The sequence below is a fragment of the Heterocephalus glaber genome, unplaced genomic scaffold (assembly GCF_053883595.1).
Source record: "Heterocephalus glaber isolate CG9 unplaced genomic scaffold, H.glaber_assembly_v1.0 deba00001613, whole genome shotgun sequence".
Lineage (NCBI taxonomy): Eukaryota > Metazoa > Chordata > Mammalia > Rodentia > Bathyergidae > Heterocephalus > Heterocephalus glaber.
Window position 1 is genome coordinate 3,640,290 of NW_028258384.1, and position 72,089 is coordinate 3,712,378.

General features: G+C 39.7%; 1 long non-coding RNA gene and 1 pseudogene across 1 annotated transcript; one reads left to right on the forward strand and one right to left on the reverse strand.

The window, feature by feature from the left end:
* Positions 1-12,218: 12,218 nt before the first annotated feature.
* On the reverse strand, positions 12,219-13,844 carry LOC101710067 (ZZ-type zinc finger-containing protein 3 pseudogene; annotated as a pseudogene).
* A 2,654-nt stretch (positions 13,845-16,498) lies between these two features.
* LOC147822457 (uncharacterized) lies at positions 16,499-39,933 on the forward strand. Its single transcript, XR_015445579.1, has 3 exons — positions 16,499-17,078; positions 34,223-34,309; positions 39,398-39,933. It is a non-coding gene; the product is annotated as an uncharacterized LOC147822457 (long non-coding RNA).
* Positions 39,934-72,089: the final 32,156 nt, after the last annotated feature.

A 72,089-nucleotide genomic window follows, 5' to 3' on the forward strand; every position in this document is an offset into this window, starting at 1 on the left:
ATAAGCCCTATGAGACACATGGATCCAAGACTCCATAAAATGTAGAAATCTGCTCATAATCAAAGATACTAGCATTCAAAATATTGTTTTCAGTCACATTTCTGTTGATCAGATTGGTATAGATATTGCAGATAGCTAAGTTAGAAATTATTATAAGGCAATTAGACAAAGCTGGGCCCTCAACAGAAAAACAATTGAGGCACATTCACTGGTTACTATTATAATAAGAGAAGAAGTATTACATTTACCTACTTCCCCTAGAGATGAATAGCAGTGATTGATATTCTAGATAGACATCAATTTCCTTAGGTCATTTCCTTAAAAGAAATTCCTTGTATTTGACTTGTTTTCCCATTCTATCCTCCTTTAATCAATATTACCTGGGTGACTGTATCTGTAATCTTATTGGTTGATTATGGATTTGTCCCACCTCATGCACACCTTGTGAATTTCCATTGGATCTTGTTAGTTGGGTCACTTTTGTACCCACCTCACCTTGTGGCTTTGCTACATAAAAATCCCCTGGGAAATGGGGCATCAGGCAACTCACTTTCTGGTCCCCCTTCTAACTCTCTTAGACAGAAACTATCTTTCTCTCAATAAATTTTTCCTAATCTTAACCTCCACTATTCCTAGAATTCATTCTTCCACTTTAGAGAACACTAACTTGCATTTCAGGTATCTAACAGGTTGGGAGTTATAATATTTCCCTTGTTTGGACTGTTTTTGCTTATTAGGATACCATTTTTGGGTTACTTGGTGCCCTATATCATAGAGGCTTAAGTGAAAAATTGAGAAGAAAAGGAGAGCTCTAGAAGTGCTGGGCCTGAGCAGAGAAGGAAGTTTTGTTTTCAGTGAGGAGCCCAATTCTTTACTAAGGCTAAGGCAGGAGTGGAGAATGGAGATGTCCCAATTTGTGGCCATATACTGCCACAAAATGGGCTAAGTTTCAGTGACAGAAGAACAACCAAACAAGGCCTTTCTAGAAGACTCACATGAACACACACTTATTCATCATGAAGGGACAGAAAGGAACACATAGCCAGGAAGAACGTACACAGAAGTGCTCAGAATTGATGTTATCTTTGGTGCCAAATACTCCTCAGATTCAGAGAACTCTAGATTGATCAGAGTAGAGGTAAATAAGAAGCACCCCATGCTTATTTTACATAGTGAAGGTCCCCAGAATTCAAAAGATGATGTACAATTGACTGGGCCACAAGAAGTTTAGATTGTAATTGTTCCAAAAGGCATAGAAGCAGCATCCAGAAGCTCCTGCTATTGGAGCCACACAGTTGAAAGGGGAGGTGCAGAAGCACTAGGGCTAACTTGAAAAGTGTAGATATGTTTATCATGACTGTGCAGAATTTGCCATCTCATAGGTAATTGCAGCCTCAGCCCCTGATACTAGAGGATACTACTGGGAGTAATCAGAGCAAAGAGATGAAAGAGCTACCTTTCTCCAAGCATATAAGAGGGTCATTTCCAGGAGTCATACAAGCATGGACACATTTTCCTGCTTTTTGCTCATTAAATCAATCTGATGCTGCTAACAGAAGTGTTGAGAAGTCAGAAAGTATGAAGAGGATGGAAAATTTCAACCCAAATCCACTGCTTAGAAAGGACTGCTAGTACTTATATTTATTGTTTTGTTTTCTTTTGTTGTTTTTGCCAACTACAAGTATTCCTTTTTACTTCTTTTAATGTAGTACTTTTCCATTTCTTAAAATATTTTCAGAAACAACCCTGGAAAGACTTACTTTCTTTCATGGAGATTTTATCTACTGTGTTGTTAGGGTTTGTGTTGTGGTGGTGATTGTGGCTGTGGTGGTGGTAGTGGTGGTGGTGTCTCTGGTTGCGGTGGTTGTCCTTCTGGTTGCTTGTTCCTAGGCAGAATGAATGAAGCCTAGGACTTCACAGTGAGATATATCAGCAGAGGACCCCATGACATCTCTTATTTCCAGACATGATCTCCCTATATTTTTCAGACTTGACCCCAACTTGTGATCTTGCCTCCTGGCAGTCCTATTATTCCTGGTTTATGTTGTATATTCCTTATTAAAATTTCACATCTGTTGCCATATTTTCCACAAGATTGAAGATGATATGCTTTTGCCCTTGGTATGGTAGCCCAGATCCTTAGTTCAATCTTGGTGAGCTTTTAGATTTCTTAATCTCTGTCCAGTAGAGTTTGCATTAAGGGACAAATCGCTCTTACTGGATTGTGGGGTATTGGAGTATTCTTCTAGAGGTAGTCTCTAAGTTTCTATCTGTCCTGAACAAAAATTTTATCCAGGAGCACAAATGGTAGCAATGATGTAAATTTATGAAAGGTAGGGGAGAAAACCAAACTCTGCAGGGCAAGTGTGGGCCAAGCAAATATAAGAAAACATACACACTATAGAATAAGATCAGTCTAACTTGAGAGAAAACACTGTAGCAAAAAGTCCAATATCCACTGTCCTTTTATATTTCCCCCAACTTGGACTGGTGTCAGGTGCAAGCAGTGCTTTTTTATAGCAAGTGCTCTTTTTTTATAATAGCTCAAATTCTCAGAGAAAGTCCAAGTGCAGGGCTTTGGAAGCTATTCTGTGCCTGTGTCCTGGGATATTAGAATTGCCAGACCATGCCCACTTCCCCAGCCAGTATGCCTCACAGTAATCTCCTGTCTTGTCACTGCTGGGGAAATTTACTACCAATGTGTGAAGACTTCTTCAAAACAATTTTGAAATAATAGACACAGATACCTAGCTTTATGATCCATGGTTTTTAATCAGCCTTGCTTAAAATGGAAAATGATAGGAACATGTCATATCACAGGAAAACTGGTCAATACATAAGTATATGAGTATATGCACAGCAAGGAGTATAATGTATACAAGATGGGATCGAGAAATATGGTGACTATATAATTTTCAAAATTATTACAACGAAAAACACATTGACACTAATCTCATTTGAAACACATTATCTCATTGTTTTCACCACTTTTTGAAGGAGCTTCTTTTTTATGAGTGAATTTACTTGCATTGTCCTTCTTGCCTCCTTCTCCTAATTTGATTCAAAAACTAATTTGTATGATCAAATTAACTTTGGGAAAGAATCACAAACAGCATGGGTCCAGGTACAGAAAATAAGGAGGATCTAAGCACACCTTAAACTTTGTACAAATCTCCTTTGTGTTGGATGCCACTGGTCAGCAGCATTCACTATGTTATAGAACATAGCTCTTAAAGGCACTCAGGAAAGAGTAGTACAGTTAGGACAATGGCCCTCAGAGACCACCTTCCTTCCATACATTTGAATTTGCCAAGCATCACAGGGCCAATCTTCACATAGTTCTGAGGAGACCATAAAATAAAATCAAAATCACCCTTGGGACTGGGGATTTAGCTCAGTGGCACTGTGCCTTGCCTTGCAAGCACAAGGTCCTGAGTTCTATCCCTGGTACCAAAAAACAAAACAAAACAGAAATGGAAAAAAAATCACAATCACCCTGTTAATTCCTTAAAGCTACAGGCCAGAGCACAGCCATGTCAGATCTCTGTGCTTGACCTCCAGTAACCTTTCCCCATTGGCACCTCCTTAATGGTTCCTAGAAATGTACTGATGTATCTCATGTATTTACTTTAATTAGAGTGAGCTCCAGGATATCCATGCTTGTTGAAAGCCCCTCAGATGACTCACATCCTGCCAATCACTCCTCTCAATCTCGCCAAAAGACCCAATGAAAGGCACCTGGGCCTGGGTGCATACCTTTTGAAATTGAAAAGCCTGAATTATCTGTGTGCTATGCTGTACTTCTAACTTTCCTGTCACCCCAACACCATTTTTCTGGTAGTGCCTGCTCTGACTACATCTTTCTGTTATCTTCGATAAACCTAGGTACATTTTCTTTTACCATGGGATGTACACTTTCTATATTTGGACATCCTATACAAGAGACTGAAATCTCTCTGTGGTGTGCATCATCCAGTATCAAAGAGAGTTCTAAAACAGATTCAAAGAGTGCAGAATGTAGTAGGGGAAATGAAGTAAAAAGAATACAGATGTCTTATGTACTTGTACCAATTCCCACATTTAATGTAACTAGTATGTATTGCAAAATGTACCGAAACAAATAAAATGATTTGGTGAGTAAACACAGAGTGGCAAGAGCTATTGAATAGGGGTGTTCGAAATGATGGGTATTTTAGAAGGGGATTGATGCTGGTACACCTTTTACTTCAATCACTTCTTCTTAAGTGTAAATTGATATAAACTGGTAAACATATATGTTTTTGTCATCCTTCTAATTCTGTGACAAACCTCTTTTTGGTCAAATTTTGTCAGGGTCTTCTGGGTCATTCTGTGCAAAGTCATTCACTTGGCCTGAGTTTAGCAAGAATCATGAGAAGAAATTTAGAATGAGCCAACCTTGATATTTGATCACCCTCTGATGTCTAAGTTTCTCACGCCCTACCTTTGATGCCTAATTATGGACCTTGCTTTAGCAAGAATAGTGTTGGACCAGTTTAGTAAGAATTCCACTATGCTTCACATTTCTTTCAGAAATCTTGTATTGGTAACTCTTATCTCTTGAATTTTTGCATATAATTCTCCCCCTGAATCTTTCATTCAGTATTGAGCTCAGTCTGTCTTCTATTACCAGACTGTTGAACGCTATTAAAATGGACATTATAAGTTATTTATATTGATTTCCTTTTCTCCAAAGAATAAGGCTTTATATATATATGGTGTACAATATCATGTAATGACGAATATATATATATGTGTGTATACATGTCATTTGTCATTATTTCCACATAGTGCAGTTGGCATGAAATTTATCTCTCATTTATATTCTCTGAATTCTCAATACACATATACACTCAGCAAGTCTAAATTCCCTTAATGAAGAACAAAAGAAGTAAGGACTAAAATAAGCTCAATAAGAGACCTGGTCCCATGCCCACATAAAATTCATATGCAATAGTGAAGAAACCTGCTCGTAATCAAAGAAAGTAACATTAAAAATATTGTTTTCAGTCACTTTTCTGTCCATCACATTGCTATAGGGCTTCTGTCAAGAATTGGGAGCAAAAATCCTGACCTAGGAGTCCTGGGCCTAGGCAAACTAAGAATTTTTGTTTGCAGTCAGGAGTACTGTTTTTTATGAAAGCAAAAGGAGGGGAGAGAGAAAAACAGGGCTTTGCCGATTTATGGTCATATACTGCCCCCAAATGGCCAAAGTTTCAGTGGCAGAAGGAGAAAGACCAAAGACATTTTCTCTGGTGCCATTTTCTGCTCCTTAGACGTAGAACAAACACCCCATTGAGTGACCAAGGTAAAAATTTGAAAAAAAAAAAACCCCTTTCAAATAGTGACTCCCTTCCATGGCCCCACTCCCCCACCCCTCTCGCCCTGCTTGTACCTAGGGGAGGTCAACTAGAAGTCTATTTGCAATGGTGTGGAATTGTGTGGGCCTCCAAAAGTCTAGGTTGTGAGTGTTCAGGAAGTCATAGCCTCAGCAGCTGGAAGCTCTTGCTGTTGGAGTCACGCAGTTGATAGGCAGGTGCAGGAGCACTAGAGCTAACTTGGAAAGTGTGGATACATTTATCAAGACTGTGCAGAATTTGCCAGTTCATAGGTAATCACTGCCTCAACTCATTTAGTGGAAGGTTGCTTCTATTCCCAATGCTAGAGGATACTAGCAGTAGTAATAAGAGGGAAGAGGGTTTAAGAGATACCTTTCTCCAAGCATATCAGAGGGTCATTTCCAGGAGTCATGCAAACATGGACACATTTTCCTGTTTTTTGTTCATTAAATCTGTCAGGTAAAAGGGCCGAAGACCAAGACCAGACCAGGCCACAGCAAGCCTTTATTAGGGGAATAGATCTGCCGGGCTGTCTCTGAACAAAGGAGAGAAAAAAGAAATATGGCCGGGGCAGGGAGAATCTTTTATAGAGACTGGGGTGGGGTTTGTAGGGGCAGAGGTGGGGTTGACTGAGGTAGTGACTAGGGAATGGAGGAGCCCATGATGTCACTAGGTGGTAGGAGGTGAGCGAGTATTAGCTTACTTTCTAGGCAGGAACAGGGGCATACTGGGAAGAAGGGTTTATTCTTTGGTGGGAGCAACCATCTTGGCATGATGTCACACAGGGGAGGGGGCAAGGCACAATAGGAAGAGGGCAGCTACTATACAGAATAGCTGCTGAGGTGGTGGGAGACCTATCATTCCAGGCTTTTGTTTTATGATAGTTGGACCAAGGTCTCTTCTTTTGGAGCTGCTTCCTGCTGACAAAGGGCAAAGATTGGGGCTGGACCTGGATCTGCTGAGGCCCGTGGCAAGTGGGGACCACTTCCTTTTGCTGTACTGGCTGGTACCCTTCTATAATGAACTCTGTGGCTATCTGGCTGGTGAATGCCCTCAATCATTCCTGGAAGAAATTTTGAAAACAGTGAACCAGGCACGGTCCAAAACAGAGAATTAAACAGATAATACTGAGGGGTCCCAAGAGTGGTAATAGCCAGGGGAGCCATGAGCTCCAGGAACCAAACGTGCCCCACTATTGATTAGTACCTTGGGGGGCATATCTATCTGGCCCATTGAGTTTTAATTTTTTTCATTCGACATGTAATTTTTTATTCATTATTTACATAGGTTTTACAGAGACAGCTGGATGTTTAGGGGCTCATTTGTTATAGAAGTAAGAGACTGTTATGGAAGAGATCATAGCTCCTGATCTAAGGGCCCATGTGTCATGTCCTTGCTCTTACAGAATGAGTGGAAAAGTGATAAACACAATTTATATAATCTTTATAATCCTTTTCTCTTTTTTTTGAAATATAAAAGGTGTATGTAACTGAGCAAATCTGTACACACTTGTAGCTAATTAATGATTTTCACTTCTATTTAGTACCCAAAGTTTTGTCTTTTTGAAATGGCTGTGTCATGAGTGAACCAAAAGATTTTAATGGGTGGGCTATGTCTTAATTTTTCTGAAGTCTAGCTTTATTATTATGTCATTGTTTTATGCCTCTTTTGGTTATTTTTTCTGCTGGGTGTTTAAGACCAAGTTAAAGTGAGACCTGTGTCAATCAATATGAACCTCTTGTTATTTATTAAGGTCAGTTAAGTCTCCCCAGGCCATTACTTTGGAACCATGCATAGTGCCTCTCTGCTTTTCTGTCAGTGTCAGCAGTCAGGATGGGTCATGGCCTTGCTTGACCAAGTTGCTTTCAGTGAAAGCATTGGAAATTTTTTTCTTGGTGATTCTCTTTTGGCACACAGTACATTGTCCTCTGGTGTCCAGCAATCTCCCAGTTTAAGAGGTTGAGTGACTTACCAAAGATGTAGGACCCTGTAGAGAAGGTTCCCTCATGTCCTGCAACTTTGTTGACCTTGAGAGGCCAGGGCCAAAATATTGGCTGTCCTCATAGCCCAGTTACCTTTTAGTTTTGGTCTCCAAACTTTAGTTGTTGAACGTCCAGAAGAGAAGGTCAATAGCGGTAGCATTGTAACAAGAATAATGAACTTAACTATTATAGTTTTACCTGAATAGCAAGCATTTTGGAATTTAAAATATAGAGAACTGTTACTGTTATCATTCATGGTTGTTTTTTAGTAGTTGAATTCCTGTAGAATATTAACAGAAAAAATCCACAAATAATATTTTAACATGACAATTATGATGACTTTACCTTTGTAACACATTTAAATGTCCATCTTGATATAAAATAGCCATCGTTAAATGTACTCATTTTTTTAAAACACCAAAAGTTTTTACCTAAATTATCTTTCAAAAAAATAAATAAATAATCTTTTGATAGGATACCATCTAAAGAAAATAGCCCATATATGTATCTGTTATCATAAATAGCTAGAGTGTATGAAAAGGCAAATACCTGAATCAAAAAGAGGTTATTATCATAAACAAATATTAGAAAACCTGTACAGTCAGAAAGTACTAATGCATTTAGTACACTAGAAAAAATAAAACCTTGTTATTGTTGTTTTTTACAGGATATTTGGTCCTTTGAAAATGACCGGTGTAAGCACACCATAATAACATATTTAGAATTTATCCCTTTGATGACAATTGATATAAACAGTATAATAATATATTTAAATAATATTTATTCCTATAAGTCTTTTATAAGGCTATGAAAACTATCGGGTCAGTCTGTTGTAAGATGAAAACTGTTCAGGTCCCCCTAGTGAACAAAGACTGGAAAATATTTCCATGCGGCAGCTCCTTTGTTCACCAAGGGGAGCATGCCTTGAACTTAATAACCTTTATCTATAAACAAAGCAGCTGTACAATTGGGCAAAAAACAAAGATATAAGACAATTTCTAAAACTAGAGTGCACTCAAATATATTTAGCCCAATGGAATTATAATCTCTTTATAATTTTATGTTTATAATTATATTTAAAACTTTTTGTAAGTCAATTAACAGAGATCTCTTGTAGAATTAAAATCAGAAGGAATGAAACCTCTATTCCTGTAAACCTTTTATAACAAACTTGAAACCAACAAGTAAACATATATATTTCCTTTATAAATCACTTTCGCACACCTTCTTTATGTACCTAGGCCTTTTGGTCTTGTCCTGCTAACAAGACAAACATATAAAATCCTTTTATATCAAAAATATGTCTTTTACTTATAGCTTTTTAAATATTTTGTCTCCGACTCACTATAAACATTTTATACTTTTGTCAGTCATTATCTCATCCCTAGTGGTCTTTGTTAAGTAAATAAAGTTCCAATTCCTGTTTAATGGTTAGACACAGGTGGTTTCTGTCACTGATTACAGCCCTAAACACATGACAGTTAAGGCACATGTCTCACAAGTTTGTTCAAGGATTCCCACTTCGTTCTTTAGTTAGGATGTTATCTATAGTGGAGCTACAAATCAAAGAAGCTATATAACCTTTACTTTAAACAGCAGAAGCAATGGGCTAAGGCAAGTTTTTAAAGGGATATGCTACCTAGTTTGCTTCCACAACTACTTTAATAGCTAATCTATTAAACTTTAAAACTTTTTCCTATCAACAGAGTTATGAAGTGGGGGAGGTATGAGCAGTGAGTGATCGGCTCAGGCTAGGACTATTTGAGGAGAACAGGTTTGACAGAGGGAGGGTTAAAAGCATAGTTAGGAAAGGCTTGTATGTAGGGGATTTCTGACCATTTGCCATTGCGTTGACAGAAGTTGTGTAAATCACACAGTATGTTAAAATTGAAAGTGCCATTTTTGGGCCATGGAAACCCATTATCTAATTTATACTGAGGTCAAACCTGATTGTAATAGAAAACAAGTCTTTTTGGCTTAAAGTCTTGTCCCAACAATCTGAGGAGTTTGAGTTGTGCCAGAAGGCAGCCCGGAGGCATTGAGGGGCGGGGTTTGGATTGTTGGGCCCCCAGATTAGAGCGGGTGAGGAGGAGGCAGCCCCTGGGGAGAAAGACAAAGGGGAGAAACGTCCTTGTCTCCTTTGACAATCTCCAAGTGAGTCTCCCAGAGGGAGAGAACGAGAGGAGGCGGGCCGATGGAACGTCTCCCAGGGGCACGGTCCTGGGCCCAGAGGCCGTGGGGGTTTCTCTGACCAAGCGTTTGGATTTCTGAGAAGTCCCCGGAGGGAGAGAGAATGAGACAGAGAACCCGACGAGAGGGAGGCTGAACTCCCTACTCACCCAGACATTGGTGACCAGTGTGGATGTGTAGTGTCAGCAATGGCAAAGGTAGAAAGCCCCGGAGGGTCCTGGCAACGGCAGATAGGTCCGTTGGAGATGGCCAAAAGGTCAATCAACCCCATCCTGTGGGGGATCGTCCATTAATGGACCATCTACCATCCGAGTCACGGCACCAGAAATGTCAGGTAAAAGGGCCGAAGACCAAGACCAGACCAGGCCACAGCAAGCCTTTATTAGGGGAATAGATCTGCCGGGCTGTCTCTGAACAAAGGAGAGAAAAAAGAAATATGGCCCGGGCAGGGAGAATCTTTTATAGAGACTGGGGTGGGGTTTGTAGGGGCAGAGGTGGGGTTGCGTGAGGTAGTGACTAGGAAATGGAGGAGCCCATGATGTCACTAGGTGGTAGGAGGTGAGCAAGTATTAGGTTACTCTCTAGGCGGGAACAGGGGCATACCGGGAAGAAGGGTTTATTCTTTGGTGGGAGCAACCATTTTGGCATGATGTCACACAGGGGAGGGGGCAAGGCACCATAGGAAGAGGGCAGCTACTATACAGAATAGCTGCTGAGGTGGTGGGAGACCTATCAAAATCAATCTCATGATGCTGGGTACAGAAGTGTTGAGAAGTCAGGATGTATAAAGAGGAAGGAAAATTTTAACCCAAATCCAGTGCTTAGAAATGATTTGCCAGTACTTCTATTTATTGTTTTATTTTGTTGTTTTGTTTTTGCCAACTACAAGTATTCCTTCCTTCTTCTTTTAGTGCAGGACTTTTCCGTTTCTTTAGTCTTTTCAGAAAAGGCCCTGGAAAGACTTACCTTCTTTCATGGAGATTTTACTATTATGTTGTTGGTGTTTTTGTGGTGGTGATGGTTGTGGTGGTCATTTTGGTGGTGGTATCTGTGGTTGCAGTGGTTGCCCTTCTGCTTGTTTGTTCCTCGGTAGAGTGAATTAAGCTGAGGGATTACACAGTAAGGTACATCAGCAGAGGATTCCACCACATCCACTATCTTCAGACATGTTCTCTCTATTTCCTCAAACTTGACTCCAACTTGTGATCTTGCCTTCTAGTACTTCCTTCATGCCTTTATGTTGTACCTTTCTGATTAAAATTTTATACCTGTTGCCATACTTTCCACAAGATTGAATATGATATGTTTTTGTCCTTGGAATGGTAGCCCAGATCCTTAGGTCAATCTTGGTGAGCTTTTAGATTTCTTTATCTCAGACAAGTACAATTTGCATTGAGGAGCAAATCATTGCTATTGGATTATGTTGTGCTGGAATATCCTTTTATACACAGTCTCTAAGTTCCTTCTGTCCTGAACAACAATTTTGTCCACATGCAAAAACGTTAGCAAAGATTTAAATTTATGAAAGGTAGGGGAGGAAGCCAGCCTCTGCAGGGCAAGTGTGGGCCAAGCAAATGTAAGAAAACATACACACTACAGGATGAGATCAGTCTAACTTGAGAGAAAATACTGTAGCAAAAAGTTCAATATTGACTCTGCTTTTGTATTTCCCCAATTTGGACTGGTGTCAGGTACAAGCAGTGCTATCAAAAAAAAAAAAAGCTCAAGTTCTCAGAGAAAGTCTGAATGCAGGGCTTTGGGAGCTGTTCTGTGCCTGTGTCCTGGGATATTGGAATTACCAGACTGTGCCCACTTCTCCAGGCACTTTGCCAAGCAGTAATCCCCTGTTTCATCACTGCTAGGGCAGCTTACTAGCAAGGTGTGAAGACTTTTTCAAAACAGTTTTGAAATAATAGAAAGAGAAGCCCAGATTTATGGCCCGTAATTTCCAATCAGCCTTGCTTAAAATGGAAAATGATAGGAACATGTCATATCATGGGAAAATTGGTCACTACATAAGTGCATGAGCAGTGCACAGCAAGCAGTATAATATATACAAGGTGTGATTGAAAAATATGGTGAATATATAATTTTGAAAATTATTACAGTGAAAAACACATTGCAACAAATCTGTCACATTTGAAACACATTATCTGATTGTTTTGCCACTTTTTAAAGCATTTCTGGAGCTCCTTTTTCTTTTTTTTAAATAAAAAATTTTAACAGGGAATTAAATGTTAAATGACTAAGAGAATAATGCATTTCTAGCCTGCTAGATTTCCCATATCTAGATGACATCTACATGTTCATTATCGGTTCTATACTACCTGGAAGGCACAGACATTACATAAAACTCTACAACTATAAACCAAAGTGTATTGTGCTAATCCATAAAACTTATGAAAAAAGCAAAAACCTACCACCCATGTTTCTACATGTCTTTTCTAATTGAGACATGTGAAATACCAGAATAGAAAAACCATATTGTCATATAGAGGAGTAATAAAGTTGAGTTTTGAAGTCTTTTATTGGAGTTTTTTTTTGAGAGTCAAAAAATTTTATGTCAAACCTAAAATTTTAGCTAAAGCATTAATTTTAGCTATCATAAAAATACTATGTCCAGACATTCATGAATAGATACTGCAAACCTGGGGAATAGTAAACAAAGCAGAATTCATGGTTACCATATTTATACATACTCTTTGTTCTGTTTCAGTACCACATGATCTGATTCAAAGTAATAAACATCAGAATCATCATCTTCCTCTTCTACAATGTGCTGACTGGCACTCTCTTTGGCAGATGGCATATGTCCAACACTGAGTCTTCCCTCTTAGTGTGTCTTACTTAGTCTTTCACTTCCTTAGTCTTTTTTTGTGTGTGTGTGTGGTACTGAGCATTGAACTTGGGACCTTGCCCTTGCAAGGCAGGTGGCTGAACCACTGAGTTCAATCCCCGGCCCTCACTTCCATAGTCTTGAGAGTCACAACATAAAACTTTATCATTTTGAGAAATATCATCAGGACTTGTGGGAGACTCACTTACATTATCACAAGCAGTTGCACCTGTTTCACTGGGACTAAGATTATTCTCCTCAAATTGTCCATTCTCTCTGCAAGAACTGTTTTTAGTGGGACTAGCTCTGGCAGGGGAAGCCCTGCATGGTGATGTTCTCAGGGTATAGTGATGTTGTTGAGGTTCTGACAGAGACGTCATCTGAGCTGAGATGCAGTCTAGAACAGACAACGGCTCTGCTTCTCCTGAGACTGGCATACTCTTAAGATCTGCTTCCAAGACATTACTGGTATTTTCATTACACTGCTCTTTTGAGGCACTGCTAACTCCCACTACATCTACTTCCTCCTCAGAATCCCTTAAAGATGACTGGATTTCAGAAATGGGGCCTGAAGTTGGCTCAGTACTCAGCTGATTAACACACCACAGATAGGCAGGCAGTTCCCAATTTGTGGTCCTCCAACTTGACCTGCACTTCTGAATTTGTGCAAGGCATGTTATGGTCTGAACTGTCATCACTCCTATTGTCATGGAGCATTGAAGTCTGGGTTTCTCAAGCCCCATTTTCAGCTATTGATTTCTCCTGTAATGCATAGGAACCAGCACTATTTTTCTGAGCGTTCCCACCAGGCTGACAGTCATCAGTTTATACCAGCAGAATCACTGTCATCAACACCATTGACAGTCAGATAGCCTGTGATTTCTTCACCTACTGCAGAATTAAGTGGCCCTTCCTCACTGACATTCACCTTTTTAACTTCCTTTTTCTCACAATCATCCAGTATAAAACTACAATAACCACGTTTAGTCCACTGAATATCTGCACCATTGTCTACTCCTGTCCTCCTCTGTTCTACTGACTCCTTATCTGATTTGATAGGTGAATCTTCTTTTCAACTGTTTGGTGCTTCAGATCTAAGACAATGTTTAATTCTTTTTAAAACTCTGATACAGGTTCTATTTGCCTTCTCTCACAATAGTCTATTGCCTGATTTTCTAGGTTATCCTTTTTGGAAGAAGAAAGTCCTCTTTTCTTAGGGCTTACCCATGATTCTCGAGTACTCTACTGCTTTAAATCAGTGGTTTTTCCATTATTATTTTCTTTATGAATTTGCACAGGCTCTAGTCTCTTCTTTAGGGATCTTGATCATACTTGAGAATGAGAAGAGAATTCTTCAGGGTGAGCAATGCTATGATTCCTTAAAGTTCTACCACAAAAAAATTCATCCAAGCCATTTAACCCCACTGTTGATCTTGTAACATGAATAGATTAGGAAGCAGCCATACTAAGGCAAGTCCCTACAATGCGATCATCATAATCCACTCATTGGGAAACCTGTATAACCAAAGATCTATCACTGTGGAAATATTATCTCTTTTCCTTGTATCCTGAAGGAGTTGGAGCTATGTCTAGAATAGAGTTTAAGCATCAAGGTTTCAGACTCTCAGCTTCAGCCATGTAGAATACTAAAAACTCTTAAATTCCTTTAGCTAAGTTCTACCAATATTAAGACAGACAGGTTCTTGCTGATGTGTTTTTTAAGGCCTTCTAGGAAGTGTCTGATTCCCAAGTGTCTGTATTTATCTGTCATCATGGTTATCGTCCATGTTACACTGAGACTTCAGGTGTTAATTATTTATATGGTTGTACTAGCACAACTTGGAATCTTCCATGTGGGGCCACACTCCACGGGCCGCTCAGGAAGGCATTGCCACCATGGCTGCACTGTGCAACCATCATGGCACTTGCTCCAGTGGCCACGGAAACAGGAAGTTCTACAGTGGGGCCTGGAGCTCCTTTTTCATGAGTAAATTTAAATTGCACTGTCCTTGTTGCCTTGTTATTGTGATTTGACTCAAAACCTTTATTTTCATGATCAATTTTACGAAAAAGACACAAAGGGCATGTCCAGGTTTGGAGAATAAGGAGGAACTGGGCACACCTTAAACTTTCTACAAATCTCCTTTCTATTGGATGCCACTGGGCAGCAGCATTCACTATCTTATAGATCACAGATCTTAAAGGCACTCAGGAAAGAATACCACAGGTAGTACAGTAGTTCTGGGAGACCACTCCCTCCTTCCACCCATTTGAACTTCTCAAGTACCACAGGGCCAATCTTTTCCCCATCATACTAAGAGGAGCACACACACACACACACACACACACACACACACACACACACACAAAATGACATCCACCTGGAAAATGACATCCCTGGAAATTCCTGAAAGCTACCTGCCAGAGCACAGCCATGTCAGAAGTTTGTGCCTGACCTTCATTAACCTTTATCCACTGCCACCTCCTTAATGGTTCCTAGAAATGTACTGGTGCATTTCATGTATTTAATTTAATTAGAATGAGCTCTGGGACATGCATGCTTGTTGAAAGCCACTAAGATGACTCAGCATCCTGCCAATCACTCCTCTCAATCTCACCCAAAGACCTAATGGAAGGCATCTGGGCTTAAAAGCCTGATTTATGTGTGTGCCATGCTGTGCTTCTAACTTTCCTGTTACCCCAACACCACTTTTCTTGTACTGCGTACCCTGAGCACATCTTCCTGTTATCCTCAATAAAGGTAGGTATTTTTCTTTTATCATGGGATGTACACTTGGGTGTATACTTGCACATCCTAAACAAGAGCCTGGAATCTCTCTGTTGGGATTTACCATGCAGCCTGAAGGAGAGTTCTAGAACTGAGTCAAACAGTGCCAAATGTAGGAAGGGAAATGGAAGTAAAAAGAAGGCAGATATATTATGTACTTGTACCAACTCTGGCAATAAATGGAATCATTATGTATTGCAAAATGTACTGAAACAAATACAATATTTTGATAAGTAAATACATAAAAAATAAAGTGGCAAGAGAGATGAAATAAGCTTTTCCAATTGAAGGGGGTATTTTTGAGAGGATTAATGATGGTGTACCTTTTTCTTTAGTCATTTTTTCTTAAATGTAAACTGATGTGAGCCAATAAGCATTTAAGGTATATTTTCATCACCCTTTTTATTAATGTGTGTAATATATTTACATATATGTAAATAAATCATGACACACATTCTCTCTTTGATCAAATTTGTGTCAGGGTCTCTGGGTCCTTCTGGGAACAGCCTGCCACTTGGCCTGACTTTAGCAAGAATCATGACAAGAAATTTAGAATGAGCCAACCTTTATATTCTATCAGCCTCTGATGTTTGCTTATGTTCCTAACACCACATTTTTGATGCCTAACTTTAGGCCTTGATTTAGCAAGAAAAGTGTTGGAAAGTTTAATAAGAATTCCACTATGCTTAATATTCTTTTTAGCAATCTTGTATTGGTGCCTCCTTTCTCTTGAGTTTTTGCATGTAAATCACAGCTGGGTCTGTCTTCTATTACTAGACTGTTGAATCCTATTATAATGGACATTAAACATTATTTATATTGATTTCCTTTTCTCCATAGAGAAAGGCAGTATATATATATATATATATATATATATATACACACATACACACACATATATACATATATATGGTATAAAATATCATGGATATACAAATATACATATATATATATGCTAGCCATTGTCTCTGCATAATGCAATTGGCATGAAATTTACTTCTCATTTATATTCTCTGAATTCTCAACACACATATACACCCAGTATCTTGAGATTCCCTTAATTAGTAACAAAAGAGGAAAGGGCTGAAATAAGCCCAATGAGAGACCTCAAACCCTGTTCTCATTAAATGCATGTGAAATAACTTAGAAACGTGCTTGTAATCAAAGAAAGTAACATTAAATATATTGTTTTAAGTCAATTTTCTGTCCATTACTTTGGTATAGAGGCTTAGGATAATTGGGAGCAAAAAATCCTGCCCTAGAAATACTGGGCCTAGGCAAACTAAGAAGTTTTCTTTGCAGTCAGGAGTATTGTTTTTTATAACAGTGAAGGAGGGGGAAGCAAAAACCGAGCTATGTTCATTTGTGGTCTCCTACTGCCACCAAAAGGCCAAAGTTTCAGTAGCAGAAGGAGCAATACCAAAGCAGACATTTTCTTTGGCGCCATTTTATTGCTCCTTAAGTATAGAGCATGCCATTGAATGACCAGGGTAAATATATTTTTTAAAAAGAAAAATAGAAAGAGTAAAGTGACTCCTTTCTAGCGCCAAATTCACCCACAGTTCCTACCCTGCTTGTACCGAGTGGAAGTGCACTAGAAGTCTACTTGCAATTACATGTGTTTACAGAAGTCTAGGTTGTGCATGTCTCAGAAACTATAGCCTCGGCAGCCTGAAGCTTTTGCTGTAGGAGCCCACAGTGGAGCAGGCAGGTGCAGGAGCACTAGGGTTAATTTGGAAAGTGTGGATATGTTTTTCAGGACTGTGCCAAATTTGCCAGGTCATAGGTAATCACAACCTCAGCTTATTTATTGGAAGGTCCCTTCTTTTTCTGATGCTATAGGATAGTAGTGGGAATAATCTGAATGAAGAGAGGAAAGAGTTACCTTTTCCCAAGCATATCAGAGGATCATTTCCAGGAGTCAGGTAAGCATGGACATGTTTTTCTGTTTTTGTTCATTAAATCAATCTCGTGATGCTGGGTACAGAAGTGTTGAGAAGTCAGAAAGTATGAAGAAGAAGGAAAATTTCAACCCAAATCCACTGCTTAAAAAAATGACTGCTAGAGGGCTAGATACTTAGCTCAGTGACTCTGTGCCTGCCTGCTAGTAATTCTTTTTATTGTTTTGATTTGTTTTGTTTTCTTTGCCAAATACAAGTCTTCCTTTTTTGCTTTTTTTAATATAATTCTTTTCCATTTCTTATAATCTTTTCAGAAACAACCCTGGAAAAACTTACTTTCTTTCATGGAGGTCTTACCTATTATGTTGTTGGAGTTTTTGTTGTTGTCGTGGTGGTAGTTGTGGCTGTGCTGGTGGTGGTGGTGGTGGTGGTAGTGGTGGTGCTACATGTGGTTGCTGTGGTTGTCCTTGTGGTTGTTTGTTCCTTGGTACTGTGAATTAAGGCCAGGGCATTCACAGTGAAATACATTGCCAGAGAACACCACCATACCCCCTATTTTCAAACATGATCTCCCTATATTCTTAAGACGTGACCTCAACTTGTGATCTTGCCTGCTGGCCCTCCCATTGTGGCTGGTTTATGTTGGACATTCTCATAAAAACTTCACACCTGTTGCCATACTTTCCAGAAGATTGAATATGACATGTTTTTGTCCTTGGTATGGTAGCTTATATCCTTAGGTCAATCTTGGTGATCTTTTATTTTATTTTTTTTTAATTTTATTGGTACACTTTAGGTATACAATTCATTTACATTTATCATTGGGTGTTTGTGCTGAAGGACCCTAGTTAGCAAGACAGACTCCATATTGCTGCTTGACCCACCTGCCTGCCCTTTAGATGAACTCAGAAGGAGGAAGTTTAAAAACCTCCTCCTCTCAGAAAGTCTCTTTAGAAATAACAATTAATCAACTATTGTTTTACAAATGTTCTAACACCAGGACGGTCTGCTTCTGTACCTTTTGCTTGCTTTACTAGTTCTATCCCATAGTGGGGCCTAGAAACTGTTGGCCTCAAAGGTGTATAAAACATGTTTGTCAGCCCCCAGTCAAGGCTGGAGTCCAATGCTTGGCTCGGGTCCTGGCTGGTAATAAACTCCTGTGTGGATTTAATATTGGTCTCTGGTTTGTTCTCTCTCACTGGGTGTAACAGTACTTGTATATGATATATCTTGGTTCTTATTTTTTTCCCCATTACTTGTGCACCCTTCACCCCCTCCACCCTTCCCTATTTACATAGATTTCATTTCCATTTTTTTCTTTTCTCATAGCTTTTCCTTTCCCCTTCCCCTCCCTTCACTCCTTCGTCTTTGGACCTTTTTTCCTATTTCAAATTATCAATTATTCATTTTAATCATTTTAACTCTTGTTTACATTATCAGTTTCTCACCCTAGAGAAACTATTTGGTATTTACACATGTGTGTCCTATTTATTTCACTTGAGAGTATAGCCTTGATATGCATCCATTTAGCTATAAATGATTCTAGTTTTTCATTCTTTATGGCTGAGTAGTACTCCATTTTATTAAAAAACCACATTTTCTTTATCCAGTTTCCAGTTGATGGGCACTCGGGTTGTTTCCAAGCTTTAGCTATTACAAACTGTGCCACTATGAACATGGGTGCACATATATCACTGTGGTATGATTCTTTTAATTCTTTGGGGAAGATACCCAACAGGGGAATAGCTGGGTCAAATGGAACCTCTAGTCCTAGTTCTTTGAGGTATCTCCATACTGGCTTCCTCAGTGTTTGCACCAGTCTGCACTCCCACCAACAATGGAGAAGGGTTCCTTTCTCCCCACAACCCTGCCAGCATTTGTTATTTGTTGATTTCTTGATAGCAGCCATTCTTTCTGGGGTGAGGTGGAATCTCAGGGTTGTTTTCATCAATATTGGTGATCTTTTAGATTTCCTAATCTCAGTCTAGTGGAGTTTGCATTAAGAGGCAAATCGTTGTTACTGCATTGTTGCATGCTGAAATATCCTTTTAGAGGTAGTCTCTAAATTTCTTTCTGTCCTGAACAAAAATTTTGTCAACATGAATAAATAGTAGCAAAGTTTTAAATTTATGAAAGGGCAGGAAGAAAGCCAACCTCTGAAGGTCAAGTATGGACCAAGCAAATGGAAGAAAACATACACTCTACAGGATGAGATCAGTCTAACTTGAGAGAAAATACTGTAGCAAAAAGTCCAATATTGACTCTACTTTTATATTTCCCCCAACTTGGACTGGTGTTGGGTACAAGCAGTGCTATCTGTGAGACCAAAGTGAACCTAAGAAACACCATCTTGGCCTGTAAATGAACTCCCTTCATACCCCTCCTCTTACAGAGTGCTGAAATTCCCCACAAGATAGCTGTTTTTCTAACCTCTCACTCTGCTTCTGTAAACATGCTTTATCACTCCCCGGGAACAGATGGTGCCTGGTGCCTCCCTGTAACCCCCGAACCCTATAGCCACAGAATGTCCTATCTTGACAAGATAGGTGGGTTAAAAAAAACTGGATTGTAAAAGATATTTCATAGCTGGCTAAAGGACATATTGACCTCTCTCTGAACTTCTTTGTTTGAGTTACCTATAAAAACTGTGCTGTCCCCTGCTTCTGGGCTTCATTTCTCCTAGAGGGTGGAGTCCACACGCATGAATAAACTCCTTTTAGTTTTAACTCTGTCTTTGTCCCGGTGTTTGGTGATTTCCTGACTCACTTGGCATAACACTATCAAAAAAAAAAAATAGCTCAAGTTCTCAGAGAAAGTCTGTGTGCAGGGCTTTGGGAGCTGTTCTGTGCCTGTGTCCCAGGATACTGGAATTACCAGACTGTGCCCACTTCCCCAGGCACTTTGCCAAGCAGTAATCTCCTGTTTCATCACTGCTAGGGCAACTTATTAGCAAGGTGTGAAGACTTTTTCAAAACAGTTTTGAAATAATAGAAAAAGAAGCCCAGATTTATGGTCCATGACTTCCAATCAGCCTTGCTTAAAATGGAAAATGATAGGAATATGTCATATCATGGGAAAATTGGTCACTACATAAGTGTATGAGCAGTGCACAGCAAGCAGTATAATATATACAAGGTGTGATCGAAAAATATGGTGAATATATAATTTTGAAAATTATTACAGTGAAAGACACATTGACATGAATCCCCCTCATTTGAAACACATTATCTCATTGCTTTCACCACTTTTTGAAGTAGTTCTGGAGCTCCTGTTTCATGAGTAAATTTAATTGTACTGTTCTGTGGTCTTGTTATCCTGATTTGACTCAAAATCTTTACTTTTCATGGTCCATTTAACTTTGGGAAAGAGCCACCAAAGACATGGATCCAAATAATGAGAATAAGGAGGATCTGGGCACACCTTAAATTTTCTATAAATCTCCTTTCTGTTGGATACCACTGGGCAGCAGCATTCAGTATGTTACAGAACACAGATCTTATTTTCTTTTGGTACTGGGGATCGAACGCAGGACCTTGTACTTGGTAGGCAGCTCGGTGCCAATGAGGTAAATCCCTGGCCCTAGAACACAGCTATTGAAAGCACTCAGGAGCGGCCAGGGATTTAGCTCAGTGGTTTTGCCACCTGCTGAGCAAGCTCAAGGATGTGAGTTCCATACCCAGTACCAAAAAAAAAAGCACTCAGGAAACAGTAGTACAACTAGTGCAATGGGCCTGGGAGACCACACCCTCCCTCCACCCATTTGAATTTGGCTAGTAACAGTGGGCCAATCTTCTTCCCATAGTTCTGAAAGGAGTATAAAATAAAGTCACAACCACCCTGTTAATTCCTGAAAGCTACAGGTCAGAGCACAGGCATGTCAGATCTCTGTGCCTGACCATCAGTAGTAACCTTTCCCTACTGCCATCTTCTTAATGGTTCCTAGAAATGTACTAGTGCATCTCATGAGTTTATTTTAATTGGAATGAGCTTTGGGACATTCATGCTTGTTGAAAGCTCCTAAAATGACTCAGCATCCTGCCAGTCACTCCTCTCAATCTTACCCAAAGACCCAATGAAAGGCACCTGGGTCTGGGTGCACACATTTTGTAATCCAAAAGCCTGATTTATGTGTATGACTTGGTGTGCTTTTTTATCTTTTCTGTCACCCCAACACCACTTTTCTGGTAGTGCCTGCCCTGAGCACATCTTCCTGTTATCTTCAAGAAATGTAGGCAATTTCTTTTACCATGGGATGTACACTTCCTATACTTGTACATTCTAAACAAGAGCCAGGAATCTCTCTGTGGGATACACCATACAGCATCAAGGAGAGTTCTAGAACTGATTCAAAGAATGCCAAATGTAGGAGAGAAAATGGAAGTAAAAAGAATGCAGATTCGTTATGTACTTGTACCAACTTCCAGAATGAATGGAATCATTATGTATTGCAAAATGTACTGATAAATAAAAGTAATTTGATGAGTAAAACAGAAATAAATAAAGTGGTAAGAGCGATCTAATCAATGTGTTCAAAATGACAAGGTTATTTTTTGAGGAGATTAATGATGTATACCTTTCACTTTAATCATTTCTTCTTAAAAGTAAACTGATGTAAGCCAGTAAATATTTAATATATATTTCCTTTACCCTTCTTTATGTGTGTGACATATTTACATATACATTAATCAGTAACAAACATTCTCTCTTTGATTAAATTTGTGTCAGGGTATCTGGGTCCTTCTGGGAACAGCCTGCCACTTGGCCTGAGTTTAGCAAGAATCATGAGAAGAAATTTAGAATGAGGCAACCTTGACATTAGATCAGCCTCTGATGTCTGCTTATGTTCCTAACACTCCACCTTTGATGCCTAACTTTAGGCATTGAATTAGCAAGTAATACTGTAGAAACACTTTAGTAAGAATTCCACTACTACTTAATATTCCTTTTAGCAATCTTGAATTGGTAACTCTTGTCTCTTGCATTTTTGCATATAAATCTGCCCTTCACTCTCCCTCATTTAGTATTGAGTTCAGTCTATTTCCTATTACCAGGATGTGGAACTTTATTATAATGGACCTTTAAAAATTAATTATGTTGATTTCCTCTTCTCCACAGAGAAAGGCTGTATATATATATATGGTTTACAGTATCATGCAAATATATACATATATATATATACACACACACACATATATGCTAGTCATTGTTTTCATATAGTGCAGTTGGCATGAACTTTACCTCTCATTTATATTGTCTGAATTCTCAGCACACATACATATTTAGCATCTTGAGATTTTTTTTTTTTTTTGGTACCAAGGATCGAACTTGGGACCTTGCGCTTGCGAGGCAGGCGCTGGAACCACTGAGCTAAATCCCCGGCCCTTGAGATTCTTTTAATGATCAACAAAAGAGGAAAGGGCCAAACTAAGCCTGATGAGATTTAGATCCATGCCCTCATAAAATGTATATGCAATAACTTAGAAACCTGCTCATAATCAAAGAAAGTAGCATTAAAAATATTGTTTTCAACTACAGGACTCTGAAAAAAGAGATCTAAGAGTATATAAGAAAATGGAAAGACATCCCTTGTTCCTGGGTAGGAAGAACCAATATAGTGAAAATGGCCATACATTCAAAACTGCTATATAGATTTAATGCAATGATGATTGAAATTCCAACAATATACTTCACAGAACTAGAGAAAACAATCCAAAAATTCATTTGGAACCAGAAGACACCTAGAATAGCAAAAGAAATTCCAGGCAACAGAGACATGGCAGGGGTTATCACAATTCCCAACTTGAAACTATACTACAAAGCTACTGTGATGAAAACAGCATGGTACTGGCAAAGAAACAGACCCAAGGATCAGTGGAATAGATTAGAAGATGCAGAAACAACTCCAGACATACTCAGCCACCTCATCTTTTTTTTTTTTCAGCCACCTCATCTTTGACAAAGGAGCCAAACACCATCATTGGAGGAAAGATAGCCTATTTAATAAATGGTGGTGTAAAAACTGGATTTCAACCTGCCAAAGATTAAAACTAGACCCATACCTATCACCATGCACTAAACTAAGATTGAAGTGGATTAAAGATATAAATATTATGACAGAAACCCTAAACTTGCTGGAAGATAAGTTAGGTAGAACTCTTGAAGACATTGGCCTAGGAAAAGACTTTATGAACAAAACGTCAGTAGCACGGGGACTCGCACAAAGAATCAACAACTGGGATCTCATCTTATTAAAAAGCTTCTGCAGTGCAAGAGAAACCACCAACAGAGCTAAGAGTCAACCTACAATGTAGGAAGAAATATTTAGCAACTGTACCTCAGACAAAGGACTACTATCCAGAATATATAAAGAACTAAAAAAACAGACCCCCATAAATTCAAAGACCCAATTCAAAAGTGGGCATCCGAAATGAACGGACATTTCTCAGACAAATAAGTAAAAGCAGCAAATAAACATATGAAAAAATGTTCAACATTACTGGTCATTCAAGAGATGCAGATGAAAAGAACACTGAGATTCCACCTCACCCACAAAGAATGGCTGCTATCAAGAAATCAACCAGTAACAAATGTTGGCAGGGTTGTGGGGAGAAAGGAACCCTTCTCCCTTGCTGGTGGGAGGGCAGACTGGTTCAACCACTGTGGAAATCAGTGTGGAGATACCTCAAAGAACTAGGACTAGAGGTCCCATTTGACCCAGCTATTCCCCTGCTGGGGATCTTGCCCAAAGAATTAAAAGAATCATACCACAGTGATATATGTGCACCCATGTTTATAGCGGCACAGTTTGTAATAGCTAAAGCTTGGAAACAGCACAAGTGTCCATCAATTGGAATCTGGATAAAGAAGATGTGGTTTTTTAATAAAATGGAGTACTCCTCAGCCATAAAGAATGAGAAATTAGAGACATTTATAGCTAAATGGGTATATATTGAGGCCATACTCTTAAGTGAAATAAAAAGGACATGTGTAAATACTGAATAGTTTCTCTGGTGTGAGAAACTGAAAGTATAAATAAGGATTAAAATGATTAAAATGAATAACTGATAATTTGAAATAGGAAGAAAAGGTCCAAAGGGGTAGGGAAAGTTGGAGAGGAAGGGGAAAGGAAAGAACAGAAAGGAAAAATTATGACAAAAGGAAAAAATGGAAACAAAGTTTTTGTAAATAGGGAAGGGTGGAGGGGGTGAAGGGAGAACAGGGAATGGGGAAAAATAAGAACCAAGATACATCATGTATGGGTACAAGTACCCAATGATAAATGTAAATGTATTGTATACCTAAAATGTACCAATAAAAGAATTTAAGCAAAAAAAAAAATGGAAAATGATAAGAACATGTCATATCATGGAAAATCTCATCAATATATAAATGTATGAGCAGTGCACAGCAGGCAGTATAATATATACAAGATGTGATCGAAAAATATCATGAATATATAATTTTGAAAATTATTACAGTGAAAGACACTTTGACACTAATATCTCTCATTTGAAACACATTATATGATTCTTTTTGCCACTTTTGGAAGCACTTCTGCCGTTCCTTTTGCATGAGTGAATTTACTTGCACTATCCTTGTTGCCTTGTTGTCTTGATTTGACTCAATACTTTTATTTTCATAATCAGTTTAACTTTGGGAAGAGCCACAAAGGGCATGGACCCATGGATCCAGATACAGAGAATAAGGAGGATCTGAGCATACCTTAAACTTTCTACAAAACTCCTTTCCTTTGAGTGGCACTAGCCAGTAGGATTCACTATGTTATGGGTCATAGCTCTTAAAAGCACTCAGGAAAGAGTAGTACAGATAGTACAATGGGCCTGGGAGACCACCCCTCACCCTCCACCCATTTGAACTTGGCAAGCACCACAGGGCCAATCTTCTTCCCATAGTTCTAAGAGGAGCATAAAATAAAATGACAACCACCCTGGATATTTTTCAAAGCTACAGGCCAGAGCACAGTCATGTCAGATATCAGTGCCTGACCTTCAATAATCTTTCCCTACTGCCACCTCCTTTAATGGTTCATAGAAATGTACTGGTGTTTTGGGTGTATTTAATTTAATTAGAGTGAGCTCTGGGACATGCATGCTTGTTGAAAGATTCTCAGATGTGGGCCAGGGATTTAGCTCAGTGGTTCCGGCGCCTGCCTTGCAAGCACAAGGTCCCGAGTTTGATCCCCCGTACCAAAAAAAATTAAAAAAAGATTCTGAGATGACTCAGCATCCGTCAATCACTCCTCTCAATCTTACCCAAAGACCCAGTGAAAGGAACCTGGGCCTGAGCGCATATGTTTTGAAATTCAAAAGCCTGATTTATCTGTGTGCCTTGCTGTGCTTCTACTTTGCTGTCACCCCACACCACTTTTCTGGTAGTGCCTGCCCAGAGCACATGTCCCTGTTATCTTTAGTAAAGGTAGGTACTCTTTGTTTTACCATGGGATGTAGCCTTCCTATACTTGTACATCCTGCACAAGAGCCTGGAATTCTCTGTAGGATGCACCATGCAGTATCAAGGAGTGTTGTAGAACAGACTGAAACAATGCGGAATGTAGGAGGGGAAATTGAAGTAAAAGGAAGGCAAATATGTTATATACTTTTACCAACTGCAATGATGAATGTAATCATTATTTATTGCAAACTATACTGAAAGAAATAAAATGATTTGATGAGGAAATAAATATAAATAAATAAAGTGGCAAGGAGGATGGAATGCATGTGTTTCAAATGAGAGGGGTATTTTTCAGGAGAATAATAATGATGCAATATTTCCTTTAATCATTTCTTTTTAAATGTAAACTGATGCCAGCCAGTAAATGTTTAACATCTATTTTCATCACCCTTAATGTGTGTGCTACATTTACATATACGGAAATTAGTGACAAACATTCTCCCCTTGATCAAATTTGTGTGTTTGCCTTCTGGGTCCTTCTGGGTAAAGCCTGTCACTGGGCCTGACTTTTGCAAGAATCATAAGAATAAATTTAGAATGAGCCAACCTTGATATTCCATTACCCCATGATGTCTACTTAAATTCCTCACCCCCTACCTTTAATGCTTAATTTTGTGCATTGCTTTAGCAAGAATAGTGTTGTACCAGCTTAGTAAGAATTCCACTATGCTTAATATTCCTCTTAGCAATCTTATATTTGTATCTATTGTCTCTTGGATTTTTGCATATAAATCTCACCATGACTCTCCCTTATTCAGGATTGAGTTCAGTCTATCTTCTAATACCAGAGGATTGACCCATATTATAATGGACATTTAAAAATTATTTATATTGATTTCCATTTCTCCACAGAAAAGGCTGTGTATATGTATGGTGTACAATATCACAGATATATATATATGCTGGTCATTGTTTCTACATAGTGCAGTTGGCAGGAAATTTACATGTCATTTATATTCTCTGAATGTTCAACACACATATAGGCTTAGCACTTTGAGATTCTCTTAATGAACAACAAAAGAGGAAAGGTACAAACTAAGAGTGATGAGAGAACTGGATCCATGACCATAAGAAATCCATATGCAGTAATGTAGAAACCTGCTCGTAGTCAAAGAAAGTAGCATTAAAAATTTTGTTTTCAGTCACTTTTCTGTCCATCACATTCATATACAGGGCTAGGTCAAGAATTGGGAGCAAAAATCTTGCCTTAGAAGTGCTAGGCCTGGGCAGAGTAAGAAGTTTTGTTTGCAGTCAGGAGTACTGTTTTTTATAAAAGCAAAAGGAGGAGGGGAGAGAAAGGGAGATGTGCCATTTGTGGTCTCATACTGCCCCCAAAAGGCCAAAGTTTCAGCGGCAGAAGGAGAAAGACTAAAAAAGACATTTTTTCAGCGTCATTTTCTGTTCCTCAGACCCAGAGCATGCCACTGAGTGACCTGGATAAAGAGTTTTTAAAAAGGAAGAGTAAAGAGGGGCCAGGGATTTAGCTCAGTGATGCAGCTGCCTGTCTGGCAAGCACAAGGTCCCGAATCCCTAGTACCAAAAAAACCCAAAAAAAAAACCAAAAAAAGGAAGAGTAAAGTGACTCCCTTCCAAGGCCCCACTCTCCTACCTCTCTAGCCTTGCTTGTACCTGGTGGATGTGTACTGGAAATCAATTTGCAATTGTGTTGGCCTCCAGGAGTCTAGGTTGTGAGTGTTCTGGAAGGCAAAGCCTCCTCAGGGAGCTCCTCCTGCGGAAGCCATGCAGTTGAGGAGGCCAGTGCAGGACTACCAGGGCTAACTTGGAAAGTGTGGATATGTTTATCAGGACTGGGCTGAATTTGCCAGCTTATAGGTGATCGCCTCAGCTTATTTACTGGAAGGTTCCTTCTCTTCCCAATGCTATAGTATGCTAGTGGGAGTAATCAGAGCAAAGAGGGTAAAGAGCTACCTTTACCTTAAGCATATCAGAGGTTTATTTCAGGAAGTCATGTAAACATAGACACCTTCTGTGTTTTATGCTCATTAAATCAATCTCATGATGCTGGGTACAAGAAGTGTTGAGAAGTCAGAAACTATGGAGAGGAAGGAAAATTTCAACCCAAATCCACTGCTTAGAAATGACTGCTAGTACTTTTTATTTATTTATTTATTTATTTATTTTTGCCAACCACAAGTTTTCCTACCTTCTTCTTTTAATATAATACTTTTCCATTTCTTATAGTCTTTTCAGAAACATACCTGGAAAGACTTTCTTTCCTGGAGATTTTATCTATTATGTTGTTGGGGTTTTTGTTGTGGTGGTGGTGGTGGTGTAGTTGTGCCTGTGGCTGCTGTGTTTGTCCTTGTGGTTCTCTGTTCCTGGCCAGTGTGAATTGAGCCCAGGGATGACACAGTGAGGTACATCATCAGAGGACCTGACCACATCCCTATTTTCAAACATGGCCTCCCTATATTCTTCAGACTTGACCCCAACTTGTGATCTTGCCTCCTGGCCCTCCCATCATGGCTGGTTTATGTTGTACATTCTCATAAAAGTTTCACACCTGTTGCCATATTTTCCACAAGATTAAATATGATATGTTTTTGTCCTTGATGTGGTAGCCCATACCCCTAGGTCAATCTTGGTGAACTTTCAGATTTCTTAATCTCAGTCCAATGGAGTTTGCGTTAAGGGGCAAATCATTGTTACTAGATTGTGGGTGCTTGAGTATCCTTTTAGAGGTAGTCTCTAGTTTTCTTTCTATCTTGAGTGAAGATTTTGTTGACATACACAAATAGTAGGAACGTTTCATCTTTATGAAAGGTTGGGGATAAAGCCAGCCTCTGCAAGGCAAGGGTGGGCCAAGGAAATATAAGAAAAAATACACTGTACAGGATTAGATCAGTCTAATTTGAGAGAAAACACAGTAGCAAAAAGTCCAATATCTACCGACCTTTTGTATTTCCTCCAACTTGGACTGGTGTCAGGTGCAAACCTTGATATGAACAAATTGCTCAAGTTCTCAGAGAAAGTCTGAGTGCAGGGCCTGGAAGCTGTTCTGTGCCTGTGTCCTGGGATATTGGAATTACCAGACCATGCCCACTTCCCCAGGCACTTTGTCAATCGGTAACCTGCAGTCTCATCACTGCTAGGGAAACTTACTAGCTAGGTGTGAAGACCTTTTCAAAACAATTTTGAAATAATAGGAAGTGAAATCCCATTCTATGGCCCATGATTTCTAATCAGCCTTCATTAAAATGGAAAATGATAAGAACATGTCATATCACAGGGAAATTGGTCACCACATAAGTGTATGAACATGTGGAAAGAATGCAGTAAAACATATACAAGATGTGCTGGAACAATATGGTCAATATAGAATGATGAAAATTATTACAGGGAAGGAAACATTGCCATGAATCCCTCTCATTTGAAACACGTTATTTCATTGTTTTTGCCACTTTTTAAAGCAGTTCTGGGGCTCATTTTTCCTGAGAGAATTTGCTTGCCCTGTCCTTGTCCTGATTTGACTCAAAATATTTGCATTTCATGATCAATTTAACTTTGCGAAAGAGTCACCAAAAGCATGGATCCATGGATCCAGGTACTGATAATAAGGAGGCTTTGGGCACACCTTAAACTTTGTACAAATCTCCTTTCTGTTGGATGCCCCTGGGCATCAGCATTCACTTTGCTATAGATCACAGATCTTAAAGGCACTCAGGAAAGTGTAGTACAGGTAGTACAATTGGCCTTGGAGACCACACCACGACCCACCCATTTGAACTTGGCCAACACCACAGGGCCAATCACTTCCCTTAGATTTGAGAGGAGTATAAAATAAAATCACATCCACCCTGTTAATTCCTGAAAGCTACAAGCCAGAGCACAGTAATGTCACAACTCTGTCTAACCTTAATAACCTTTCCCCACTGCCACTTGCCTAATGGTTCCTAGAAATTTACTAGTGTATGTCATGTGTTTATTTTAATTAGAATGAGCTCTCCCATGAGCATGCTTGTTGAAACCCCCTGAGATGACTCAGCATCCTGCCAATCATTCTTCTCAATCTTACTGAAAGAACCAATGAAAGGCACCTGGGCCTGAGCTCATACCTTTTGAAATCCAAAAGCCTGATTTATCTATGTGCCATGCTGTGCTTCTAACTTTTCTGTCACCCCAACACCACTTTTCTGGTAGTGCCTGCCCTGAGCACATTTTCTTGTTATCTTCAATAAATGTGGGTACTTTTTTTTTTTTACCATGGGATGTGCACTGCCTATACTTGCACATCCTACACAAGAGCCTGGAATCTCTCCATGGGATGCACGATGAAGTATGAAAGAAAGTTCTAGAACTGATTTAAACAGTGCCAAATATGGGAGGGGATGCAGAAGTAAAAAAGAATACAGATGTGTTATGTACTTGTACCAACTCCCACAATGAATGGAATTATTATTTATTACAAAATGTACTGAAAGAAATAAAATAATTTGATGAGTAAACAAATAAATAAAGTGGCAAGATCACTGCAATAAGCGTGTTTGAAATGACAGGATTTTTTTTTTTTTTTTTTTTTTTTGTACCGGGGATCAAACTCAGGAACTTGCACTTGCAAGGCAGGAGGCAGCACCACTGAACTAAATCCCCTGTCCAACAGGATTTTTTTTGAGGAGATTAATGGTGGTGCAACTTTTACTTTAATCATTTCTTCTTAAATGTAAACTGATATGAGCCAGTAAACATTTAAAGTATATTTTCATCACCCTTCTTTATGTGTGTGATATATTTACATATACATTAATCAGTGTCGAACCTTCTCTCTATGATCAAATTTGTGACAGGGTCTTCTGGGCCCATCTGGGCAACATCTGCCTCTTGGCCGGATTTAAGCAAGAATTCATGACAAGAAATTTAGAATGAGCCAACCTTGTTATGTGATCACCCTCTGATGTAAGTTCCTAACCCCTTTTACCTTTACTGCCTAATTTTGGGCCTTGCTTTAGCAAGAATGGTTTTGAAACAGTTTAATAAGAATTCCACTGTGCTTATAATTCCCTTTAGCAATCTTGATCTGGTTACTCCTGTCTCTTGGATTTTTGCGTATAAACCTCCCCGTGATTCTCCATTATTCAGTATTGAGCTCAGTCTGTCTTCAATTACAAGAGTGTTGACCCATATTATAATGGACATTTAAAAATTATTTTTATTGATTTCATTTGTCCACAGAGAAAGGCTGTATATGTGTATGTATGTATGGTGTACAATATCATGGGTATATATTTTTAAAATGTGAGTCATTGTTTCTGCATATTGCAGGTGGCATGAAATTTACCTCTCATTTATATTCTCTGAATTATTGGGCAGGGAATTTAGCTCAGTAGTTTTGCTGCCTGCTGGGCAAGCGCAAGGACCCGAGTTTGATCCCCGGTACTAAAAAAAAAAAAAGAAAAATAGATATATTCTCTGAATTATCAACACACATATACATTTAGCATCTTGAGATTCTTTTAATGAACAACAAAAGACAAAAGGGCCAAACTAAGCCTGATGAGATTTAGATCCATGCCCTCATAAAATGTATATGCAGTAACTTTGAAACCTCCTTGTAATCAAAGAAAGTAGCATTAAAAATATTGTTTTCGGGCCAGGGATTTAGCTCAGTGGTTCCGCCACCTGCCTTGAAAGCCCAAGGACCTGAGTTCGATCCCCGGTACCAAAAAACTATATATACATATTGTTTTCAATCACTTTTCTGTCCATCATATTCATAGAGGGGCTTAGGTCAAGAATTGGGAGTAAAAATCCTGTCCTAGAAGAGCTGGGACTGGGCAGACTAAGAAGTTTTATTTGCAGTTAGGGGTACTGTTTTTTATAAGAATGAAAGGAGGGGGGAGAGATAGGGAGCTGGGCCATTTGTGGTCTCATACTGCCCCCAAATGGCCAAAGTTTCAGTGGCAGAAGGAGAAAGACTGAAAAAGACATTTTCTTTGGCGCCATTTTCTGCTCCTTAGGCACAGAACAAGCACTTGGGAGACCAGGATAAAGATTTTTTAAAAAAAGAACAAGATGAGTAAAGTGACTCTCTTCCATTGCCCCACTCCCCCACCCTTCTTGCCCTGCTTGTACCTAGTGGAGGTGCCCTGGAAGTCGATTTGCAATGGTGTGGGCCTCCAGAAGTCTAGGTTGTAAAGTGTCCCAGAAGCCATAGCCTCAGCAGCCAGAAGCTTCTGCAGTTGGAGCCACCAAGTTGAGAGGGCTGGTGCAGGAGCACTAGGGCTAACTTGGAAAGTGTGGATAAGTTTATCAGGATTGTGCAGAATTGGACAGCTCATAGGTGATCGCAGCTTCAGCTTATTTAGTGTAAGTTGCTTCTGTTTCTTATTCTAGAGGATACTAGTTGTACTAATTAGAATGAAGAGGGGGAACAGCTACTTTTCTCCAAGCAATTCAGAGGGTCATTTCCAGGAGTTATGCAAACGTATCATACGTTTTCCTCTTTTTTATTCATTAAATCAATCTCATGATGATGGGTACAGAAGTGTTAAGTAGTTAGAAACTATGAAGAGGAAGGAAAATTTCAACCCAATTCTACTGCTTAGAAATGACTGCTAGTCCTTCCATTTACTGTTTTACTTTGTTTTATTGTTTTTGCCAACTACAAATCTTCCTTCTTTCTGCCTTTACTGTAGTACTTTTCCATTTCTAAAAATCTTTTCAGAGACAACCCTGGGAAGACTTACTTTCTTTCATGGAGATTTTATCTATTATGTTGTTGGGAATTATGATGTGGTGGTGGTTGTGGTTGTGGTAGTAGTTGTGGTGTGGTGGTGTCTGTGATTGCTGTAGTTGCCCTTGTTCCCAGTAGGGTGAATTCAGTCCAAGGACTTCACAGTGAGGTAAATCAGCAGAGGACCTGACCACATCCCTATTTTCAAACATGGTCTCCCTATATTTTTCAATCTTGACTCCAACTTGTGATCTTGCCTCCTGGCCTTGTTTATGTTGTACATTCCTCATAAAAATTTCACACCTGTTGCTATACTTTCCACAACATTGTTATATTTTTGTCCTTGGTATGATAGCCCAGAACCTTAGGTCAATCTTAGTGAGATTTTAGATTTCTTAATCTCAGTCCAGTGGAATTTGCATTAAGGGGCAAATCACTGTTACTGTGTTGAGTGGTGCTGAAGTATCCTTTTACAGGTAGTCTCTAGGAACTTTCTGTCCTGAACAAAGATTTTCTCGATGATCACCAATATTACCAAAATTTCATCTTTGTGAAAGTTTGGGGAGAAAGCCAGCCTCTGCTGTGCAAGTGTTAGCCTAGCAAATGTAAGAAAAAATACACTCTACAGGATGAGATCAGTCTAACATGAAAAAAAGCATGGTAGCAAGAAGTCCAATATCAACTGTCCTTTTGTATTTCCCCCAACTTGGACTGGTGTGAGGTGCATACAGTGGTATCAAAAACCTGTGCAAGCTCTCAGAGAAAGTCCCAGCGCAAGGCTTTGGGAGCTATTCTGTGCCTGTGTCCAGGGATATTGGAATTACTAGAACATGGCCACAATACCAGGCAGTAGGCCAAGCAGTAATCTCCTGTCTCATCACTGCTAGGGCAACTTCCTAGTATGGCACAAAGACCATTTCAAAAGAGATTGTGAAGTAATAGACAAACCCAGATCCATGAGAAACCCAGGTCCATGATTTCTAATCAGCCTTGCTCAAAATGGAAAATAATAGGAACATGTCATATCACAAGAAAATTGGTCAATACATATGTATATATATATGTATATATGCACACAGGATGCAGTATAATATACACAAGATGTAATGGAACAATATTATTAATATATAATTTTGAGAATTATGAAAGCGAAAGACACATTGACCTGATCCCTCTCATTTGAAACATTATCTCATTGTTTTCATCACTTATTGAAGTAGTTCTGGAGACCCTTCATTATGAGTGAATTTACTTGCACTCTCATTGTTTCCTTGTTGTCCTGATTTGACTCAAAACTTTTACTTTTTACTCAATTTAAGTTTGGGAAAGAGCCACCAAGGGCACGGATCCATGGATCTAGGTAATTAGAATAAGGAGGATCTGGGCACACTTTAAATTTTGTACAAACGTCCTTACGGTTGGATGGTAGTCAGAAGCAGTATTCACTATATTATCGATTACAACTCTTAAAGCACTCAGGAAAGAGTAGTACAATAGGCCTGGGAGACTCCCCTCCCCCCATTTACTTGGTGAGCAACAGAGGGGCAATCTTCTTCCCATAGTTCTGAGAGGAGCACAAAATAAAATCATAACCATCCTGTTAATTCCTGAAAGCTGCAGGCCAGAACACAGCCATGTCAGATCTCTGTGCCTGAACTTCAGTTACCTTTCCTCTCTGCCACTTCCTTAATGGTTTCTAGAAATGTCCTGGTGCATCTCATGTGTTTATTTTAATTAGAGTGAGCTCTGGGACATGCATGCTTGTTGAAAGCTCTAAGATGACTCAGCATCCTGCCAGTCAATCCTCTCAATCTCACCCAAAGACCCAATGAAAGGCACCTAGGCCTGAGTGCACACCTTTTAAAATCAAAAAGTCTGATTTATCTGTGTGCCTTGCTGTGCTTATAACTTTCCTGTCACGCGAACACCACTTTTCTGGTACTGCCTATCCTGAGCTCATCTTCCTGTTACCTTTATTTTTATTTATTTATTTTTTTCATACCAGGGATTGAACTCGGGGCCTTTCGCTTGCAAGGCAGGTGGCAGAACCACTGAGGTAAATCCCTGGCCCTGCCTGTTATCTTTAATAAAGGTAGGTACCTTTAGTTTTACCATGTGATATATACATCCTATACTTGCACATCCTACACAAGAGCCTAAAATCTCTCCTTGGGATGCATCATGTAGTATCAAGGAGAGTTCTAGAACTGATTGAAACAGTGCCTCATGTAGGAGGGGAAATGGAAGTAAAAAGAAGGCAGATGTGTTATGTACTTGTACCAATTCCTCCGATGAATGAAATCATGATGGATTGAAAAATGTACTGAAAGAAATAAAAAATATGATTAGTACACACATGAAAAAAAGAGTAGAGTAGCAAAAGTGATGGAATACGTATGTTCCAAATGACAGGAGTATTTTTAAGGGGATTAATGGTAGTGTACCTTTTACTTTAATCACTTCTTAAATGTAAAGTGTGTGTGCCAGTAAACATTTAAGATATATTTTCATCACCCTTTTTATTAACCTGTGTGATATATTTACATATATGCAAATCAGTGACAAATATTCTCACTTTGATCAAAATTGTATCAGGGTCTGCTCTGACTTTCTGGGCAAGGCCTGTCACATGGCCTGACTTTAGCAAGAATCATGAGAAGAAATTTAAAATGAGCCAACCTTGATATTCGATCACCTTCTGCTCTCTGTTTAAGTTCTTCATCCCCTACATTTGATGCCTAATTATAGGCCTTGCTTTAGCAAGAATAGTGTTGAAACAGTTTAGAAGGAATTCCCCCATGCTTAATATTCTTTTTTGCAGTCTTGCATTGGTAACTTCTGTCTCTTACATTTTTGCATATAAATCTCCCCCTGACTCTCCATTCAATATTGAGCTCAGTCTGTCTTCTATTACTACACTCTGGAGACCTGACATAATGGGCATTTAAGAATTATTTATATTGATTTCCTTTTCTTGAAAGAGAAAGTCTGTGTATATGTATGGTGTACAATATCATATATATATATATGTATGGTGTACAATATCATATATATATATATGCATATGCATGCATGCTAGTCATTGTTTCTTTCTTTCTTTCTGTTTTTTTTTTTTTTTTTTGGTACCAGCCATCCAACTCAGGACCTTGGGCTTGAGAGTCAGGCACGGTGACACTGAGCTAAATCCCTGGTTAGTCATTGTTTCAGTTGGCATGAAATTTACCTCTCAATTATATTTCCTAATTCTCAACATACATATACACTCAGAATCTTCAGGTTCCCTTAAAGAAAAACAGAAGGAAAAAAAAAAAGAAAGAAAAACAGAAGAAGAAAGGGCTAAAATTAGCCAGATGAGAGACCTGGATCTATGCCTTCAGAAAATGCATATGCAATAATGTATAAACCTGCTCATAATGAAAGAAAGTAGCATGAACAATGTTGTTTTCAGTCACTTTTCTGTCCATCACATTTCTATAGAGGCTTAGGTCAAGAATTCAGAGCAAAAATCCAGGCCTAGAAATGCTGGGCCTGGACTGGGCTTACTGAGAAGTTTTATTTGTGGTAAGGAGTATTGTTTTTTATAAAAGCGAAAGGAGGGGCGAGAGAACCGGAGCTGTGCCATTTGTGGTCTCACACTGCCCCCAAATGGCCACAATTTCAGTGGCAGAACCAGAAAGACCAAGAAGACATTTTGTTTGGAGCCATTTTGTGTGTTAGACACTGAACATTCCCTTGAGTGACCAGGGTAAAGATTTAAAAAAAAAAAGGGACCCTCGGGGATTTAGTTCAGTGGTTCTGGAGCCTGCCTCGAAAGCTCAAGGACCCGAGTTCGATCCCCGGTACCAAAAAAAAAAAACAGGGACCGGGATTTAGCTTGGTGGCCCTGGGCCTGAGTACCATCCTGATACGAAAAAAACCCAAACCAAAACAACAACAAAAAACAATAGTAAGAGTAAAGTGACTCCCTTCCACAGTCCCACACCCCTACCCCTCTCACACTTCTTGTACCTAGTGGAAGTGTACAGGAAGTCTATTTGTAATTGTGTGGACCTCCCGAAGTCCAGGTTGTGCATGTCAAGGAAGCCATAGCTTTAGGGGCAGAATGCTTCTGTTGTTGGAGCCACAGTTGAGTGGGCAGGTCCAGGAGCACTAAGGCTAACTGGGAAGAAAGTGTAGATAAGTTTATCAGGTCTGTGTGGAATTTGCCAGTTCATAAGTAATCATGGCCTCAGCTTATTTATTGGAAGGTTGCTTCTGTTCCTGATGCTAGAGGATACTAGTGGGAGTAATCAGAGCAAAGAGAGAGAAGAGCTACCTTTCTCCAAGCATATCATAGGGTCATTTCCAGGAGACATACAAACATAGACACATTCTTTTTTTTTTTTCATTAAATCAATCTCATGATGCTGGGTACAGAAGTGTTGAAAAGTCAGTAAGAATAAAAAGGAAGGAAAAATTAACCCAAATCCATTGCTTAGAAATGACCTCTAGTACTTCTATTTATTTTTTTTGCTTTGTTTTTGCCAACTACAAGACTTCCTTCTTCTTTTAATGTAATACTTTTCTATTTCTTTTTTTGTTTGTTTGGTACTGGGGATCAAACTCCAGTCCTTGTGCTTGCGAGGCAGGCAGCAGAACAACTGAGCTACATCCCTGGCTGTATTTCGTAAAATCTTTACAGAAAGAACCCTGGAAAACTTGCTTTCTTTCATAGAGATTTTATCTATTATGTTGTTGGATTTTTTTTTTTGCTGGTGGTTGTGGTGGTGCTTGTAATGGTGATGGTGGTGTCTATGGCTGCTGTGTTTGTCCTTGTGGTTGTTAGATTTTTGGTAGTGTGAATTTAGCTCAGGGACTGTACAGTGAAGTACATCAGACAGCCACCACATCCCCTATTTTCAAACATGGTCTCCTTACATTCTGTAGGCCTGACCCCAACTTTTTATCTTGTTCCTGGCCCTCTCATCATGCCTGATTTATGCTGTACATTCCTCATTACAATTTCACAATTGTTGCCATACTTTCCACAAGATTGAATATATCATGTTTTTGTGCTTTGTATGGTAGCCCAGATCCTTAGGTCAAACTCGGTGACCTTTTAGATTTCTTATGCTCAGTCCAGTGGAGTTTGCATTAAGGGGCAAATCACTGTTACTGGATTGTAGGGTGCTGAAGTATTCTTCTAGAGGTAGTCCCAAGGTTCTTTCTGTTCTGAAGAAAGATTTTCTAGATGAGCCAAATGGTAGCAAAATTTCACCTTTATGAAAGGTTGGGGAGAAAGCCAGGCTCTGCAAGGCCTGTGTGGGCCAAGCAAATGTAAGAAGTATACACTTGGGATTTAGCTCAGTGACGCCATGCCTGCCTGGCAAGTGTAAGGTCCTGAATTGTATCAGCAGTACTGCAGAAAAAAAAAAAGAAAAGAAAAAAAAGAAATATACACTCTTCAGGATGAAATCAGTCTAAGTTAAGAGAGAACACTGTAGTAAAAGGTCCAATATCAACTGTCGTTTTGTATTCCCCCTACCTTGGACTGGTGTCAGGTGCATGCCTTGGTGTCTAAAACCTGCTCAAATTCTCAGAGAAAGTTCTAGTGCATGACTTTGAGAGTTGTTCTGTGCCTGTGTCCTGGGATATTGAAATTAGAAGACCATGCTCACTTCCCCAGCTGTATGCCATTCAGGAATCTGTTTCATCACTGGTAGGGCAAGTTACTAGCAAGGTGCAAAGACCTTTTCAAGATAGATTGTGTAATAATAGACAGAGAAACCCAGGTTTATGGTCTGTGATTTCTAATCAGCCTTCCTTAAAATGGAAAAAGATAGGAACATGTCATATCATGGGAAAATTGGTCAATACATAAGTACATGAAGATGCGCAAAGGATGCAGTATAATATATACAAGATGTGATGAAACAATATTATTAATATGTAATTTTGAGAATTATTATAGTGAAAGACACATTGCCAAGACCCTCTCTCATTTGAAACACATGATCTCATTGTTTTTGCCACTTTTTGAAGCAGTTTTGGGGCTTCTTTTTAATGTTTGAATTTAATTGCATTGATCTTCTTGCCTTGTTGTACTGATTTGACTCAAAACTTTTACTTTTCATGATCAATTTCACTTTGGGAAAGAATCACCAAAGGAATGGATCCATGGATCCAGGTACAGAGACAAGGAGAATCTGGGCACACCTTAAACTTTGTACAATCTCCTTTCTGTTGGATACCACTGGGCATCAGCATTCACTGTTATGGATCAGAGCTCTTAAAGGAATTTAGGAAAGACTAGTACAGCTAGTACAATGGGCCTGGGAGACCACACCCTCCCTCCACTCATTTGAACTTGGCAAGCACCACAGGGCCAATCTTCTTCCCATAATTCTGAGAGCAGCATAAAATACAATCACAACCAACCTGGCAATTTCTTAAAGGTGCAGGCCAGAGAACAGCCATGTCACATCTCTGTGCCTGACCTTCAATAACCTTTCCCCACTGCCACCTCCTTAATGGCTCCTAGAAATGTCCTGGTGCATCTCATGTACTGAATTTAATTGGAATGTGCTCTGGGACATGCATGCTTGTTGAGAGCCCCTGAGATGACTCAGTATCCTGCCAATCACTCCTCTCAATCTTACTGAAAGAACCAATGAAAGGCACCTGGACCTGAGCGCATACCTTTTGAAATCCAAAAGTCTGATATATCTGTGTGTCATACTGTGCTTCTAACTTTCCTGTCACCCCAATACCACTTTTCTGGTAGTGCCTGCTCTGAGCACATCTTCCTGTTATCTTCAATACAGGTAGGTACTTCTTCTTTTACCTTGAGATGTACACTTCCTATATTTGCACTACTACACAAGAGCCTGGAATCTCTCTGTGGGTTGCATCATCATGCAGTATCAAGGAGAGTTATAGAACTGATTGAAACCATGCCACATATAGGAGAGGAAATGGAAGTAAGAACGCAGATGTGTTATGTACTTGTACCAACTCCCACGATGAATGGAATCATTATGTATTGCAAAATGTACTGAAATAAATAAAAAACTTGATGAGTAAGTAAATAAACAAAAAATAAAGTGGCAAGAGCGATAGAAAAAGTGTGCTCCAAATGACAGGTGTACTTTTGAGTGAGTTAATTGTGGTGTACCTTTTACCTTTTTTTTTTTTTGTACAGGGTATCAAACACGGGACCTTGTGCTTGTGAGGCAGGCAGTGGAACCCCTGACCTAAATCCCCAGCCCTTGCACCTTTGACTTTTAATCGCCTCTTAAATGTAAACTGATGTGAACCGGTAAACATAAGGTATATATTCATCACCCTTTTTATTAATGTGTGTAATATATTTACCTATGTGTAAATCACTGACAAAAATTCTCTTTTTGATCAAATTTGTGTCAAGGTCTTCTGGGTCCTTCTGGGCAAAGCCTGTCACTTGGCCTGAGTTTAGCAAGAATCATGACAAGAAATTTAGAATGAGCCAACCTTGATATTCGATCACCCTCTGCTGTCTAAGTTTCTCAGTCCCTACATTTGATGCCTAATTATAGGCCTTGCTTTAGCAAGAATAGTTTTGGAAGGTGTAGTAAGAATTCCCCTATGCTTAATATTCCTTTTTGCAGTCTTGTATTGGTAACTCCTGTCTCTTACATTTTTGCATATAAATCTCCCGGACTCTCCTTCATTCAGTATTGAGCTCAATCTGTCTTCTACTACCAGACTCTTGAAATGTATTATAATGGACATTTAAAAATTATTTATATTTATTTCCTTTTTATGAAAGAGCTAGTCTGTGTCTATGTATGGTGTACAACATCATATATATATATATATATATATATATATATATATATATGCTAGTCATTGTTTCTACATAGTGCAGTTAGCATGAAATTTATCTCTCATGTATATTTTTTGAATTGTCAACATACATATACATTCAGAATCTTGAGATTCACTTAATGAAGAACAAAAGAGGAAACTGCTAAAGTTAGCCTGATGAGAGACCTGGATCTATGCCTTCAGAAAATGCATATGCAATAACAATAACGTAGAAACCTGCTCATAATCAAAGAAAGTAGCATGAAAATTATTGTTTTCAGTCACCTTTCTGTCCAGCATATTCATATAGAGGCTTAGGTCAAGAATTAGGAGCAAGAATCTGGCCCTAGAACTACTGGGACTGGCCTGGGCCTACTAAGAAGTTTTATCTGCAGTAAGAAGCTTTTTTTGTTTTTTGTGTTTTGTTTCATAATGGGGATCAAAGTCAAGATTTTGAGCTTGCCAGGCAGGCTTGGTGCCACTGAGCTACATTTCCGGCCCTTTGGAGAGTTGTTTTTTATAAGAACGAAAGGAGGGGGGAGAGAAATGGAGCTGTGCCATTTTTGGTCTCTTACTGCCACCAAATGGCCAAAGTTTCAGTGGCAGAAGTAGAATGACCAAGAAGACATTTTGTTTGGTGCCATTTTGTGTGTTAGACACTGAACACTCCATTGAGTGATCAGGGTAAAGATTAAAAAACAAAAGTAGGAAAAGTAAAATGACTCCCTTCCACAGCCCCACTCCCCTTCCCCTCTCACCCTGCTTGTACCTAGTGGAGGTGTACTGGAAGTCGATTTGCAATTGTGTGGACCTCCAGAAGTCTAGGTTGTGCATGTCAAGGAAGCCATAGCTTTAGGGGCAGAATACTCCTGCTGTTAGAGCCACAGTTGAGCGGGCAGGTCCAGGAGCACTAAGGCTAACTGGAAAGAAAGTGTAGATTGAGTTTATCAGGTCTGTGTGGAATTTGCCAGTTCATAAGTAATCATGGCCTCAGCTTATTTATTGGAAGGTTGCTTCTGTTCCTGATGCTAGAGGATACTAGTGGGAGTAATCAGAGCAAAGAGAGAGAAGAGCTACCTTTCTCCAAGCATATCATAGGGTCATTTCCAGGAGACATACAAACATAGACACATTCTCTCTAGTTTTTTTTTTCATTAAATCAATCTCATGATGCTGGGTACAGAAGTGTTAAGAAGTCATAATCTGTGAAGAGAAAGGAAAACTTTAACCCAAATCCATTGCTTAGAAATGACCTCTAGTACTCCTATTGATTGTTTATTTTGTTTTTTGTTTTTGACAACTACAATTAATTCCTTCCTTGTTCTTTTTTTTTTTTTTTTGGTACCGGGGATTGAACTCGGGACCTTGCGCTTTCGAGGCAAGTGCCGGAACCATTGAGCTAAATCCCCGGCCCTTTCCTTGTTCTTTTAATGTAATATTTTTCCAGTTTTTACAATTTTTTGAGAATGAACCCTAGAAAGACATACTTTCTTTCATGGAGATTTTATCTATTATGTTGCTGGGGTTTTTGCGGTGGTGGTGGTGGTGGTGGTGGTGGTGGTGGTGGTGGTGTGGTGTGTCTGTGGATGCTGTAGTTGCCCTTGTGGTTCCTTCTTCCTCTTTCGTGTGAATTGCACTCAGGGACTTCACAGTGAGATATATCAGCAGAGAATCCCACTACATGCCCTGTTTTCAGATATGGTCTCACTTTATTCTTCAAACTTGATTCCAACTTGTGATCTTGCCTCCATGCCCTGCCCTCATGCCTTGTTTATATTGTGCATTCCTCATAAAAATTTCACAGCTGTTGCCACAGTTTCCAAAAGATTGAATATTTTGTTTTTGTCCTTGATATGGAGCATAGATCCTTAGGTTAATCTTGGGGAGCTTTTAGATTTTTTTTTTTTTTTTGTACTGGAGATCGAACTCGGGTACTTGCGTTTGTGCAGCAGGCTGTGAAACCACTGAGCTAAATCCCTGCCAGCTTTTAGATTTTTTATTCTCAGTCCAGTGGAGTTTGCATTAAGGGGCAAATCATTGTTACTGCATAGTGGGATGCTGTAGGATCTTTTTAGAGGTAGTCTCTAGGTTCCTTTCTGTCCTGAACAAAGATTTTGTGGTCATGCACAAATAGCAGCAAAGTTTCAAATTTATGAAAGTTAGGGGTGAAAGCCAACCTCTTCAGGGCAAGTGTGGGCCAAGCAAATGTATGAAAAAAATAAAGTCTACAGGATGAGATCGGTCTAACTTGAAAAAAAACATGGCAGCAAAAACTCCAATATCAACTCTCCTTTTGTAGTTCTCCCACCTTGGACTGTTGTTCGATGCCCCCCTGCCTATCAAAAACCTGCTCAAGGGCTCGGCTGCCTTGCAACCCCAAGGTCCTGAGTTTCATCCCTGGTACCAAAAACAAAACAAAACAAAACAAAACAAAAAAAACCCTGCTCAAGTTCTTAGAGAAAGTCCGAGTGCAGGGCTTTGGGATCTGCTCTGTGCCTGTGTCCAGGATATTGAAATTACCAGACTGTGCCCACTTCTCCAATCAGTTTGGCTTGCAGTAATTAATCTCCTGTCTCATCATTGCTAGGGCAACTTACTAGCAAGATGTGAAAACCTTTTCTAAATAGTTTTGAAATAATAGAAGGAGAAACACATCTTTATGGTCTATGATTTCTAATCCAGCTTACATAAAATGGAAAGTAATAGGAACATATCATATCATGGGAATATTTGTCAATACATAAGTGTATGAGCATGTGCACAAGATGCAGTATAAGATACAAAAGATATGATGGAATAATACAGTGAATATAGAATTTTCAAAAATTATTTCCAGGAATCCCTCTCCTTTGAAACACATTATTTCATTGTTTTTACCACTTTTTTTTTGGTATTGTGGATCTAACTCAGGACCTTGTGCTTGTGAGGCAGGCTCAGTGCCACTGAGCTAAATTGCCGGTCCTTCACTACTTTTTGAAGCAGTTCTAGTGCTCCTTTTTAATGTTTGAATTTAATTGTATTGACCTTGTTGCCTTGTTGTACTGACTTGACTCAAAACTTTTACTTTTCATGATCAATTTAACTTTGGGAAAGAATCACCAAAGGAATGGATCCATGGATCCAGGTTCAGAGTCAAGGTGAATCTGGGCACACTTTAAACTTTGTACAATCTCCTTTCTGTTGGATACCACTGGGCATCAGCATTCACTATGTTATGGATCAGAGCTCTTTTTTTTTTCACTTTATTAAATTCTTTTATTGGTACATTGTAGGTATACAACACAATTAAATTTCTCATTGGGAATTGTACCTTTACATAATGCATCTTCGTTCTTATGTTTTCCCCATGGCTAGCCCTCCCTTCACCTCCTCCACCGTTCCCTATTTACAAAGACTTTATTTCCATTTTTTCCATTTCTCATCATTTTTCCTTTCCCTTCTTTCCTTTCCCCTGCCCCTCCCACTACCCCTACCCCTTTGCACCTTTTCTTCCTATTTTGCATTATCCATTATTCATTCTAATCATTGGTACATTTTAGGTATACAATATAATGACATTCATCATTGAAAATTTGCACCTTTACATAGTCTCTCTTGGTTCTTATTTTTCACCCTTGTCCAGCCCTCCCTTCAACCCCTCCATTTCTCCCTATTTACAAAGATTTTGTTCCTATTTTTCCATTTTCTCATATTAATCCCATTCCCTTCTATCCTTTTCCCTAGCCCTCCCACTTCCTTCCCCTTTGCCCCTTTTCTTCCTATTTCACATTACCTATTACACATTTAGTCCTTATATACACTTTCAGTTTCTCACACCAGAGAAACTATTCGGTATTTATACATGTGTGTCCTATTTATTTCACTTAAGAGTATCACGTCAATGTGCATCCACTTAGCTATAAATGTCTCTAATTTCTCATTTTTGATGGCTGAGTAGTACTCCATTTTATAAAAAAAATATTTTCTTTATCCAGTCTCCAGTTGATGGGCATTTGGGCTGTTTCCACGTTTTAGCTATCACAAACTGTGCTGCTATGAACATGGGTGCACATATAACACTGTGGTATGATTCTTTTAATTCTTTGGGGAAGATCCCCAGCAGGGGAATAGCGGGGTCAAATGGGACTTCCAGTCCTAGTTCTTTGAGGTATCTCCATACTGATTTCCACAGTGGTTGCACCAGTCTACACTCCCACCAGCAGTGGAGTAGGGTTCCTCTTTCCCCACAGCCCTGCCAGCATTTGTTATTGGTTGATTTCATGATAGCAGCCATTCTTTCTGGAGTGAAGTGGAATCTCAGCGTTGTTTTCATTTGCATCTCTTGAATGACCAGTGATGTTGAACATTTTTTCATGTATTTATTTGCTATTTCTACTTCTTTGTCTGAGAAATGTCTGTTCATTTCAGATGCCCATTTTTGGATTGGGTCTTTAAATTTGAGAGGTCTGATCTTTTTAAGTTCTTTATAGATTTGAGATAGAAGACCTTTGTCTGAGGAAGAGCAGGTGAAGATTTTTTCCCACATTGTGGGTTGTCTCTTCACACTGCTGGTGGTTTCTCTTGCTGTGCAGAAGCCTTTTAATAAGAAGAGATCCCACTTGTTGATTGTTTGTGCTAGTTCATGGGCAACTGAGGTTTTGTTCATAAAATCTTTTCCTACACCGATGTCTTCAAGGGTTCTACCTAACCTCTGTTCCAACTGGTTCAGAGTTTCTATTTTAATATTTGGATCTTTAATCCATTTTGATTTTAGTTTAGTGCATGGTGAGAGATACAGGTCTAGTTTTAATCTTTGGCAAGGTGAAGCTCAATTTTTCCAGCACCATTTATTAAAGAGGCTATCTTTCCTCCAGTGAGGGTGTTTGGCTCCTTCATCGAAGATGAGATGGCTGAGTGTGTCTGGCATTGTTTCTGCATCTTCTAATCTGTTCCACTGGTCCTCAGGTCTGTTTCTTTGCCAGTACCATGCTGTTTTTATCACAGTAGCTTTGTAGTATAGTTGCAGGTTGGGGATTATGATATCCCCTGCCATGTCTCTGTTACCTAGAATTGCTTTTGCTATGCTGGGTCTCTTCTTGTTCCAAATGAATTTTTGGATTGTTTTCTCAAGGTCCCTGAAGTATTCTGCTGGGATCTCAATTGGAATTGCATTAAATCTATATAGCAGTTTTGGAAGTATGGCCATTTTCACTATATTAATCCTTCCTACCCAGGAACAGGGGATGTCTGTCCATTATCTGACATCATCTTCAATCTCTCTTTTCAGAGTGCCATAGTTTTCAGAGAAGAGGTCTTTGATTTCTTTCGTTAGGTGGATTCCTAGATATTTCAGGTTTTTGGATGCTATTGTGAAAGGAATTATTTGCTCTATTTGTCTCTCAGTGAGTCTGTCATTGGTGTAGAGGAAAGCTATTGATTTTTGTGTGTTGACCTTGTAACCAGCTACTTGATTGAATTTGGTTATTAAGTCTAGAAGACTTTTGGTGGAGTTCTTGGGGTCTTCTATATAGAGTATCATGTCATCTGCAAATAATGACAATTTGACTTCTTCATTTCCTATCTTTATTCCTTTTATTTCTTTCTCTTGTCTAATTGCTGTGGCTAATGTTTCCAGAACTCTATTGAAGAAGAGTGGTGATAGTGGACATCCTTGTCTTGTTCCTGATTTTACTGTGAAGGATTTCAGTTTTTGACCATTTAGTATGATACTGGCTGTTGGTTTTTCACAGATGGCTTCCATCAGTTTGAGGTAGAGACCACGTGTTCCAATTTTTTGTAGGGTTTTTATCATAAATGCATGTTAGATTTTGTCAAATGCTTTTTCTGCGTCTACTGAGATAATCATATGGTTTTTGTCCTTGGCTCTATTGATATAGTGTATTACATTGATTGATTTTCATATATTGAACCATCCCTGCATCCCTGGGATGAATCCCACTTCGTTAGGGTGTATCATCTTCTTGATGATCTTCTACATTCTGTTTGCCATTTTCTTATTAAGGATTTTTGCATCTATGTTCATTAGTGAGATTGGCCTATAGTTCTCCTTTTCAGTTGGGTCTTTCTCTGCTTTGGGGATCAAGGTGATGCTTGCATCCAGGAATTAATTTGTGAGTATTGCTTCCCTTTCAATTTCATTGAAGAGTTTGAACAGTAGTGGCAGCAGTTCCTCTCTAAATATCTTGTAGAATTCAGCAGTGAAGCCATCAGGGCCCGGGCTTTTCTTAGTTGATAAGTTTGTAATTACATTTTCAATTTCATTGGTTAATATTGGGTTGTTCAGAATTTTTAGGTCTTCTTCGTTCAACTTTGGTAATTCATATGTATCTAGGAATCTGTCCATTTCTTCTGTGTTGTCCATCTTATTGGTGTATAGGTTCTGGAAGTAGGTATTGATGATCCTCTGGATTTATGCTCGGTCTGTTGCAATTTCACCCTTTTCATTCCTAATTGCATGGATTTGGGCCTTTTTTTTCCTTTTTCTGATAAGGTTGGCTAAGGGTTTGTCAATTTTGTTGATTCTTTTGAAGAACCAACTCTTGGCTTCATTGATTTTTTGTATCATTCTCTTAGTCTCCATTGCATTGATTTCTCCTCTGATCTTTATAATTTCCTCCCTTGTATGAGCTCTGGGGTTGTCCTGTTCTTTTTCTAGAAGATTGAGGTTCAGCATCAGGTTGTTTAATTGGGCTCGTTCTGTTTTCCTAATATGTGTATTCACTGCTATGAATTTCCCTCATAAAACTGCTTTCATTGTGTCCCATAGATTCCGATATGTTGTATTGTCATTGTCATTTAATTGAAGGAACTGTCTGATTTCTTCTTTAATTTCCTCTGTGACCCATTGGTTATTCAGATGTGTGTTCTTCAATTTCCATGTGTTTATGAAATTTTTTGAGTTTCTTTTGCTATGGATCTCCAATTTTATCACACTATGGTCTGATAATGTACAGGGGATAACTTCAATTCCTTTCACTTACTTAAACATGTTCTCTGTGTGAGTATGTGGTCTGCTTTTGAGAGTGACCCATGTGCAGCTGAGAAGAATGTGTTTTCTGATTTTGTGGGGTGGAAGACTCTGTAAATATCTGTTAAGTTCATTTGTTCAAGAGTTTGATTGAGTTCTAGTATTTCATTACTTATTTTTTGTCTAGTTGATTTATCTATTTGTGACAGTGGGGTGTTGAGGTCCCCCACTACAACTGTATCAGTGCATATATGACTCTTCATGTCTGTTAGTATTTGTTTTATATAGTTCGGTGCACTAGTGTTTGGTGCATAGATATTTATGATTGTCATCTCTTCCTCTTGGATTCTTCCCTTTACAAGGATATAGTGTTTGTTTTTGTCTCTCTTAATCAGTGTTGGTTTGAAATCTACTTGATCTGCAAAGAGGATAGCTACTCCTGCTTTTTTGGGGTTCCTGTCGCATGGAGTATTGTGTTCCACCCTTTAACTTTCAGTCTATGAGTTTCTTTTGAATTAATTGTGTTTCTTGTATGCAGCATATTGTTGGATTTTGCTTCTTGACCCATTCTGCCAGTCTATTTCTTTTGATTGGTGAATTGAGACCATTAACATTGATGGTTATAACTGAAACGTATTGACTTGTCATTGCCATGACTTTTTCTTTTTGTTTGGTTCTCCCCCTTTACATTTAATTTCTTGTCATACCAGAGAGCTTCATTCTGCTTTGCTTCCTGGGGTTGTGATCCTCAATGTCTGTTCCTAGGCTATTGTGTAAAATTCTTTGGAGTGCTGGTTTGATAGTCACGAAGTTCCTAAGGTGCTCTTTGTCATGAAAGTATCTTATTTCTCCATCCATTTTGAAAGATAGTTTTGCAGGGTACATCAATCTGGGTTGGATGCTGTTTTCTTTTAGGGCTTGGAATATGTCCCTCCAAGCTCTTCTTGCCTTGATGGTTTGTGTTGAGAAGTCTGCTGTGATTCTGATGTGCTTTCCTTTGTATGTGATTTGTTTCTTTTCTCTAACTGCTTGTAGAACTTTGTTCTTCTTTTGAGTTTCTGGTTAACAATTATATACCTATGTGTAGATTTTTTTTGATCAAGGCTCTTTGGAGTCCTATATGCCTCACTTATCTGTATGTCACGCTCTTTTCCCCTGCTTGGGAAGTTTTCTGCCATTATTTCTGTGAAGAGATTTTTTACGTCATCTGCAGTCTCTCCTGTTTCTTCATTGAGCCCAATCATTCTTATGTTATTCTTTTTTGCATCATCTCACACCTGCTAGATTGATTTCTCATGTTTCCTTATAATTTTGAAGCAATTTTTCTTTTCCTGGTCACTAATTGCGATCTTATCTTCCATATCTGAAATTCTGTCCTCACATTGGCTCATTGTGCGGTGTAGACTTTCAATGGAGTTTTTCATGTCCTGGAAATCTATTTGCATCTCTTTTATGGATTCCATTTGTTTCTTATGTTGGGATTCCATCATGTTCCTGAGCTCCTCTCTAGATTTATTAACTGTGTCTTGCACTAGGGGCACAATTTCTCCTGTTATCTGAGAAATTATTTCTGATTTCATTTTTTCCAGATCCCCTTTTGTTGCCAGTTCATTGGGTCCAGGTGGTTGAGTATCAGAGTGTTCCATCTCCTTTCCCTTTGGGGTTGCTGTAGGTGATCTGCAAGTCTGTTTTTGAGCCTTATTTATGTCTTTTATCATTTCAACTGGGGCGGGGGGCTGTTAGGGACTGCACGGATTACCTCCTCTGAGCTGGGTGAGGTGGGACAGGGGCCAGGAGCTGCGGTAGGGATGGTGACCCAAAAGCCCTTTCTTGTGGGCTGGGAGCAGCTGGAGGGATGGTGGCCGGGAAACCCCTTCCTCTGGACCAAGAGCAATGGGATGGTGGCTCAGAAGCCCCCTCCTCTGGGCCAGGAGCAGTGGGACAGAAGGTGGCCCAAAAGCCCTTTCCTCTGGGCTGGGAGCAGCAGGAGGGATAGTGAGTGACCAGGAAGCCCCTTCCTCTGGACCAGGAGCAGTGGGACGACTGCTCAGAAGCCCCTACCTCTGGGCCGGGAACAGTGGGACTCAGTACCTTGGTCTGGTGGTCTGGTGTCCTCTGCGGCTGTGTAGTGTGGAATCAGGTGGCAGCCTGTCTGCAGCGGGGTGATTGGGTGTCTTCCGCGTGACTCAGGACCTCGGTAGGGCATGCACAGACCTGCCTGTGTGTGGCGGGCTGATTCGACGTGTGTTCAGCGCGACTAGGGACCTCGGTAGGGTGTGGGCAGACCTGCCTGTCTGCAGTGGGGTGATTAGGCTTCTTCCGCGCGACTCAGGACCTTGGTAGGGCGTTCACAGACCTGCCTGTCTGCAGCAGGCTGATTCGGCGTGTGTTCTGCACGACTGGGGACCTCAGTAGGGTGTGGGCAGACCTCTCTTTCTCTTTCTTTCCCTCTCTTTCTCTCCCCCCCCCTTCTTTCCTTCTTTCTTTCTTCCTCCAGTACCAGGGATGGTACTCAGGACCTTGCACTTGCCAGGCAGGTGCGATGCCACTGAGCTACATACCTGGCCCTCTTTAGGGTGATTTTTAAGGGAGTTGACTCATCTAGGTAGACCTTCCAGCAGTCATCCAGATGAGCCTTTTTGATTCAAGAGTGATGGATCCATGGCCAGATTTCTGAAGCATTAAGGCCTGTGGGAGGGGTTAAAGGGTCCCTTTTTCAATCTTTTATCCAGCCCATATCTCCAGGGGAATCTGTATGTGTAGGCTTGTCTGTGGCAGTGTTTGGTCTTTCAGCTATGTCTTTGTGTATCTTGGAGAAAGTTTTCCCTAACTGTATGATATATTACCTTACTGATGTAGGTCTCCTTTGAAACCTCTGCAGTGGTCTCTCATATAAGACCTCTAAAGGTTGTACCCTGTGGGCCCCAGTGAGCTTTGAACTTTAAGAAGGGCCATGGGGAGGAGATCCACCCATAGTGCCTGTGTTTCCTTGTGGTATTTGGTCAGAACTGACTTTAGGATTTTATTTATTTTCTCAATTTTTCCTGAACTTTGTGGCCTGTATGTTGCATGCAAGTTTTACTTAATTTGTAGCTTTTTAGCTAATTGTTGGGTTATTTCAGCCACAAAGGCAGGTCCATTGTCATTACCTATGGTTAGGGCCAGTTCATATCTAGGAATGATTTCTCTTAGCAAAGTCCTGCAAACCTCAATTGCCTTTTTGGTCTTAGTGGAAAATGTTTTTGGCCATCCAGAGTATGTACAGACAAGTACTCGGAGATATTTGTAGCCCCTACAGTGCTTGACTTCTGTGAGTCAGTGTAGATGTTTACCTTTTTTCTTTCTGTCCAATTAAGAGCTTGTATTAGGGCCCATAATTCGGCCCTTTGTGTAGACTAGCCCTGTCGAAGAGGTCTGGTTAGGAGCACCGCTTCGGCGGTGACAATAGCATATCTAGCTCAGCAATTTTATCCTTGACTGAGCTACTTCCATCCATGAACAGGGTATACTCAGCATCAGACAAATGTTAAAGAGTTCATCTGTCAGGGCCAAACAGTCATGATCTGGAGGACCAAGCTCAGTGGACAGATAGATGGCTGGGTTCAAAGGCTTTATTAGTTGAAAGGAGAGCCTAGGATTTTTACAGAGTAATCTCTGGTATTGCATCACATGGCTGTTTGAAAGCCAGCAATGTCCTTGGCTGTTGAGGAGTTCCAGAACACCATGTGGCACTTGAACTGTCAGGTGTTGTCCCAGAGTTAATTTGTCAGCCTCTTTAATCAGGAGAATGGTTGCTGTCAGTGCTCTCAGTCAAGGTGGCCAGCCTTTTGCTACAGGATACAGATTCTTTGACAAATAAGCAATAGGCCTTTCCCAAGGTCCAGTTGTCTGGGTTTGAACTCCAGATGCCACATGTCTCTGTTCATCAACAAACAGGTTGAAGGGTCTGGTCACATCAGGAATGCCCAGAGCTGGGGTGGCTGACTATGCTTGTTTTAGAGTCTGGAAGGCTTTTATTTGATCTATTGTCCAGTCCATTACTGCATTTTCATTTTCCTTGCCTGTCAACATGTCATATAGGGGTTTGGCCTTCTTGGCAAAGCCAGAAATCCATATCCAGCAGAATCCTGCAGCCCCCAGAAACTCTCTATGCTGACTTTTGGTGTCAGGTCTCAGGATGGAACATACAAACTCCTTGCTTTTTGGGCCCAGGTGTTGGAGTCCTTTTTCTAGGTTGAAATCTAAGTAATGCACTTTGGGCTTACATATTTGAGCTTTTTTCCAGGAGATCTTATAGTCTGTTGTTTGTAGGTGGCAGAGGAGGGCTTGAGTTTCCCTCCAACAATCTAATAGTTCAGCAATATAGATCAGTAGGTTATCTACATATTGTAGCAGGCTGCATTTATCTCGGAGGTCTTGAGCAGGTCTATAGTCTCTTTCGGGCTTTTTTACTGGGAGGAGTGGCATGTTCCAGGGAGGCTGGCAGTCTATCAGGATTCCAAATTGCTTCAGGTGAGAAATATGAGGTGGTATGCCAAGTTGGGCATCTCGTGACATTGGGTACTGTTTGATAGCAACAGGAGTGGCCAGCAGACAAAGTTCAATTATCAGTGGGCATGGTTTATTGCTAGCCTGGGAGGTGACTCTTTGGTCAAGTTTCAGGATTTTGGTTGTCTGGTGTCTCAGTTTGGTGTAGACACCATTCTTCTTGGGGTATAGTCAAAGTCAAGAGCAGTTCCTGGACAGGGGAGCCAAGTGAGAGGGAAGCTGGATGGCTCGGAGTGAAGGAAATAGTTGCTCCCAGATTGGAGAGGAGATCCCATCCTAGGAGGGGGACAGGGCATTCAGGCATATATATAGGAACTCATGTTTTATAAAATGTCCTCCAATCTCGCAGAATTGGCTCTGACAGAATTGTTTTTCAGAAGAAGCTCTGATGGCCCCAGTGACTTGGTCTCATCAGAGGCCCAAAGGAGCAACAGGCTGAGTCACAATTAAGTATTCAGCTCCATTATTTACCATGAAAATCATAGGTTTACCCCCAATCTTAACAGTGACCATGGGCTCTTGAGGACCTAGTGGTCATTCAGGCCTCACAAGGCAAGAAGTGGTTCAGTTTGGGGTGGGCTGGAACAGCCAGATTTCTTTGTGTCCAGCTTAAGGAAGGAACATTTGTCTTTCCGGTGTCTGAATTGTTTGCAGTAGGCACATTGATCTGCTGCCAAAGTATAGGGTCTGTTTCCAGGCTTTGCCATGGGGGGGGGGTGAGTTCCCCTTTCCTGCTTATCTTTAGAGAATTTTTGTTTGTAAGTAACCTCAGGAGGGGACTTTCCCAGGATTGCCATTAGTAGATTGACCTTTTGATGAGCTCGGCAATCAGCCTCTCATTTTTGTTTTTTTCTTTTTTTTCTTTATTGATGAAAACCTTTTGAGGAATCTGGAGGACTCGTGTAGCATTCATGCCAGCAAAGCTGTCAACTCTTTGGATATTTTTGGTTTTGAGTGGTGCTGAATGGCTACAGCTGTTTAGGTGGACTTCCTGGGGTTCTGGGGTAAGCATGGAGTGGGATTTGGAGGGTGGAGGCCTCAGGTTGGGTGGCTGGGTGGCTAAATGGAGACGATGACTAATGGCACTGTCTACACATGGCAGGGAGTCAAACTGAGGTTTAGAGGGTACAGTGGGTACCAGTGGAGGTGAGGCCAATGGAGCAGAAGCTGCTGGAGCAGACAGCAGCCTGGGGCTAATGAACATAGGGAGGGAGCAGGTCAGCCTCAGGGTCCTTGGACAGGACAGGACAGAGCTTCTTTGGCTCTGTCTTGTGGGTCTTGTTTTAAAAATTAGGATGGTCTTTTTGTTATGTAGGAAACAGGCGAGGAGCCAAGGTGGCAAGGTCTGGCACAGGTTGAGTGAGGAGTCAGTATAAGGGAACTAGTCAGGGTGGCCCCATTTGCAGGGGACCATTACTTTGTCCTAAACTTGGCAGAGAGTCTCAACATGGAGTGTCCCTTCAGGCGGCCATTCAGGGCAAAGGTGGGAATTCAACTTCATTAAGGGTGAGGAGTTTTCAGGGTTTCATTTTTATGCTGTAATCATCAGAAAAGCCTTTTTTGAAGTTCCGCAGCATGCAATCAAGGACTGTGGGTTTGCTCTGACTTGCACTCATTCTGTCTCCCTAGGTATATGTTGTGCATCTGTTAATGGTATTGAGACAGGAAAAGGGTGGGAGATGTTCTGAGGAGAGTCCAATCAGGCACTCGTCTGGCTGCAGGCCTATCGGCCACTTTAAAGACAGTCCAGACTATGGGAATGTTTCCCATAATGTCCCAGTTTTGCCCTTTCCAGACAGTCTACAGTATCACAGAGCAAGCCCAATCAAGCTCTGTAGATTGGAGAGGAAACCCCTCATCTCTGTGGAGCACAGAGGGAACGGTCTATGGCTTACACCATCTGTTTCAATCACTCACACATTCATTCAGCAAGCATTCAGTGTTTACACATTCCAACCCCCTTCCCTCGAGGTTGGCCCTGACTATTGAGAGGTAACCAGGCTCTCCTTCTGCTCAAACTGAGGAAGACAAACAAACTGACTGAGGTGCCCCCAGTTGTCTTACCTTATGGGGAGAACAAACCAGATTTTGTCCTCCTTCCCTGTTTGGGTCCTGCAGGCCTCTAGCATCAAGCAGGGGCCTCTAACATCAAGCCTCTGAAGGGGACTCCAAAAAGCTGGAGGGCTTGCCTTCCCATTGAGGAACCTGGAGAGGTCCTCACCCTGCATGCAGGCCTCAGACAGTGGCCTAAATGGCCAGTACGACATTTCCTGGTTAGGGAACCAAAATGTTGTAGGAAACTGAATCTGGGAAAGGAAGACACCCAGGGAGGCAGGAGACAGTGTACAATTCTTTTATTACATCGACGGACCTGACTGGGATCACTCCCAAAGAAGTCAGGCCCAGAATATTGGCGGGCCAGCAGTTTTATAGGGCTGCAAGTAGGAGGTACAGAAGCAGAAGCAGAGTTTACACAAAGCAGAGCAGCAGAGGAGGAGCAGAGCCAATAATTCTAGCAGGACTTTCAGAGTTTGTTATGTTCCTGTGGTGACAAATTACAGAAGTTGTTATGGCTACTCACATATATTCTACAAAAAGCATGGTTACCTAGTTAACCCATAGTTGCTTAATAACAGAGTAAACTCATAGTTGTCTAATTTAGTTATTTTTGTTAGAAACATATCCATCTGCCTAAAAATTCCCTTTCACTAGTAGGTGTGGTTTTCATTAGGGTTGCCTAGGAATCTTTATCCTCAGGGTCCAAAAGGCAAGGGCAGGAAACCTCTGACTAAGTAATTAGGACCAGAGGTGTCTGGTTTTCCTGCAGCTTATATTTACATTTTGAACACAAATAAAGATTATTTCTTAATGCAAAGAAGATCTGAACATAAGGTAATTCTGACCATTTTTCTTATCTCTTACAGCATAGTTTTAGTTGTGAAATAGCATAATAATCAATACTTCCCTCTGCATTCTGTTTTGGCTCTAGAGGATAGGCAAGTCATGCATGGGTTCAGAAGAATATTAAGCTGCTTTTCCTCAGTATATCAGGATCAAACTTTTACCAGTGTTAAAAAATATGAGGCCAGAGATTTAGCTCAGTGGTTCTGCTGCCTGCCTCACAAGTGCAAGGTCCAGAGTTCAATCCCCGGTCCAAAAAACAAAAAAATTCTAAAGGTGTAAGGGGTTTTGATTTTGAGTTTCCCATTGTCTGAAAGGCAAAAAGAAAGAATCAGCATCCCAATAACTTCTGATTTCTGTGCTCTCAAGGTATCTCCTGAGTAGGTCCACTCCAGGGCAGGTGGCTGCCATTTGGAGAGAGAGTGAAGGATAAGATCCCACCAGACTAGCCACCCTTGCACTGGTGTGCAAGCTTATCTTCCCAAGGAACTGCTGTTCTTACTCTCATAGGTATTTTTAAAGCCCAAGTTACAATTGATTTTAGCTGTAAGATCATGAATTTAAAGGTTCTTAGGAGGAAAAGGTTGGGGAACTTTTAGAGATTTGTTCTTTTTCTAATATTACATACCTCTATAAAGGAGAGTATAAAGTGCCAGGAAAGACTGGAAATGAGATCAGGAAAGGATGTCTTTTCTTCTCATGCTTATGGTGAGTTATTGAGCCAGCTTGTCCATGAGTCGACATTCTCACCCTGGAAAGGTGAGAATGGGGAATCTTAAGAGCTAAGACTGCCTCCCCACCAGTGGAAGGATTGGGAGAAGGATTGGGCCAGACTGCTCAGTGAAAACGGTCCCACAAGTCTTAAGAACAGCTGCTGGCCCATTGCCTTTACTAACTGGCAGATGGGGTCCTGCGTTTTATTAATGTATTTCTCAAATATAACAGATTTCGTAAAAAACCTATTTTTGTCTAAATTTACTTGTAATTACTGGTAAAAGCCACAAGATGGCACTTGAACATTACTTTTTTTTTTTTTTTAAGCACTGACTAAGATAACAAGTCGCAATGGATATAGAACAGAAACATAAAACCTTGTCTGGAAAAGTAAAATATTCCTTTGAGGAAACATCAAATTTTGAGGAAACATCAATTTTAACAAAAAGACAATGTATAAGGAATCAAAGCATAAAGCAATTTACAAAAGGCACAAGGAGTGACAAACAGGAATGACAATTTCTGATTACCTAATATAATCCAGCAATCAAGAAATAGTAGCAGGGCCGGGGATTTCGCTCAGTGGTTCTGGCACCTGCCTTGCAAGTGCAAGGTCCCAAGTTCGATCCCCAGTACCAAAAAAACACCAAAAACCAAAAAGAAATAATAGCAAACCCTTACCTCCTATAATTATTATTCTCTATGGGACCTCCAATAATGATACTGAAAACAATACAGGAGATGAAATATGAAATATTATATCTTCCAACCTGTTAGATGTCTGATATGCTGAGCTCTTGTTCTCTAAAAATTGAGGAATAAATTCTGAGAAGAACGGAAGTTAAGGGTAGGAAGATATTTATTTGATAAGATAATATGCCTATCCTGAGAGGCAGGAGGAGACTCAAGTGGGTAGCCTGGGACCCCACTCCATAGGGGAGTTTTAAGAGTAAAACCCACGTGGGTACAACGTTGCCACAGCCATGATCAACCAATAAGGTGACAAGTATAGTCTCTTAGGTAATAGTGGTCTAATTTTGAAACAAGTCATGTAGCAAGTGTGGATGAAAAGAACAAAGATTTCTCCCAGGAATTTGTGGGTCCAGCGGTCTGGGTGGCTGATGTCTATCTAGATGTCATTGGGCCCAGTGTTTATCCTTTGAGGAAGTATGCAGGTCTGGTCATCTTGTCTTTAATTTGAGGCCTTGTCTCCAACAGATGTGTCTCTGGCCACAGTTGTGGTGTGTTGTGTTTTGCCTTTGTCCTAACTCTCTCAAGGACCTAGCCCTCTCTGACTGTCTATAATATCTCTACCTGACTCAGCTTTCTTTAATAATATATCTGAAAATGTTAGTCATTCTTTCTACATACTACAGTTGGCATGAAATTTACCTCTTATTTATATTCTCTGAGTTCTCACCACATATACACTCAGCATCATGAGATTCCCTTAATGAAGAACAAAAGGGGAAAGAGCTAAAATAAGCCCTATGAGAGACCTGGATCCATGACCTCATAAAATGCACATGCAATAACATAGAAACCTGCTCTTAATCAAAGAAACTAGCTTTAAAAATATTGTTCTCAGTCACTTTTCTGTCCATCAAATTTGTATAGAGGCTTAAGTCAAGAATTGGAAGAAAACAGCCTGCCTTAGAAATGGTGCACTTTGGCAGAGAAGGAAGTTTTGTTTGTTTGCCGTGAGGAGTGCAGTTTTTTGCAAAGCTGAAGGGTGGGGGAAGAACTGAATTGTACCCATTTGTGGCCTCATATTGCCCCCAAATGGCCAAAGTTTCAATGGCATAAGGAGAAAGACCAAAGAAGACATTTTTTGGGGCACCATTTTCTCCTCCTTAGACCCAGAGTACTGTACTGAGTGACCAGAGTAAAGATAATAAGGTAGAATAAAGTGACTCCCATTCACTTCCTCCTCTCTTGTTTATATCTAGTGGAGGTGCCCTGGAAGTTGTTTTCCAATTGGGTGGGCCTCCAGAAATGTGGGTTGTGCTTGACAGGAAGCCATATCCTCAAAAGCTGTAAACTACTGCTATTGTAGCCTGATAGTTTAATGGGCACGTGCAGAAGCAATAATACAGCCTTTGAAAGTGTTGATATGATTATCAAGTCTGTGCAGAATTTGCCAGCTCAGAGGTAATTACCATCTCAGCTTATTTGGTGGAGGGTTGCTTCTGTTCCTGATGCTGGAGGACTTCAGTGGGAGTAATCAGAGTAAGAAGGATAAAGAGCTCTCTTTCTCTAAGCATATTTGAGGATCATTTCCAGGATTCATACAAACATGGACACACTGTCCTGTTTTTTGATCATTTAAATGTAGGAGAAAGGGGTCTGTAGGCTGGAAAATATATAAAATAAGTGCCTCATTGTGTTTTCTGCCCTCCCATGACTAGAAAGATTTAAAGGTTCACTGGAAAAAGCAATTAATATGAGAAGAGGGGAGGTGGAAAGGCAGACCACAAAGGAATCCAGGTGCTTGAAACCAAGGTAGCAGCCCCCCACTCACCTCTAGTAAAATGCAAAGGAGACAAGGGGTGTCCACTTTAAAGAAATCCCTTATTGGCCTGGGGATTCAGCTCAGTGGCACTGCACCTGTTTCACAAGCACAAAGTCCTGAGTTCGATCCCCAGTACCAAAAAAAAAAAAAAAGGCAAGTAGTAAGAAATCCCTTATTTAGTATAAACATACACACACACATGTATTCCCACTCTGGAGACACTATATTAGTGCAATAGCCCCTTATTTCATTGCTAACTCGAACTTTGATGTGAGGCCCCTTCTCATCAATCCATAAACTGCAGAGATAAGGCCATGATGTTGACAATCGGGATCACTTAGGAATGTACATGTAGATAAGGGCATGGGATGTTAGTGATATAGGGGAAAAAAATGAAACTCCCAACCTGCTAGATGTCAGATACACTAGTTTGTGTTTCCTGAAATTGATGAATGAATTCTAAGGAACAATGGAGGTTAAGAATAGGAAAATTTATTGAGAGATATAGGTCCTGAGAGATAGGAGGGGACTCTACTTCTCTGAGAAAGTTTTATAGAGAAAAATCAGGAGGTGATACAAAATTACGAGGTCAGATCATGAGGTGGGTACAATGTGAGTCAAACTGTAATCAATCAATAAGTTTACAAATATAGCTGTGTAGGAAATATTGATCCAATAGGGAAGCTGATCACATAGCAGGAGTACATGGAAAAAACAAAGATATTTTTAGGAAGGGATGCTTCTGGAGGTTCTGGTCACCCACCTGGGTGACTCATATCTATCTAGACTTTATTGGACCAGGTGACACCAATTACAGTATAACCTTCAAGTTTTTGCTTATCCTTCTGGAGGCATGTAGGCCTGATCATTCCATCTTTATTTTGAAGACAGGTCTTCAACAGATGCACCTCCAGACGGTCATGTGTTCTCATTTTCTGACTGAGTCCCTTGAGGGCCTAGCCCTGTATGACAGCCCATAATATTTCTACCTAACTTAGCTGTATATAATAGTAGGGTCTTGGGGCCTGGGATCCATCTATGACTTCCCAGGGAACCAATCATTTTATGGCAAGTTTCAGGTAGGGCGAATGGTACTGGCATCCAATAAAAGCATCTGGGAACAAAGGGCCTGTGGGTTCTCCATCTTTCTGGAGCCCTCTATCCTGATTTATCAGGGTAGCTGTCTATCTTCTCCTTTTCCAATAAAGTGTCTTCTTGTCTTTAAATTTTGTACCTTTAATTTGTTACTAGTGCTGAGTTTATGATCCCAGTGAGGAGTTAGACAGGGACAGCAGCACAACTAGAGCTGCTGTGCACACCTCTGAGCACTACAAATTGAGCCTTATTATGCTGAGTATGAAAGTATTGAGATGTCAGAAAATGAAAAGAGGTAGAAAAATTTCATTCCAACTCCATTACTTAGAAATGACCAGTAGTACTTCTATTTATTGTTACAGTGGTACCTTGGTTCAAGAACTCAATTCTTTCCATGATTCTAGTCACAAACCAAATTGGACAAGAACTGAATAAATTTCCCCATAGGGTCAATAGTGAACCTAACCATTGAGTTTGATTTGTTTCTCATCTGATTTGGTTTGCAACCAGAATCATGGAGAGAATTAAGTTCATGAACTGAGGTACCACTGTATTTTGCTAATAGTTTTATACACTTCTTCTTTTAATGTAGTACTTTTCCATTTCTTAAAATCTTTTCAGAAACACTATTGAGGGGCTGGGGATTTAGCTCAGTGGTTTCGCTGCCTGCTGCACAAGCACAAGAACATGAGCTCGATCCCCGGTACCAAAAAAAACCAAAAAACAGAAACACTATTGGAATGACTCCTCTTACTTTTATGGAGATTTTATTTATTATGTTGTGGAATTTTTTGGTGTTGTTGTTCCTTGGTAATGTGCATTGAGCTCAGGGACTTTACAGTGAGATACATCAGCAGAGGGCCCCACCACACCCTCTTTTTTGAGATATGGTCTCCCTATATTATTCAGACTTGACCACAACTTGTAGTTTTGCTTCCTGACCTTCCCGTCATGCCTTGTTTTATGTTGGACATTCTTCACAGAGTTTTACACTTGTTACTGTACTTTTCACAAGACTGAATATTATTTGTTTTTGTCTTTGGTATTGTAGCCTAGGTCCTTTGGTGAATCTTGGTAAGCTTTTAATTTACTGAATCACAGTTCAGTGGATCTTGCATTAAGGGGCAAGTCACTGTTACCAGGTTTCAGGGTGCTGGAGTATCTTTTCAGTGATAGTTTCTAGGTCCTTTTTGTCTTGAACAAGATTTCATCAAGGCAAGCACAAATGGTAGCAAGGTTTCAAATTTACTAAAGGTGGGGCAAAAAACAGGCTCTGCAGAGCAAGCTTGAGCCAAGTAAAAGTAAGAAAATAAGTACACTCTACTCTGCCATAAAGAAGGATAAACTTGAGACATTTTTAGGTAAAGGGATGCTGTTATGATTTGTGTCTAGGTGTTACCCCCAAAGCTTCACGTTGTCATGGGTGGGGCATTTTCCAGAGATGGCTGAATTTAGAGTGTGTTTTTGATTCATGGTGCAATGCTAGGATTAAGAGTGGGTAATTATTAAATCAGTCCCCTGATTGGTTTGGCACTGCCCCAATCCTGGTAACCTGGATACAATATAAGGGACAGAAAGAGGCTTGTCTCTTCTCTTGCTTGCTTTGTTATTTTCTGCCCACCATGAACTATTTCTCCTCTGCAATGCTTATCTGCCAAGTCACCCCACCTTGGAGCCAGCCAATTATGGACTGAAACCTCTATAGACCGTGAGCTAAATAAACCTTTCCACTCTTAACTTGTGGGTGTTGAATATTTTGTCTCAACAAGAAAACTAATACAGATGCACATCTAGTCAGATGCACATAATTTTAAGTGAAGTAAATCAGATGCACAAGTTTAACTATCACATTGTTTCTCCTGTGTGTGAAAAAGGATAAATGAGCAGAATGGAGGATAGATATTGGGAAGAAGAAAAGCATGTTCAAATGGGAAGGAGAACAAAGTAGAGCAGAAGGGGAAGAGAAGAAAGAGAAAAGGAATTTTAAAAAGAGAATGGAAGGAAAAAGATGGAAACAAAGCTTTTGTAAATGGGGAAAGGAAGAAGGGGTGAAAGGAGGAGAGGGACATGGGAAAAAAAGAAAAATTAAGATATATTATGTACAGGCAAATTTCGTATGATGAACATGATCATTATTTATGACAAACATGTACTAATCAAAAAAGTAAACAAAAAAGACAAAGAAAGAAAAAAATAAGTATAATGTACAAGACAAGATCAGTATACTTGAGAGAGAACACAGTAGCCAAGAGTTTAATATCAACCGTTATTTTGTATTTCCCCTACCTTGGACTGGTGTCAGGTGCAGGCTCTGCTGTCAAACACCTGCTCAAGTTCTTACAAAAAGTCCAAGCGGAGGGCTTTGGGAACTGTTCTGTACATGTGTCCTAGGATATTGGAATTACCAGATCATGTTCACTTCCCCAGCCAGTTTCCCATGCAGTAATTTCCCGTCTCATTGCTGCTAATGCAACTTACTAGCAAGATGTTAAAGTTTTTCAAAACAGATTGTGAAATAACGGAAATTATGGTCCATGATTTCTAATCAGCCTTGCTTAAAATGCAAAATGATAGGAACATGCCATATCATGGGAATATTGGTCAATACATAAGTGTATGAGCACATGCACAGGATGCAATATAATGTGTACAAGATGTGATGAAAAAATATCTTGAATATGTAATGTTGAAAAATGAGTAAGCAAAATACACATAGCCATGAATTACCCTCATTTGAAACACAATAATCTCACCATTTTTGCCACTTTTTGAAGCACTTCTGGAACTCCTTTTTTATGAGTGAATTTACTTGCACTGTCACTGCTACATTGTTGTCTTGATTTGACTCCAAGCCTTTACTTTTCATGAACAATTTAACTTTGGGAAAGAGCCACAAATGGCATAGATACAGGTACAGAGAATAAGGAGAATCTGGACACACCTTAGACTTTATATAAACTTCCTTTCTGTTGGATGGCACTGGGCAGCAGCATTCACTATGTTATAGATCACAGCTCTTTTTTTTTCTTTTGGTACCAGGGATAGAACTCGGGTCCTTGCACTTGCGCAGCAGGTGGCGAAACCACTGAGCTAAATCCCCGGCCTTAGATCACAGCTCTTAAAGGCACTCAGGAAAGAGTAGTATAGGTAGTCCAATGGGTCTGTGACACTATTCCCCTCTATCCACTTAAATTTTGCCAAAACTCCAGGTCCAATAGCCCTTCCATAGTTTCAAGAGATGCATAAAATAACAAAGATCCAGGAAATTTCTTAAAGCTATACATGCTTGTTTGATTTCTGTGCCTGACCTTTAGTAACCTTTCCTCACTGGTACCTCCTTAAAGGTTCATAAAAATGTACTGCCTTTCATGTATTTAATTTAGTTATAGCGAACTCTGGGACATGCATGCTTCTTGAAATCCCCTGAGATGACTCAGCACCCTGTCAATCATTCCTGTCAATCTTATGCAAAGATGCAATGAGAGGCACCTAGGCTATATTGCACATCTTGTAAAATGTAAAAGGTTGATTTATCTGTGTACAGTGCTATGCTTTCTGTTTTCCTGTCATCTCAACATCACTTTTCTGGTAGTGCCTGCCCCGAGTACATCTTCCTGTTTTCTTTGATAAATGTAGTTACTTTTTCTTTTACCATTGGATGCACATTTCCCATTGTTTGTTTGACCTACACAAGGACCTGTAATATATCTGTAGGGTCCACAGTGCAGTATCAAAGGGTCTTCTGGAGCTGCTTTAGAATTTGCAAGAGAAAGAGGGGAAATGGAATAAGAAGAATCAAGATGTATATGTACTTTTAATAATTCTTCTCAGTGAATGTAATCACTATGAACCATTAACATGTACCTATAAGAAGAAAATAAATGGATAAGTCAATAAATAAAATAAAATGGCAAATTGACTCAGTTATCCCTCTGCTTAGTATCTTTCCAAAAGAATTAAAAGAATCATACCACAGTGATATATGCGCACCCATGTTTATAGCAGCACAATTTGTAATAGCTAAAACTTGGAAACAGCCCAAATGCCCATCAACTTGAGAATGGATAAAGAAGATATGTTTTTTCTATAAAGTGGAGTACTACTCAGGCATAAAGAACAAGAAACTAGAGACATTTATAGCTAAATGGATGCACATCGAGGCCACCATCTTAAGTGAAATAAATAGGATACACATGTGTAAATGCCGAATAGTTTCTCTGGTATGAAAATACTAAAAGTGTAAATAAGGTTCAAATGGTATAGTCGGTAATGTGAAATAGGAAGAAAAGGTCTAAAGGAATTGGGAAAGTAGAAAGGGTAGGGAAAAGGAAAGAAGGGAAAAGAAAAAATATGAGAAAAGGAAAAAATGGAAACAAAGTCCTTGTAAATAGGGAAGTGTGGAGAGGGTGCAGGGAGGGCAGGGAAATGGGGAAAAAATAAGAACTAAGATATATCATGTAAAGCCACAAGGTCTCAATGATGAATGTAACTGTATTTTATACCTAAAATGTACCAAAAACAATGAAAAAAAAAAAAGAAAAGAAATTCAGGACCACAAAAAAAAAAAAAATGGCAAGAGCAATGGGATAAGTGTGTTCCAAGTGAGACATTTTGTTGTTGTTGTTGTTCTGGAGATTGAACTCAGGCAGGCAGTGGTACCACTGAGCTAAATCCCTGCCCAAGATGTTTTTTTTAAAACATTAATTTTATTGGTACATTTTAGGTATACAATATAATGACATTCATCACTGGAGATTCGTACTTTTACATAATCTCTCTTGGTTCTTATTTTTCCCCATTTCCCTGCCCTCCCTTCAACTCCTCCACCCCTCCCTATTTACAAAGACTTTGTTTCCATTTTTGCATTTTCTCATATTAATTCTATTCCCTTCTTTTCTTTCCCCTATGCTTCCCATGTCACCTTCCCCCTTTGGAACTTTTCTTCCTATTTCACAATATCTATTATGCTTTTTGATCCTTATTTACACTTTCAGTTTCTCACACCAGACAAACTATTCGGTGTTTACACATGTGTCCTATTTATTTCACTTAAGAGTGTCACCTCAACATGCATCCATTTAGTGATAAATGTCTCTAGTTTCTCAGTTTTTATAGCTGTATATTACTCCATTTTAATTTAAAAAGCCAAATTTTCTTTATCCAGTCTTCAGTTGATAGACAATTGGGCTGTTTCCAAGTTTTAGCTATTATAAACTGTGTTGCTATGAACATGGGTGTGCATATATCACTGTGGTATGATTCTTTTAATTCTATTAAGACATACAGTCAAAATAAATAAAACAACAGCAACAAAACATACAGTCAGATCATATGAATGTGTCTCCTCAAAGCTGAGAACATTCATGTTACTCAAGGTACATCAAAAGTCCTTACTGTTGCCTATAGGGCTGTATGTGATTTGGACACCAGATACCTCACTTAGCCTGAATCCTAGTATTCCCCTCTTTGCTCCTTCCCCTCTGGCTGTGGTGACCTCCTTATGGCTCCTAAAGTACATAGAGGCTTTTGCACTGTTCCTTCTGCCTGGGACATTGTTTCCCCAAGAGGCCTCCACTGCTATCTCCCTCATCCATCTCCTGTCTTTGATGAGATGTCATAGTTCAATGTGGCATTCACTTAAACACCTTATGTCAAATGTCACACCCCCTTGCCCCATCCAACCCACACAATTCCCTTTTACCCTGGTTTTTATGAGGGTCCTTGTTTGAATGCATTTTCTCCTTTTTACATACATATTTCTGTGCTGTGGTTGCTTGCTTGCCTCTGCCCACTGGAATGTCAGGTCTGCAAAGCCAGCTTTCTTGTTGTTGTCAGTACATGTGTCCCATTGTTCACTCACTCATCCCAATAGAGACTGGCTTTTAGTAGGTGCTCCATAAAAGTCTTTTGAGTTAACATCCATCTTTACTGGATTTTTTTCAAAAGAATGAGAATGAGTCATTACAGTCTCTCACTAAATTGTGTTTGGAGAGCATTGACGAGAAAATTTACTCATGACTTGGTATCTTCCACAGGATTATTCATGGTGGACACTCATGCCAGGAAAAACCACTGTTGCTCCTTCTGAGTAGTTAGTGGGATTTGATCTCAGGGATTCTGTGAGATCCTAATGAGATCTTGTTTTTCTCTTTTTTGGGCAGCTAGAAAACTTAGTTCCTCACCTTTAGTGCACTGGTGGTCAATGTATTTGAACCTATAGCATTCATACTGTATTCAAATCAGTCATCTCATTACATATCCTTGTTTTCATGTGGATTTGATTTCCTCATCTATTGTTTTTTGAAACCTTGAATTCCTCATAGTGATGAATTTCTTGAGCTGCTCAACACTCCCCTGAACTCAATTAGTGTAACAATAAAACAGACCTTGTCAAAGAAGACCTTGCATGATGAAACCCCTTGGCTAACTCTCTGGGTACCCCTCCCACCCCTTCTCCCACTCCCCTTCACTCTCTCTGTCAAAGTGAAACTGGAATTAGCTCATAGTTTTCAGAGAATCTTGGGTGATTAATCCCATGGTACATGGTACATGACCACAGCCATAGAAATGTATTTTTCATTTTGTCGTTAGCTTTTTTTTTCATTAAGTTTATTGGTACATTTTAGGTATAAAATACAGTTACGTTCATCATTGGGATCTTGTACCTTTACATGAGTATCTTTGTTCTTATTTTTTTTCCCTTCCCCTGCCCTCCCTTCACCCCCTCCACCCTCCCCTATTTGCAAAGACTTTGTTTCCATTTTATTCCTTTTCTCATGTTTTTTCTTTTCCCTTCTTTCCTTTCCCCTACCCCACCCACTTCCCCTACTCCTTTAGACCTTTTCTTCCTATTACCCTATATCAATTATACATTTTTAAAATTACAATATCAAGATCTAGAAGACATTACCACAGATTTTACATAATTTAAAAGGATATAGAAAGCATATTACAAAAATCTTTGTTGAAATAAGTTTGACAACTTCTAAGAAGTACCTTGGAAGACAAATTCATGAAACTGACTCTGGAGGAAATATAAAATTTGAATAACACCTATTAATAAAGGTATATTCCTCGCTTGAAAACCTATCCATATGACAACAACAGACTGATATACATTTTAACTGATAAATTATATCAAACAATTAAAGCAGAAAAAAGAAGGAACACTTCTCCCCTCATTTTAGGAAATCAATATTATGCTAATACTAAAACAGGATAAAGATAATAGAAGAAAAAAGTATGAAAATAGATAAAAATGTGTTTAACAAAACAAACTATTAGAAGTCAGATCTGGCAGTATGTAGAAAGTGGTTTTATTATAAGGATGGCAGTGTTGGTTCAGCATTGGAAGATCCACCCCCAAAAGTCATCATTTTAACAGAGGAAAGGAAAAAGCCATATGATCCTGTCAGTAGTTGGAGAAAAAGTATTTGGACTAAATTCTACAGCTGTTTATGGTAAAAGCTATCAGGAGACTAGAAGTAGAACAGAACCTTCTCAACAGATAAGCCATGTACTCCATACTTCACCAAAAATGCCTTATATGAATGGAGAAGATACAGTGCTTTCTCCCTAAGGTGGGGAACAGGGAAGACATCCCTACTCTTCATCTGTCCATTAAACTTTTTTTTTGGTACCGGGGATCAAACTCAGAACCTTGTGCTTGCAAGGCAGATGATGGAACCACTGAGCTAAATCCCCAGTCCTTGTCCATTAAACTTTTAAACATAGGCCCAAACCAAAATAGTCTAGCAAGAAAATGACACAATTAGGATAGGATTGGCAAGGTAGAAATAAAATCTTTATATTTAGATGAAATGATCATCTATAGAGAAAATACTAAGAAATCTCTAGGAGCCCCTAGAACTTATATTTGAATTTAGCAGCATTAGAAAACGCAAGGTATATATAAAAATTGTGGTCTATGTATACTTGCTATAAATGAAGAATTGTATATTGAAATTTAAAAGGTATGTAGGAGTACAAAGGACCTAGAAAAGTAAAAAGAAAAAAAAACAGTGTTGGAAAACATTTAGTACTGTAGTTAGCTTTTGATGGCAAGGCATGAGGTTTCTCTAAGTCAATTGACCCTTTGTGCCTGCCAACATTTGTTAAAGCATAATCTGTGAGCATACCTGATGGACATAGTATGTGTCCATCAATGGATAAATGGATAAAGGAACATATACACACAGGATTGGATACTATTCAGCCTTAAAACAGAAGAGAAAGCTGTCATTTTCACAGCTATTGATGCACCTGGAGGACAATTACGCTAAATGAAAGACATCAGGCACAGGAAGACCACTAAGGCATCAATCTGAATGTGGAATCGCAATGCTTTTAAAGTCTTTGATGTAGGTGATAGGAGGGTGGTTCCTGGGGGTAGGGGTGGGGCAGCTGGTGTCAAATGTGAGAAGTTAGTCAAAAGGCACAAGGTTTCAATGCCATAGGAAGAATAAGTTTAAGTGACCTAGAGCACAGCATGGAGAATATGGTTAGAAATAAGATATTTTCTATTTCACATTTGCCAAAGTAGTGATTTTGTAATGTTCTGAGAGAATTTTTTAAAAAAAGCTTGAATTGTGATCTACATATTCATTAAGATCCTTTAAGCATCCCATTTTGTGTACATAGATCAGAATGTCTTATCCTATAAACATTGTAGCCCATTAATGTATACATTTACTATTTGGCAATTAAAGGTTCTTTTTTCTTTCATTACATTTATTTTTACATTTTAAATATACAATATGATGACATTCATCATTAAGAATTTATGCCTTTAGATGATATATCTTGGTTCTTATTTACTTCCCCATTCCTCTGTCCTCCCTTCAACCCCTCCAGGCCTCCTTATTTACAAAGACTTTCGTTTTTTTCCTTTTCTGAAATGCCCGTCAACTGGCGACTGGATAAAGATGTGTGTGGGGTTTTTTTGTTGTTGTTAAAACAGAGTACTACTCAGCCATAATGAAAGATAAACTAGAGACATTTATAGCTAAATGGATGGACATTGAGGCCATACTCTTAAGTCAAATAGGACACACATGTTAATACCGAATAGTTTTTCTATTGTGAGAAACTGAAAGTGTAAATGAGGATTAAAATGTATAATAGATAATATGAAACAGGAAGAAAACATCCAAATTGGAAGGGAAAGGAGAAGTGGGAGGAGTAGTGGAAAGCAAACAAGGGAAAGGAATAAATATGAGAAAAAGAAAAAATGGAAACAGAAAAATCATCGGTGTTTCTGGTAAACTACCCATATTATACCACCCTTTATTACTCTGAAAAAGTTAGTTAAGTGGTGCTTTGGGAGGTTTTGAAAGCACAATAGGTATTTCTATTATTTCTTATGGGAAAAATAGACTTGACTTACAACCAACTTGAGATACAACCAGCCTCCAAAGAAGATAGATATCTTTGATGATCTTTTGCTCAGATTGCCACCTGTTTCTTGAGTGGACATGGGGATATGGATCTCTCCCATCTGTTTAATGAGGAAACCTCAAATGGGACCCTAGAGAACTATGACATAATTGCTGCATATGGTCTTTTGTGTGTTTAACAATTGGGATCTGGAGGAGGTTCAAAAAAGAAAAGTTGGAATTGTAGCTGTTGCAATTGGCAATGATTTAAATTCACTGAAATTGTCTAAGGGAAATCCCAAGGATGATTGAGTGCAAGAAGTCTGGACTTTGGGCATGTGACTGCACCAAGCCACTGCCTGGGCCTTGCTCCACCTGTGAGGCAGCCAATATGCCTGACTCATGCCACTGGAAATTTGATTGTCCCTGTTCCCAGAGTGGGGCTTGGCCAGCCAAAGCCTGATTTCCTGCTCAAAAGAGGCTCAAGGGAAACTACAATGTCCCTACAATGGACATTATCATTTCCTGTGAGGAACCCTGGGTAGCACTGAATGTTGTGGGTGAACCAGTTCAATGCATTGTGTTTTGACTTACTTCTCTGGAAAACTTTCCACCCCTCATAGTTGGGGTGGAGGAGTCAGGGATTCTTTATTCGTGCTGTAATGTCACTTTGAAGGCCAAATGCTTAACCACGAGTTTCTAATTGTCCCACAATGTCCTACTTCCTTGATAAGAAGAGATTTTCTAGCAAAATTGGGGGAAACTCTCAAATTGCAACCAATAGCTAAGTGGATTTTACCTTATTGTAAGGGCGATTCCAGGTCTCCTCAACCTGTTTAGCCAACAGGTGGATCCTGCTGCATTACATATTAAAATATCTAACGTAAAAATAACCTTCTTCTACATATCAGAAAAGATTGAAATTGCTTTGGGTGTCTTGACCCAAGTGCTAGGGTAAGAACTCTGCCCAATGTTATACTTTTCAAAAAGAGGGAGTGGTTCCTTGGTGGTCACCCCACCTAGGGCAATATCAGGTAAAGCTATGCTGATACGAGACTTTAAGACAGAGACTAGTAGTCCTGAATTCCCATCAGGAAAGAGTGATTCTTGTGACCAAAGTTTACCTATGGTTAACAGGAGAATGGCTTGCTAAGTATCAGGCCATGCTCTTAGACACACTTGTGTTTATTATAAAAACTTGTACTACTCTTAATCCTGCCTCTTTAATGTCCACATGCCCAGCAGTTAGCCAGTCTTGTGAAGAAATGATCTCCCAGACCAATGCAAGCAGGCAGGACATCAGTGACCTGGCCCTCCAAGGCCTTGAAGAGGTCTGGTTTACTTATGGAAGTAGCTTCATTCAAGAAGGACATCGAAAGGCAGGTTATGCATTGTCAGCGCAGCACAAGTTAGTGAGGCCAAACAATTTTCCTGAGTGATTTCTGCTAAAAAAGCAGAGCTCATAGGTATTACTAGACCATTGATATTTGGAAAAGGTAAGAAATTGTCTATCTATATGCACTCCAAATATGCTTTTCTGGTAGTCCATGGACATGCAGTATTGGGAAAGGAGGAGCTTGCTGACTAATAAGCAATCAACTATAAAACACAAGCAGGAAATTCTACAACAATCAGAGGTAGTCTATCTTTCCAAGAAGGTATCTGTCATTCATTGCAAGGGATCCCAAGAAACATGTATAAAGTATCCTTGGGAAATCAAACGGCTGAAAGTGAGGCAAGAAGGGTAGCACTACAGCCCCTCAAGACATTAGCCTTATTCCCAGTTCTGGAGGAACCATTCTGGTCCTTCCTTAAGGGATGCAGCAACAGGCTATAAAATTCTTGTTTGTTTTTGTTTTTTTGTACCAGGGATTGAACTCAGGACCTTGCACTTGCGAGGCAGGTGGCAGAACCACTGAGCTAAATCTCCGGTAACAGGCTATAAAATTCTACATGGGAAATGGTCACTAGAATTTTCACAGGACTAAAAAGAAAGCTATTCCTGAAACCTCTGGAAGACCTGAGGCTCCTCTTTAGAAAGAGAGACTCTAATGTTGCTCTGGATACAGATAAGTAGAGCCACTAACAATCCTAATTCACCACAGCTTAAATGGGCACCTGTATCAAGGCTCCTGTCATTAATTAGATCCATTATGAGGGTAATTTTGCCAGGGCTTTGGCTTATAAGGCTCTCGATTGTTTACTGAACCTCTCTATTTGCCATATTTTGTCCTCCAAAAAAAGCGTGGAAATCTGATGTGCTCCTCACATTTGGGCTCCACATTCTTAACATAATAGTAAACTTACTTTCTTTGTTCCATCAAACAGACAGCTCAATGGTCATTAATCATTTCCTCATTGTCTTCTAACAACTTTTCTCTTCAACTCAGCCAGTGAGCCACAATACACCAAAGTACTTGGAGAGCTCCTAATCCACAGTAAATATGTTCTACTGTCTCTTCCGGTTAGAAGACAGAGACTTCCATTCTCTCAGCAACCCATACAGAATTATGGGGATATGTGCCTCTCGGGAGGAAATGAGACAGGAAGGTGGGGCATGGCTCAAACTGTCTGGGAAAGGAGGCATGACAAGATCCCAGAACACATATGCAGAACAGTTTCAAAGCCCTGAGCACAGACTTTTCAGAAAAACTTAAGCAGGTTTTCAGTAGAATGGCTTAGACCTGACATCAGCCTGAGTAGAAGGTGATACAAAAAGGGTAGTCCACACGGAGTTTTTGTCACTGTGTACTCTCTTGCATAGTTACCCACCTTAACACTGTAGGATATATTTCTTTTCCTACTTTTACTTGGCCCAAATTTGCTCTACAGAGCCTGTTTCTTTTCCTACATTTAAAAACCTTTGCTACCATTAAAGAAGTTAACTAACAAAATTTTAATCATGGTGAGATACTATTCACTTTTTTAAGTCACAGAATTGCTTGATTTGGAAACTGAAAAGGATACAGAAAATGACATCTGAAGGAAGAAATAGGAATACCAGCTTGGCCCACTAACAATGCTGGAGCTGTTGGAGGGAAGTGGTAGTTTTGAACATAGGACTATATTGCTTATTCAGATTCGTCTCCTGGCCAAGCTCCTATGGACTCGAATATGACTCCAAGGGGGCCTGTAAATAAAAATTGAAAAGAGTTGTTTCTGTGCATGGTGATGAAGCAGTGCCAAGTTACTTGGCAGAGCCTGGAGTGTTCTCAGGGTAAGTGATCATTGCAACTGGCGGTCTGTGCTCAGAATGAAGTTTATTCTTGTGCCACCAGCACCATGAAGCCCTGCTCAGCAAAATCTCCAGGTAATTCCTGGGTGCAGAGCCCTAAATTGTCCTGTAGATGTGGTTGAATCAGAAGAGAATAAAAAACAGGGACCTGGGCCTGGTGATCTGCCTCTGTAATCTCAGCTGTATGGGAGGCTGAGGGAGGAGGATAGCAACTTCAAGGCGGCATGGACAACTTAGTGACTTAGCGAGTTCCTGTCAAGACAAAAGAAAACAAACCAAAACAAAATAAAACAAATCAAATTCCAAGAAAGAATAGAAGAACAAGAAAAGGGCAAAGGATGTAGCTCAGTGTGAAGGCCTTGGATTCAGTCCCTCAAAGGAAAGAAAGAATCAAACAAAAACAGGTCTGTAGGAGAAGTTCATTACTCTAGTCTCATTCCTATCTGTTCTGATTGCTCACAGACTCCTAATGAACTCTGCAAGACCATACTCAGTATCCCCAAGCAGGATGTGATGATGTCCCCCATGGCAATTATCAGGCTCAGCTCAAGGTAGGCTTGATGTCATAGTCTCACATGTAGTTCCATATCTTTACTCAAGAATGGAATGGAATGAAAAAGGAGATCTGAAAGATGGGTGTGGGTAAAACTTCAGAGGGTTCTGAGCAAAGAATTATCCAAGTCCTAAATGACCAAATGGTTC